We start from the raw sequence: 72,089 nt of genomic DNA, 5'->3' as shown, positions 1-72,089 counted from the left end.
CTACGGTATATGCGGCTGATAAACTACACAGCTCCTAAAGCCGACAATATCACATAGAAGCATCACCACTTGTACAGCTATAAAAGTTTTCTCAAATCACCACAAATCTGAATATATTCCTCATTATTACTTATATCTAAGTGATTGCAGTGATGATTCCTCACTTTTGCAAACTGACTTTTCATTCTTCATTATTTAGAATTTTGGTATGTAAATGGCGACAATTCAACTATCACAATCACCATCTATCTATTTATTTATCCATCCATCTAATTATTCATGATCTATGTATCTATCTATTTAGCTATATATATATATTTATATTTATTAACTATTATATCTACATTAATTTACCTTTAACCATTCTATCTACTAATTGCCAATTTAACAATTATGTGTCTCTCATATATCATCTATTTATTTATTATCGATCAATCTAATGATTATATATCTATCTACCTATTATCTATCTATATTTCTATTTTTTACAATGTATGTATTTATCTATCAGCATCTATTAGTTTACATTTTGTCATTCTATGGTACCTACTTATTATCTATATCTATATTATTAATCTTTAAACAGGCAGTGGTAGCATAGATATATAAATACATGTAGTTTTCTCCTGCTGCTCCTACAGTTTCTAGTCCAATATTATGTAAAATATGCTGAATTAATTCTCTGCTATGTGTATTACACTAATGATAAAAAGCCACATGAAAGAAAACTCGGACTTCTATGGATGAGAGGAATCAGTAAGATATTCAAATCACAGGAAAATGTGCAAATGTACATAACCAGAAATCTGTACATAAAAGTACATAACCAGTAATCTAATACAGACATTCCCAAATATATATATATATATATATATATATATATATATATATATATATATATATATATATATATATATATATATGTGTGTGTGGGTAGAAAGAAAGGCAACTGTATGTGTATCAAAAGTGTATGCAAAAAGACAGATGATGTAAATATAGATATATATAGATAGATACAAAGAACGTTTAACAAGATAAATATTTATATGAGCATCAAGAGAGTGGGTTTGAGATGGGTAGCTATATAGATGTTAATAGACTATATTAAATAGTAAATAGTTGATAGAATAGATAGATAGATAGATAGATAGATAGATAGATAGATAGATAGATAGATAGATAGATAGATAGATAGATAGATACATAGATAGATACATAGATAGATACATAGATAGATACATAGATAGATAGGCTTCAGATGGAAGCTGAAACGTAGCCCTATTTTTGATATTGTCTAGATAGATGGAAAGCTAGATAGATAGATAGACAGATAGATAGATAGTAACCAATCAGTACACAAACCATTGTTACTGAAGGATATCCAGAAAAGTCAGGATAGAGAAGAAATTAATAAAATGAACGAAAAAGATAAAGAGATAACTGTTGACAGCTGTATAGATAAATACATGGAGAGATAGATAATAAAGATTAGCTGAAATAGGAATTATATCAAATACATAGAAAGATACAGAAATAAACTAATGATGCAAAGAATACATAAGATCGATAGATAGAAGGATAGAGGCAATATAAATGAAATGGGACAAAAATAGAACAGATATTGATTACCGATATAGATAGATATTTACAAAGTTAGATATTATTTATGTGATAAGTAGGTAGATATATATAAACATATAACGGGTTATAATAGATAGATATGAAATAAATAGATAATAGGTATATGATATAGAGATACACAATTAGGCTCCCGTATATTGGTTTATTACAGTGTATACTGTGTCATTTCTGATGTGTCATGGCCAGTCAGTGTGAAAGCTCTAGTGGATGGAGATGAAATGATACTGTACTTTATACTTGTGTAGCCTATGTATTATATACTAATCATTCACCCAATTGGTAGTGGTATATATTAAATCTCATATACTAGTCATAGACAATAATTTATTAGATCCTATATACTAGTCATACACAATAGGGATCGGTATGTATTAGATCCTGTATACTAGTTATATAAATATGTAGCGGTGTGCATTAGTTCCTATACACTAGTCATACACAATAAGTAGTAAGTATTAGATCCTGTATATTAGTTATATAAAAAGGTAACAGTGTCTATTAATCCCTATATACTAGTCATATACAATAAGGAGCATTATGTATTAGTTCCTATATACTACTCATAGACAAGATGGAGCAGTATATATTAGTTATTTTATTCTAGTCATAGACAATAAGGTGCAGGATGTATTAGATCCTATATACTAGTCATACACAATAAGTAGTATGTATTAGATCCTATATACTAGTTATATAAAAAGGTAGCAGTTTCTATTAGTTTCTATATACTAGTCATATACAATAAGGATCAGTATGTATTAGTTCTTATATACTAGTCATAGACAATATGGAGGAGTATGTATTGATTATTTTATTCTAGTCATATACAATAAGGGGCAGTATGTATTAGTTCTTATATACTAGTCATAGACAACATGGAGCAGTATGTATTGGTTATTTTATTCTAGTCATATACAATAAGGGTCAGTATGTATTAGTTCTTATATACTAGTCATAGACAATATGGAGCAGTATGTATTAGTTATTTTATTCTAGTGATATAGAATAAGGGTCAGTATGTATTAGTTCTTATATAATAGTGTATATGTATCAGTACCCCAGGCTCCCCTCACTTATGTCCCTGGTTAGTGTCCCGTCTCTTACCATGATGTGAGGGCTCTTGGTGTCCAGACCTGGAGTTGTTCCCCTGAGGATCTGCTTATGATGGGACATCACCTTCCACCAGATATTGTTAAGAAACCCCCTGAGTCAGAAGTTGTTTTAGATGCCACCAAGTTCCTCTTTATATCCCCTGCAGCCCATACACAGCAGCTCCAAACAACAAATAAGAACTTTCCAGGAGGCATTTAAACCATTTCCAACAAAAGATGTGTCTCTTTAATGAAGCAATTTGAATCTAGATTGATTTTTTTTTGCTGCACTTAACCCATGCCTCTTGAAGTAATCGTTTCGTTCCCATGTAATCCAAGGCAGAGGAGAAAAAAACCCCACAAACTACCTGCAATTAGAAATTGCACAAAATGCCCAGGATAAGAGGCAGCAAGTGTCAATTTCAGCTGTCAATCAGACAATCCATCAGGCCACCCAAAGAATTGCAAATTTCATTTCTTTTAATGGTTGTAATTAAAAATCGATTTTTTTCCCCTTTATGCACAAAAAGATACATTTGCTTAAATGATCTGTACTTCTCTTTTTTTAACAATAAACCTGGGACCAGAGTTAACTCAGACAATTAAACAGTATATGAGCAAATCCTGGGAGGAATACAAGTGTCTACCATAAAATGATGCCAATATCATACAATACAAGAATCCCATCATCTCACCTTTCCTGCAGAGTCTCCCTCAGGGTCCAGGTTGTTCCCCTCTGATTGAGGGGTGACATTATCATTTTTCCAGTACATGGAGAGAAAGAAGTAGAAACAGCAATGAGATGTTGTCCCAAGGTGATATAATCCTCCCAGTGTTCAGGATCTGCTGCAGAATTGATGTGGGATTAGAGACCTCATGTCCAAGACTGAGGTGTCTGCCCACAAGAAGACGAGATGTGGCTGGAAGTGGGAAGTTAGACGAGTCTTCCTTGCACTTTCCTGTTGGATAGAGCTGAGAGGCAGGAAAGGAAGGGAAGGAACATTACAGGCTGGGAGGGAGGTCTGAGAAGTGGCCAAGAACAGCAGCTCTGAGGTCCACCTTCCAGAGGAGAAGACCCTGGAGAACCTGGCAGACATTAATCCACAGGTGATGTGAAGATCTCAGCTTGGAACTTGCTGTCTTGATCCTTTATAAAACACAATGGACTTGAGGTTTTTCCTCCAGGATCACCAAAATCTGCTGCTCTCAGCTCTGATTCCTGGACTATAGTGCCCTGAGGAGCAGGACTGGGGTGCTCCTGCCTGTGCTCTGGTAGCAGGTTCTTAGCTATCTAGGGCAGACTTTGCCATTATTAAACCAGCTTCATATAGAGGACATCACATAGGGACACCTGATCCATTCATCATAATGATGTAGAGTTGACTTTATCTCCCCTCCTCCCCATATGATCCCCCCAACTGCTCCACATAGTGAATCTGAGAAGATCACTAACCATTATACTGTGCATCCAATATACCTTTTATAAATTGTATTTACCTTATTATAATCTTTTCAAAACTTCAATTTTGTATATAGTTACACACACCCAAGACTTACAACAGGATACTATTTGCATGATCAAGTTTTATAGTCTATATGTATCATATTATATTATTTCATAATATGTTCTGTATAAAATTGTATTTCTATATGACTATATATTAGCCTAGTATGTGAATACTGTAATTTTTCTGTATATTACCAGACGTAGCAGACTGGTTTCAGTGATATACTCCTGTTGTAGGTAGAGGTTGCTAAGGCCTCCTGTCGGGCTGCATACAACAGGCCCATTGTCCCTTGTTTGCGGGTCATGTATCATCGGCTTGTGACGCAGAAATAGGACCTAATTTATAATTTGTGGCTCGAGCTGTCAGCTCATACACGGGAAGCTGTGTGTATGAACCCATAGAAAGACATAGGGACAAGTTGTTGAAGAAACACTCGAGGTCTCAGGCAGGGGAAGACTGCAGATGAACTGTTAGTTTGCAATAAAAAAACAAACAAAAAAACATATTTACGGAAAATTCTAATTTCCTTTGTTGGCCTGTGGTGCCTGTGACCCGGACTGACATGATTACTGGGGACAGGACCAGGTTCGGACTGGCCCACAGGTAAACAGGAAGATCTACTGGTGGGCCCCTGAGCTAGGTGGGCCCCCATGCCATTCAATAGTACCCTCACGTTTATTCAAACAGATACTCAGCACACAGACATCCTATGTATTCCTATAATAACAGAATATGGATAAATTAAACATCACTATTGAGCCCTATGCATCCAAGTCCGACATTAGACATATTGGGGCAGATTTACTTACCCGGTCCCACAATCCCGCGGTACGTTGTCTGACGTGGATTCGGGTCCGGCGCGATTCACTAACATCATGTGTTTGAGTTCCTTCCTGTGTCGCTGCTGCGCCGAGGTCCGTCGGAGTTCACCTGCTTCTTCCTGGTGCATGTAAATGCTTGATCTTGCAACACAATTAATTTTTAAAATTCCGCGGTTTGTCCGAATCCATCGGGTTGTCCGCGTGCAAGCCAGCACCAATGCGCCATAATCCGATCGCGTGCGCCAATTCGGCGCAAAACGGTAATATTCGGGAAACCCCACGAAAGTGCGGCGTTCTGACCCTTAGTCAATGAGCCCCAATATGTCATTAAATGTAATGCAAGGAGTTTGTGTTTCTTTACTAAACAGGGACTCCTTGTATTATATAAAATAAAGATTAGATAAAGATTATTTATATTATTATTATATATCGGTATAATTTAAGGGGCCCATCTACAGCAATGTTGTCAATCCGTGAGTGTGAAACTGCCCTTACACTGTTGGTTTAGCATCCTGGATGGAATCACTATGGACATTCTACATGTGTGTCCACCGACCTTAGCCAGGAGGTAGTAGGTAGGTTATAGAGAATAATACACCATTTACCTGAATTGTAAGTATTACTGAAACCTACTCAGGGAGATGACAGATTTAGAACCTGTTCTTTGTTTGTTCACTGACAATATTGCATCAGTGGAAAAAGACTGAGGTGTGAATAAACCCACTGAAAAATAATGGATCAGTAAGACATCACTGAAGCCGCGAACAGAAAACCAATTTGTATGTGTCCATAAGGCTGTATGCACATAAATGCGTGCTCTCCCGGCCATTACCTGTCCGGGTACAGCAAAGCGGAGGAGTGAGTGCTCCTCACCCGTCCCCTCTACATAGAAGGCTATAGAAAGGCCAGATCACGGTATAGACACAGAGTGCTCACCGCACAGTGACCTGGTGCCATAGACCTCTATGAGGGCCATGATCTGACCACAAATTTTGCGGCCCCCATAACAGTCATGTTCACGAGGCCTGATGTGAAACAAAATGCCAATATAAATCTACCCTAAGTGGGTGGGGAGCAGGATATTAAATAATTTAGCAATATCCATCTATTAAAAGTTCTGCTCCGCTTTGCTGATATGTAAAGTGAAGCCTCCAGTCTCTTACCTCATCAGCCATAAAATGGACATAGATGGAGGGTCATGTTATCTCTAACTGTCCATGAGCAATCACCCTGCCGCCACCTTTTGTAGTATTCATAAATACAATCATAAGGTCCTGGAAGGTAGATTGGTCAGGGACAGTTAGAGATCACATGACCCTCCATCTGCATCCATTTTATGGACGGAATGGCTGATGAGATAAAAGACATTTCAGGAAAGTGGAACAGAACTTTTAATAGATGTATATTGCTAAATTACCTAATAATCTCCCCCCACACTTACACACACATTACAAAAAACTTAAAGTAAGTGACTAAGTAAAAATTTGAAACACATTGAACAAACCCTTTAATTTGGCTCTATCCTTTGTTTTTTTTTTCTTTTTATTTCTTCAAAGTTTCTCAGAATTTATACATTACTCTCTTTTAAATGTACAGGCGGTCCCCTACTTAAGAGCACTCGACTTACATGTGACCCCTAGTTACAAACAGACCTCTGGACATTGGTAATTTATTGTACTTTAGTCCTAATCAGCTGTAACAGTTATCACAGGTGTCTGTAATGAAGCTTTAGTGTTAATCCCGGTTCTTATGACAACCCAACATTTTTAAAATCCAATTGTCACAGAGACCAAAAAAGTTCTGGCTGGGATTACAATGATAAAGTATACAATTCCGACTTACATACAAACTCAACTTAAGAACAAACCTACAGACCCTATCTTGTATGTAATCCGGGGACTGCCTGTACATAAGCAAGTACTAAAGACGGAGCTGTATACACACAACGGTAATAAAGTGTAAACAATTAAAAATATTGCTACATGTGTATATTGTATTATAGAGCCCCCATCAAAATCAATCACTATAAAATTCTTCATCTGTATTATATTTTATAAGTTTTTTCCTGGTTTATATGGGTTATTGTCTCCCTGGTATGGCAGGGAGTTTACATCATATGGGATTTATTAAAGGAACCTTACACTAATAAACTCAGTGTAATCATAAGACTTCAGTCAGATGTGAATACCACAACACAAGATCCTGGCAAGATGGTACAGAATCTTGTCTGTCTCTTCATGGCGACCTCTTCTATGGGGCAATTATTGGTTGGGGTTTTCATACTGTTGGTCCTGGAATAAAGGTAACGTTTTGAGGCACAGGTAAGGAGACATCAATGTGGCTTACAGGGTACAGAGGAACTGTCTGATCAGGTCTACTGGCAGGTGCTCCATATTCACAGGACAGAGAATGAATATCCCATGCCATTATTATAGAGGTTTTCCCACAAAGACGAGTGCTGAGACCCTCGCAGATCGCAAAAACAAGGGGTCCGTCGGAGATTGTGAGCTCAGCACTCGGCAATTTCCGTCAGCAACATAGAGATTAATGGAGAAGAACAGTCATGTGCAGCTTTCTGGTCCATTAATCTAACGGAGCGACGAGGGGTCCAACAGACCCCTCATTTTTGTGATCTGTTGGGGCCTCAGTACTGGGCCCCCTACTGATCAGCAAGTTAGGCCCTATTCCATGGATAGGGCCTAACTTTTCTTTGTGGGAAAACCCCTTTAACATGGGACACTCAGGCACACTGGGGCACATTTACTTACCTGACCGATGGAGTTTAACCGAAGTGCATTGTCCGACGTCAATGCATTGTGTCGTGATTCACAAAGATCGTGCGCCCAATTTCCTGCATGTGTCGCTTCCCTGCTCAGGTCCTTCCCAATGCATGTAAGTGCATTGGTTGCGAACACAATTTGAATATTAAATCTCCTGCTCAGTCCGAATCAGTTGGATCATCTGATGGCATGCCTCCCGATTTCTCTCGCATGAAGGCCAGCGTTATTGCGCCACAATCAGATCGCATGCGTCACAATCCCCAGTTAAATACCTGTCACAGTGGCGCAAAGCCCGAAAATTTCTAAAATCGGAAAGTGCAATCCACGAGACCCTTACTAAATAAGCCCCGCTGTGTTTTGCCACTCTGTGACCCAGGTTAGTATGGAGAGGGGAGGATTGCTCACCCCTCTTCTCTCCTGCACCCAGCTGCTTGTCAGTACTTAATATCTAACGCAATGTATGTAAAAAAAAATGACACCAAATTTGCACCATTTTCTGAGCGCCTCCACTTTATTCTTTGGATCAGTGCGATCACAGGGATAACACATTTATATAGATTTTATTATGTTTTAATACATTAACAAAAATGTCAAAAATCTTGTGCAAATTTTCTTTTTGTATGACATTATTTTGAGACCAATACGTTTTTCAGTGTAAGGTGTTATTATTTGCCAAAAGAGCTGATATTTACTTTTCTACCATTTCAGGGACTGTACAATTTTTTGATCACTTTTTATGTCTTCTGTTACGGGATTCACCAGCAAGAATCGTTTAATATTGTCCCATTTGTCCTTTTCTTCTGTAGCCTATTTTGTCCTTGGTTTTATATTAATATGTTTTATACTACATGTGAATAAAGATTAAATATATTTTGATTTGATGCCGTAGTTTAAAACACACACAAGGTATAGTTACACAGATATTCAGCGACAATGTCTAAAACTGTCTGCAGCCTTGTATGGTCAGAACTGCTGACAGATTCCCTTTAACAAGTAATGCTTAAAGTGGTTGGCCACTTGTAAATAAATCTGTGTATTTACCTCTTTTGAAAGCTTCAGCCTTTCCCTGTTCTCACCATGCTGCCCTCTACATATACAGAGCTTCCTCTCCCTCTTTTCATGGCATCAGCCACTGTGTCTCTTGAAAGATCGTTTAATGAGGTGAATTTACCTTGTTTTCTCCAGATGGAGACAGTGCCCCCTCGTCTTTTGATTTTATTTAACCTGGACCAACTTCCCACTTTTTTTTTTGTATGGACCATTCATATATTTATATAAATTAATCATGTCCCCTCATAGTCGTCCATACGAGACCCTCCATACCCCTTATCATTTTTGTGGCTCTACGTTGAACCCTCTCCAGCTCCAGGGCATCCTTTTTATGGACCAGAGCCCAGAACTGGACGGCATATTCCAGGTGAGGCTGAACCAATGCCTTGTACAGTGATAATATTACATCCCTATCCAAAGAGTCCAGACCACTTTTGATACATGACAAGATCCTACTAGCTTTAGAGGCAGTTGATGGACATTGCATGCTTTTATTTAATTTATGATCTACTAGTACCCCCAGGTCCTTATCAACAAGGGACTCTCCCAGATTTAATCCCCCAAGGACATATGTTGCCTGTGGACTATTAGCTGCCAGGTGCATAACCTTACATTTATCCACATTAAAACTCATTTGCCAAGTGGATGACCAAATATTCAGTTTGTCCAAGTCCAACTGCAGCCTATGAACATCCTCCATAGACTGTATTACACTACACAGCTTGTACTACTACTCCCATCCTCCATAGGCTGTATCACACTACACAGCTTGTACTACTACTCCCATCCTCCATAGACTGTATCACACTACACAGCTTGGTGTCATCTGCAAAAATAGACACAGCTTGTACTACTACTCCCATCCTCCATAGACTGTATTACACTACACTGATTGTACTACTCCCGTCATCCTCCGTACACTGTATTACAGTACACAGCTTGTACTACTACTACTACCATCCTCCATAAACTGTATGACACTACACAGCTTGCACTACTACTCCCATCCTCCATAGACTGTATCACGCTACACAGCTTGTACTACTACTCCCATCCTCCATAGACTGTATCACACTACACAGCTTGTACTACTACTCCCATCCTCCATAGACTGTATCACACTACACAGCTTGTACTACTACTCCCATCCTCCATAGACTGCATTACACTACACAGCTTGGTGTCATCTGCAAAAATAGACACAATGCTATTAATTCCTACCTCTATATCATTAATAAATATATTAAATAGTAGTGGGCCAAGCACAGAACCCTGGGGTCCACCACTCATAACTGGTGACCATTCCGAGTAGGAATTATTGACCATAACTCTCTGGATCCGATCCTTCAGCCAGTTTTCAGTCCAATTCGAAATGATTCCTGCCAAACCAATAGACCTTATTTTACCCATGAGGCGTCTATGAGGGACAGTGTCAAATGCCTTTGCGAAGGCCATAGTAACAGTCCCCGGTTTATCTTGCTGGATTTTGTTGGTAGATTTCCTTTAAATGATTACTCTTTATTGAAACAGGGTAGCACAGGCTGATAATAGTTATATGAACAATGTACTACCTATAAGCACACTCAAAATAAGTAACATTTAGTCATTAGGGGGCGCTATTCAGCGGACCAATACCAAAATATCAGCAATCAGTTAACTTATATTCATTCTTTTCTCCATTGATAGAACCTGACAATTTTAGGAGAAATGGATACCTTTTGCCACACCCAAAATGAATTAGTCTTGACAAAAGCCAAAAGGTCACATGGACTTTCAGGTTCAGACATAAGAAGTAAAGATAAAATAAAATCCTAAAGCAGCCGTCCCTGTTCATTATATTGAGTGCACTTTTGTGAGAGATGAGCGGTGAAATGGTGGGGCGGCGCACTGTATATGTATATAGTAAACTATTCTGATTACATTCCTGTCTTCTTCCAGAATGCATTATGTAATATCCAGTCCTGACAGGACAGCGTTTTATAAATGAGAATATTGCATGCTAGTCTGTAATCTGGCCTGGTAGATTCGGGCCCCTCTGGTAATATGATAATTCCATACAGATCCTGCGGGCTCCGACATAAAGGACATCCATCCAGTAACTCGATATGATGAAGTCTCGCAAATGATGTTAGTTTTTTATTCGTTGTGACAACTTAATTGTACTGCGAACCAGAATCAGATGAAAGCCCTTTCCAGAAATAAGATCAAGTTCAGATCATGATCAAGAAAAGTTGTTAACTCTGTTTAAATTAAGAACATCATTTTGTCCCCAGATTTAAGGCTGGCGTTCAGGAAAAGAACACGGAGAAATAAAGATGCGGAACTAAAACTGGAGCGAGAAATTGTAGGATCTAGTCTGGTTATTAGTCTTTTTTTCTAATATAGGACAACAATATCGTCCAACAAGGAAGCCTGTAATAAAACTGAGTAGTAATGTAGCGGTCGCCGCTCCCCTATCGTTACCATCTCTATAGGGGAGATTTATCATCAAGTTTCTGAGGTAAAACTGTTTTAGTTTCTAATGGAAACCAATCAGAGCACAGCTTTAATTTTCTAAACATCTGTGGGAAAATAAAAGCTGAGCTCTGATTGGTTGCCATGGTCAACTAGAACAGTTGTGCTCTAGACGCACTGACTCATGTTGTAAGGCCTGTTCGGACATTGACATATACTGGTTGCTAATAGGTTGTAGCAGGGGCTTAACACACATTGTACAGCATAATATGTATATAACATATATGTGCTGTATATGTTATGTATATATACTATATGTGTATGCAGTATATGATCTCTCAGAGTAGGAGATTTATTGGAAGTCTCTTAGAGCAGAACTGTTCTAGTTGTCCATGGTAACCAATCAGAGCTCAGCTTTCATTTCCCCACAGCTGTTTATAAAATTAAAGCTGAGTTTTGATTGGTTTCCATGGGCAACTAGAACAGTTTTACCTCAGAAACTTAGGGTAAATCTCCCTATACATGTGCATATATGCTGTACATTTGTATATAGTACTGTATGTGTATATGCCCTAAATGTGTGCACATGAATGGATAAATGAAACCCCCAAAGATCACGAGGGGTCCTATGGGGGTCCAGGTACCTCCATCGGACCCCATGTTCTGCTCCATATATCTCTATGCAGCTCGGCAATCTCCATCAGCTCCGACGAATGGAGCAGAACGGATATGCGCGTCTGTCTGTTCCACTCATCTCCGGGAGGGACAAGGGGTCCGACAGAGGTACCTGGGACACCATCGGACCCCTCGTGCTCGTGATCTGTCTCATAACTGAGACCCCCACCGATCAACAAGTTAGGCCCTATCCTTTGGTGTCACATTTTTTAGTGACTCCACAATGACACAAAAGTTACAAATGTGTTGGCTAGTGTTACTGCAATATTAAATAGATATCATCCCCTTATCCCCCTGTAAGCCCACCCAACAGTACTTAGTTATGTGGTATGCATATTCCCCCAAGGTCCTTTTTGCAAATTTCTAAGTGTCAGCACTCCTGTGAAATGCTCCTTTATTGTCATGTAATATGAAGTCAAGTAGGTAGAGCAGCCCATCCAGGCCTCCTGACCGCCGTATGATCTGCCCAATCCAAGCATCCTTGGTGCCAGCCTTGCATCAGGATTGTGCCATGCAGCTATTAACCCCTTTTGTTCACCGGTGAGGTTACATCATTTCTGGGAAAAAACCTGCATCATATCCATCCATCAGTACAAACCTTGTTTGCAAATTTCTTTCAGACATTCATGTTAACAAAACGCACAAAATTCGGAAAAAATTACAGGATCATTAAGTTTTTTTTCCCCTGAAATGCACAATAATCTCCATGCAAAAAAAAAAAAAAATTGGGGGCATCTCTCATTTCGGTCTTGATACCTCTTACTAGGGTTGAGCGGACCTGATGAAGATCGGGTTCTTGCCAAATCTTATGTCCAGCAAAATCCGGCAATAGACGCTCCTTCCCTTCTGAGCTGCATTGTGCAGCCATACCGCAGTTTGTGATCACATGTGGGATATTACTGCATTCAGGAGAAACTGGGTAACAAACAAAGGGGTGCATTTACTTCTTTAACCCCTTCTATAAATAAAAATTTAGTGGCCAAATTAAGGTTTTTTGGAAAAAGATTTTCACTTACAAAAGCCAATGTAAATACTCGCTATTAAGCATCTGTGGTGGTAAAAAGTTCAATATCAATGTAGATAAATTCTCTGGGTGGTGTAGTTTCCAAAATACTTATAGGGGGGGGGGGGTCATTATTCTAGTAGCTCAGTAACTTTTCAAATATATGTAATGGCAACTGAAGACAAGACAAGGTCATCAAAATCTGCCCTCTAAAAGCTCAATGGCTGCTTCCATTCTGTGCTGTGGGCCATTAAAGGAGTTTACATTGACATGTGACAAAATCTGAGATCTATTTTCTCATTTTATCCTACAGGAACATGTACATTTTAGGACTAAATAATCATTTAATTCTGAATAGAACCTCTATTTTGTTTTAATTCTTGTGAGAGGCTTAAAGGGTTGACGCGCTTAACAAAGGCTGTTCTTATTAGTTTGAGGGGGTGCAGTTTGAAAAATGGGGCGATTTGTGGGAAGTTTCTAATAAATAGAACTTTGAAAACCTGAAGATGAATTCTCTAAAAATATTGAATCTGAAATTTACTTGACAATTTGGAAAATCGTGGGCGGTTAGACTAACTGTATGATGAGTATAACATTTAGAATTTTTAAAAAAATTTTCACCAAATTTCCATTTTATTTAACAAATAAACAAAATATATACCAAATATACAAAATATTTAACAAAATATAGCATTATGGTGAAGTACAACATGTCATGAAAAGACAGTCTGAAAATAAACTCGGTATGGTAAAAATCAGGCTGTGAAGGGTGAAAATGAGCTTAGTCCTGAAAGAACTGCCTTAAACAGAAAGGAAAACACCACAAAATACAAAAGAAAAGGAAATTTATTTTTTTTGTATTTGCACACGGAATAAAATTACAATACAACCACCAGACATCTTACTAAAAATATATATAAATATACCTTTTACAGTTTTTCTAGGTCCGACTCTTCAGTGGTGAAGCCACAGTGTCTCATGTTAGTGTAACTGACCGCATGAAGATTGTCACGGGTAAATAATTCATAAAAATCCATAAAACAAAGCACCAACCCTGTTACGGACTCTTCATTCTTAGCATTACATAAAAGGAACACATAATTGTAACACACATTAGATGAAAAGAGATTCAGAACCGCACTGACCTAACACTACTACGGCTGTGTTCACACAGTGCACTTCACAGAGAGTACCATACTGTATACTGGGGAGAATACTACTGTAATACGCAGGGCAATGGAGCTGCATAGTTATTATGGAAATACCCTTATAGTATTGTCCTATCTTACATTGTAGTGAATGAGTTTGCATTGTCATTTCTACTATATCAGGGCATTGTTCTTATTCTCATTCTCAGCTTGGGTGCCACAAAAATCCCTGCAAAAAATGTGAAAACTGCCGTGTGTGTACACAGCTCTATGGGTCGTGTCTGTACGCGTGTGTACGTGTGTGTACACAGCCCCATAGGGTGTGTGTACAAAGCCCCATAGGTGGTGTGTGTGTGTGTGTGTCTGTACGTGTGTGTACAAAGCCCCATAGGTGGTGTGTGTGTGTGTGTGTCTGTACGTGTGTGTACAAAGCCCCATAGGGTACGTGTGTGTACAAAGCTCCATAGGGTGTGGGTGTGTGTGTCTGTACGTGTGTGTGTACAAAGCCCCATAGGGTGTGGGTGTGTGTCTGTACGTGTGTGTACACAGCCCCATAGGGTGTGTGTGTGTGTGTGTACACAGCCCCATAGGGTGTGTGTGTGTGTGTGTGTGTACACAGCCCCATAGGGTGTGTGTGTGTGTGTGTGTGTACACAGCCCCATAGGGTGTGTGTGTGTGTGTGTGTACACAGCCCCATAGGGTGTGTGTGTGTGTGTGTGTGTGTGTGTGTGTACACAGCCCCATAGGGTGTGTGTGTGTGTGTGTGTACACAGCCCCATAGGGTGTGTGTGTGTGTGTGTGTGTGTGTGTACACAGCCCCATAGGGTGTGAGTGTGTGTGTACGTGTGTGTGTGTACACACAGCCCCATAGGGTGTGTGTGTGTACACAGCCCTATAGGGTGTGTGTGTGTGTACACAGCCCCATAGGGTGTGTGTCCCATAGGGTGTGTGTGGGTGTGTGTGTACACAGCCCCACAGGGTGTGTGTGGGTGTGTGTGTACACAGCCCCACAGGGTGTGTGTGGGTGTGTGTGTACACAGCCCCATAGGGTGTGTGTGGGTGTGTGTACACAGCCCCATAGGGTGTGTGTGTGTGTGTGTGTGTGTGTGTGTGTGTGTGTGTGTGTGTGTGTGTGTACACAGCCCCATAGGGTGTGTGGGTGTGTGTGTACACAGCCCCATAGGTTGTGTGTGTTTCCCCATAAGTCATGTCTGTATGTGTGTATACAGCCCTAAAAAAAAGTTTCCGCATTATTATTTTATGGCCAATTCAAACCTGATCCAACCTTATGGTGAAAAATCTGAATGTGTACGTCCAATAATAGAGTTTTATGTCTCCTGAAAGATCTACGGCATCCGTGTAATGAATTCTAATTTCAATCAAAAACTGTCAAATTTGGTAACAAAAAGAATAAATTATATAGTGTTTTACAGGTTTATAAGAAAGAAGTGATGTTCTGCAATATACAACAGACATCAATGTACAGTACACATAAGATACATGTGATATACAACATATAAAATGCCAGGCCCGGATATCAGATCAGTCCATAGAAATCCAGGCAGCACAGGTCCCAAAACTACAAAACCTGCAGTTCAAGACCAACCGGCAGCAGCATAGAAGATTCAGTATGTTGTATAAAGGGGGCAGTCCAGGAGAAGACCCTTAAAGGAGTGCTCAGGGCATTATTAGGCATAACAAACTGTATACATTGTGTCGGAGTGTTAAATAGAATATGTTACCAAGCTATTGGTTGGTTCATCCTCCCGACCAGTCCTCCCGACCAGTCAGGAGCATAGAGAAGGTTCACAGGATTCTCACTTTAGGTTTACTGAGCGAGCCCCAGCATCACTTCCCATCGGTCATATCTTTCTATCTTCTGCACCACCAGATTACACAGTATAACCTTAAAGGACATCGATCACCAGATCAAATATTGTAAACCCAGCACACTGACATACTGGTGCGTGCCTCATATGGCAGGATCTGCTCTTCGTTTAGCTGCTTATACACTTGTTTTTAAGAAAAAAGGGCTTTAAAATATATGCAAATGAGCCTGAGGGGCTCCAGGCTCCTTCAACTCTTATGGAGTCTGGATCCCCTCAGGCTCATTTGAATAATTTTTTGAAAAAACCAGGGCATAAGAAGCTAAAAGAAGAGCAGATCCTGCCAGAGAGGGCACACACCAGTGTGTCAGTGTACTTGGTTAACAATCTGCTGATAGATGTCCTTTAAAGGAAATCTTCCATTAAAATCCATCATGATAAACCAAAGGCTCTTACTAATATATCTAGGCACTGTGATTGTCCATGGCCTCGTTCCTTCTAAAATCACCTTTGAAAATTATACTGATAAACTATAAGGGCTATGGGCGTGTTATCAGAGCCCTTCTATGCTGTAGCTTAACAGTCTCCCCGCCCCCTCTTACACAGTGGGAGACGGGAAGTGCTCAGCACAGTGTAACAGTCTGTAAATCTGCAGCACAGAAGGGCTCATTAGCATAATTTTAAAAGTAGATTTTATGAGGAAGGAGGTCATTGATAACAAATATAGGTTAGCACAAGTCACAGTGACGGAATCTATGAGTAGGTGCCCCTGGGTTATCGTGATGGATTTTGATGGTAGATTTCCTTTAAAGGATCGCTCCATCTTAACCCTTGCATGGGCTTTATAGAAACTGGGCAGCACAGGCTGAGTGGCTGTGTTGGGCATTCCTCTTAAGAGACTTTTTTTTAATTTTTTTTTTTTTTTTTTTATAGGTGACATTTCCCAGATGCAACGACACTCGGAAAATTCCCCTGACAATATTGACATTTTCTTTCCACCCTATTATGTTGGTTCATAAGGTGGGTGGAAGAGAGAGCCTGGTACCTCCCATTTGACAGCATATAACCTAATTAGCATATCTGTTGAACTAATGACAATGATTGCTCAATACCAGAAACTGCTGAGGGTAAGTTATTTAGGAATGTAAAGAGCGGAGGAGGTGAATGGGCTGAGCTGAATAGATTTCCTTTAATGGTGCAATAACATGGGAAGACAAATGACGACTTCAATTCAAAAAGATAAAATGTGCACTTTTTTTTAACAATGTAGAAGTCCTTCATTATAGTCTGGATGTGTCAGATACCCAATTACTCACTATTACTTTTAAGAGGGAAAAGTGACTTACACTAACCCACATTAACAAAACAGATCTTTAAAAACTATTATACAACAGTACAACTATCCCTATATTGTTCCTCCTCATTAAAAGTCTGTTTGTAGATGACCCCATGTGTTGGATGATTTTATGTTTTTTTCTCCGAGCCGTGCCAGGCATATTCTTGTTCCTGCTCAGCCATGCCTTCTCGTTCCCCTCCCTGACGACAATCCCTGACGGAGGGGTGAGCTGATTTCTCTTCAGCCCTCTCATTCACCCCTTCCTCAGGAATTCTCTTCTGCAGTTACACAGCCAGAAAGACAATAATGGAGCAGAACTGAGTTCACAGAACTGAATAGAAAGCAAGCGCCTTTTTTTATCAGTAAGTTGGAGTTGCGGCTAAGCAAGAAGAACATGAATAGGCTTAGATAGTGAGTCAACTTTGCAAAACAAATTTTGGAACTTTTCAGGCATGGGAAGTGACAATATGGGGATAGTTGTAGAGCTGTATAGTAGTAATTTTCAAATAATTGTTAGAATTGGTTATTCTTGTAAGACCATACATTTCTGGCTTGTACACTAATTGCAACTTCAAAACTTCTGTACCAAGGGACTCACAAGACCATTACGGCACCTGTTCATGGAGCAGGGACAGCGAAGAAGGATAAGAATTTTATCAATCTTCATTCTATAATAATCAGTCCATTAGTTTTCCAGCCAATCATAAATCCTCTTTGGCCAGCGACAAGTGGAAGCCAGGAATAAGGAAATACAAATAACATTTTTTAATCTATTGTGCCCCTTTTCTAATAAATGTTGCCCTGCCACTTAAAATGTAGAGCAAATTACAAATTGTACTTTATGTCAGCTTTTTATGAATAAAATAACACAACAAATATTTACACAGGTAAAAGAAAAATACATAGGAAATGCAAAATCACCAACGACCCAAACTCTGCGCTCCGATCCGGAAAATTCAAGTCTGCAAGGAGAAGGTTTCATGAGGTCTGTGTTCTTATAAGTAACTTATGACACGGTTTATACAAGGTGAGGGTGTGCTCAGAGTCTGTGGAACTCCTGAGGAAGGAGCAGGGATGTCATCTCTTGGTTTTCCATGATGTTCTGGAATATGGTGTACTCCTCTTCTTCTCGGAAGCCTTAATATAGGAGTAGGATGGCTGCCCGGGTAAGTCATGATCCGGATTCTCTGCCATCATCTTCAGTTTTGCTTCAATTGCTTTAATCTTAGCACTGACACTGTACAAAGGAAACTTCTCACTTAGTAAAGAGCAAGATTCAAATAAAGAACGATGTACGATTGTAAGGTCTGACTGCACACAGGGTATGTTTGTAGTCTGTAACCATGGAGACACAAAGCTGCATAAAAGCAGTAAATAGAATAACTGATATCTGTTTGCAAAGTATGTATTTTTTTACTTCCCATAAAGAAGAATTGGCACCATATACCATCAAAATCCAGCATGATAAATCAGGGACACTTAATCATAGATCCAGGCACCATGGCTGTGGTAATCTTCTTATATTTGTCATCCATGGCCAACTTTTAAAATTATGCTAATGAGTCAGAAGTGCTCTAGGGGGCGAAACTAAAGTCCTTCCGTGCTGCAGCTTCACAGGCTGTTACACTGTGCAGGAGCACTTCCTTGCCCTACTGTGCGAGATAACAGCAGGCAGAGGGAGCAGGAGGTGAGCGAGACAGCCTGTAAAGCTGCATAATGGAGGGGCTCTGGTAATGCCCCCCAGAGCCCTTTTGGCTTATCAGCATAATTAATTTTAAAATTTATATTAAAGGTTGATTTTAGAAGGAAGGAGGCTATGAATAACAAATATAAGCAGATTACCACTATCACAGTGCCTGGATCTATGAGTAAGTGGTTAATCATGATAAATTATGACAGATTTCCTTAAACCCATTGATCAGCAAGTATTTCTTACAATCTGTCATTTATTTACATTGCTATGTGCAGGTCATACATATACCTGAAGAGTAAAAAAAAATAAATAGGTTTTTTTTTTTACCACACTTCATATAAAATTTAAAAAAATGTAGACTCTCGGAAGCAAACCCCCCCCAAAAAAAATAATAAAAGATTGACACAATTTTTGCTCTCCCTCTACTACCCTATAAATATTGTACGGTTCTTCTCCTGTCCACATTCACCCGCAGCGGGTAGATAACATGATATCTTCCGTCTTATCCTCTGACCTTTACATGCTAGCCCCGCAGTTCACCCCCTGCTCCCCAGAGGAAATCAGCTTCCTGTTAAAGCGACAGCGCTCAAATCAGCGCTCAATCAATCAGTTTAACCTCTCGTGGCCCAGCCTGATGCCTCGGGCTAGTAGACTACATTTGCCCTTCCATTTCCTGACCACTTAGAAACACACAGGTTGTTTGATCAGCGCATTACCCATGTGCAGGACTCAGGCGCTTGTTTGTTTGAGGACCCCCCCGCTGGTTGAATAGGTTCTCTAACCTCTGCTGTGCTCTATGTTGCGCCGGCACTAGTATTAGTTATTAATATACAAAGCTAGAGGATGGAATTGCCTCCCTGCTTACCATTACCAAGTAGTATAGACTGTGTATACGTTAAACAAAGGCTTTACTTCTTTAAAGATGTCATAGTCAACCATTTACAGTCTCTCACCCCCATCCTATGATCATAGTGATACTGCTACATACTGTGCAGATTTGGATCAAACATTCCCTAGTCCTGGGGCCATCACCAGTCCAGAGGCTATAAGTTACCTCCACGTGTGAACTTCCAGGATGACCAAATGTATGGTATTCCAGCAGCACAATAGTGTCCAGGTCTTACTAATGTCAGGTCAGTCCTAATGATGGCACCTGGACTTTATAGAGCTAGACCAGAACCCCCCCCCCCCCCCCCCCCCGGCCCCATGCTTCAGGAATGTCACAACCACAACAATGCAGTGACACCAAAAATCTGATACTAATGTCTTCATGGAGTCCTGAAATTTAAAAATGTTCTGAATGATCATGCATGTGCATAGGCGGTCTCTAAAGCTATCGGGGTAACAAAGACAGCATATTATAGAGCAGGAGGAAGTTGTACTGATTATATTGTACATAGTGTCCTTTCTGGAGGCAGCATGATATAGAGCAAGAAGAGCTAAGCAGACTGTATATAGTATCATATCTGAAGGCAGCATGTTATAGAGCAAGAAGAGCTAAGCAGACTGTATATAGGATCATATCTGAAGGCAGCATGTTATAGAGCAAGAAGAGCTAAGCAGACTGTATATAGGATCATATCTGAAGGCAGCATGTTATAGAGCAAGAACATTCACTTAAATCTCACATCTTGAAAGTACACAAAGTAAACAATACAGTCTGTAAAGTATATACATGCTATATAGTGCAGAGCTTATATACTAGATTTATTACCCCACATGTATCTGGACGAGCGGAGAGACATGTTACACACCTTATCGTGGACTGAGTCGGTTCTGTGCTTGAAGACGGTTCCAGACTGAGTGGCAAAACTTTTTCACTTTTATAGTTATCATATCTCTGGAAAAGATAGAAACATAGTTGTGTTAAATCTCTATCTGTGCCATACCCACACATATAAGGGAACCTGTCAGGTGGTTTCTACTCAAATATCTCAAAGCAGGATAAGATAGGGAGGTGTTTTGTATGGTTATTACATGGGGTAGTACCGTAGTACCATGCCCATCCATGCACAGAGCGCAGCCTTATGTGCGGCTATGCCTGTTACTACAGCTCAGCCTCACACAACACATAGTGTTATTACAAGCAGACTAGAAATGGCTACCAAAGCAAAGATGGCGTCCCATTAGCCAGTGAGGTGCGGCCTATCATTAGTACATCAGCTTCAGGATCCTACCTTGATTTGTGCATGTGCCCATCTCACCACCAGCTTCTTGGACAGGGCCATTTTCCCATTCAGACACTGAATAGCCTTCTCAGCTTCCTGTATGAAATAAAACATAATTAGTTTTGAGTGACTTACATACCTTTCTATACAAAATACACGTCTCCTGTCCCACTACATGGTTTCACAACCAGGAAGACGTCATCTGTAGGTTTTAGCCTTCAAGTGAAAGTGTTTAACTAGAGCGTGTGGTAATGAATGTCCACGTGTCAGCCTGAGCACGCATGTAACACACTAAGGCTTCATTAAACACCACAGTTGTGGGGACGTATATACAGCCATATACATATGTCTCCATAGACAGCAATAGGCAGATGTGGAACCATACCGCACCATAGACGAGAAAAGATAGAACATGCTGTATTTTTCCTTGTGTGCATCCCAATGGAGAGGGGAGGGGTGCGCATCGCTCTCCTCTCCAGCGCGTGCAAGTGTAAATGTAGCCTAATTAAGTTTTATGGGACTGACAAGGATCACAGTCCCACCTACGTTGAATACAGTAGCAACAGAGGGATATAAAAATTCACCTCACGTGGGGTGGGATTCTGGGCTTCCCTCCATTCAGATCACCACAAAGAGTAACCTAATAGACTACAGACCGTATGATATATTCTCACACACATATTTCTAAATATACTATGGGTACGGAAAGTATTCAGACCCCTCTTTGTTTCATTGCAGCCAATTGGCAAGATCAAGAAAGTTATTTTTTTGCTCATTAATGTGCACTGTGCCCCCACCCTGACAGAAAATGCTGAATTACAGATATTTTTGCTAATTTAATAATCAAGAAAATATCACAAGGTGATAAGTATTCAGCCCCTTTGCTCAGTGATGAGTAGAAGCAGCTTTGGAGTTGGTATAGAGATGACTCTTCTTGGGAAGATACAACAAGTTTCCCCCCCCCCTGGATTTGGGGATCCTCGGCCTCTTCCTTGCAGATCCTCTCCAGTTCCCTCAGGTTGGATGGTGAACGTTGGTGGAAGCCATTTTCATGTCTCTCCAGAGATGCTCAGTTGGGTTTAGGTCCGGGCTCTGGCTGGACCAGTCAGGAATGGTCACAGAGATGTTCTGAAGCCCCTGCTGTGTTATTTTAGCTGTGAGCTTAGGGTCATTGTCTTGTTGGAAGGTTCAGCCCAATTTGAGGCCAGAGCCCTCTAGAAAAGGTTTTCATCCAGGATATCTCTGTACTTGGCCGCATTCATCTTTCCTTCCAACCATTTCCATTCCACCCAGTTGTCCTGTCCCTGCCCCCATAGCATGATGCTGCCACCACCATGTATCACTGTTGGGATTGTATTTGGCAGGTGATGGTTTTCTCCACACATAACACTTAGATATAACACCAAAAAGTTCAATCTCTTTCTCATCAGACCACGGAATGTTATTTCTTATAGTCTTGGAGACCTTCATGTGTTATTTTGCACACTGCATGCGGCTTTCATGTACCTTAAAGTGAGGACAGGCTTCCGTCAGCAAACTCTGCCATAAAGCCCCAACGCAGGAGGGCTGCCATGATAGGTGACTTTTTGGAACTTTCCCATCTCTCTACTACATCTCTGGAGCTCAGCCACAATGATCTTGGGGTTCTTCTTTACCTCCCTAACCAAGGCTCATCTCCCACAGTTGTTTAGTTTGGCTGCATGGCCAGGTCGAGGAAGAGCTGTGGTCGTCCAAACGGTTTCCTTTTAAAGATTATGGAGGCCACTGTGCTCTTAGGAACCTTGAGCACTGCAAAAATTCTTTGGCTTGCCACAATTCTGTCCTTGGGAAGTTCCTTAGACCTCATGATTCTCATGTGCTCTGACATGCGTTGTGAGGTCTTATAGAGACAGGTGTGTGCTTTTCCTTAGTCCAATCTGTTGGATTAAACACAGCTGGACCAGAAGGAATTAGACAGCATGTGAGTTAAATATGAGCACAGCAAAGGGGCTGAATACTTATGACCATTTGATATTTCAGTTTTTCTTGTATACTAAATGATCAAAAATATCTACATTTCGGTATTATTTTGTGTCAAGATGGGGTGCAGATTGTACATTAATGAGCAAAAATAGAACTTTTTTTATCTTACCAATTGGATTTAATGAAACAAAGAGTGAAAAATGTAAAGGGGTCCGAATACTTTCTGTACCCACTGTACCTAATACACTTGAGATCCTCTTAAACATGGGGCATCCATATCCATCCATGGACATGAACTCTTTGCATGTCTCTCATGTCATGCAGTTGATGCAGAATATGTGTAGGTTACTCTATGTAATTTATCCAGTCTACTTAAACTTGTATGAAAGACTCCTTTTTAGAGATTGTGATGCCATTGGGTCTGGTTTAAAGGAACAATCGAGTCATATCTGATTCACTAAATTACACCTTTAGTAGTACACCTCTAGTAATACAATGAAAATGAGTCCTGCTCCTCCCTTCAGGCCCTGCACCATGTATTATGCAATGAATTAGCTTTGACTGGAGTGTTCCTTTAAGTGATCAGTGGGGGAAGCTATTGTGGGTAATGTGCTAACACTGCATTTGTGTTTGTTTCCTTTGAAGCACAATTCAACTAAGTGTAAAACTTTTTGTTTACACAAACGCAACGTAAAAGCAACGTTAACATAATGTAAAAGCAACGTGTGAACGCAGACTCATAAACCGATATGCTCTCGATAACTTACCAATTTTGTCTCGAAATTCACAAAACAATAGCCCCGTGGTTGTCCTTCTAGGGGCCCAGATTTGTGAAACAAGAAATCAAATTGCTTCACTTTGCCGAATTTCTGCAGTAATTTTAACAGATGGTACCTGTGTGAACGGAGGAGACACATTCTATGTTAGCGTGAACTTAAAGATATACAAGTTCATTCATCTTCCCTACTATACACAGAAGATTAAACTCACTCAGTGATTTTTGGGTCCAGATTCCCAATCCATAGCCGATGTCCATCCTGAAGTGACCCCTCTGACAGGATTGATGCGTTCTCCAGGGGCAGTGATTTTAATTCTTCCTCCATCGATGTGTCCTAATTAGAGCCCTAAGGAGAGAATATTAAAAAATGGTATACATTACCCACATGCTGCAGATATATTACACTGCCACCAAATTCTCACCCCTTCTATAAAACCTATGAAAGATTTACCCAATAGTCTGAGCATGTGTTATACAGCAGGAGGAGCTGAGCAGATTGTACATAGTGTCCTATCTGCAGGCAGCATGTTATAGAGCAGGAGGAGCTGAGCAGGTTGTACATAGTGTCCTATCTGCAGGCAGCATGTTATAGGGCAGGAGGAGCCAGGCAGATTGTACATAGTGTCCTATCTGCAGGCAGCATGTTATAGAGCAGGAGGAGCTGAGCAGGTTGTACATAGTGTCCTATCTGCAGGCAGCATGTTATAGAGCAGGAGGAGCTGAGCAGGTTGTACATAGTGTCCTATCTGCAGGCAGCATGTTATAGAGCAGGAGGAGCTGAGCAGATTGTACATAGTGTCCTATCTGCAGGCAGCATGTTATAGAATAACGGGAGTTAAGCAGATTGTATAAAGTGTCCTATCTGCAGCCAGTACGCTATAGAGCAGGAGGAGCTGAGCAGATTGTACATGTTGTTTTATCTGCAGGCAGCATGTTATAGTTTTGTGAGAAAATATTTAGTATAACTTAAACATCTGCTCTTTTTACACTAAGGAGTTAGGGTGAACTGTGTCCTATCGATGAAAAACAGCCTACAAATAACTGATGCCCACTTCCAATCATAGCAGAATTGTCCCATTTTCATCAGCTCTATAAATTGACCAACTCCACAAACATATAATAAATTATAAAAATTTCCTATAAATGTCTGTTCTATTCCTGATCTAAGCATTTAGGCTCAGTCATACCCAGAGGTTGCATTAACGCTTCACCACGCGTCATAGACATGCGTGCTGTGTGTAGTAAGTGTGTGTGTGGTGTGCTTCAGGGGACCTCATCAGTAACCAGCAACCTAGATGCATAAACATCCACAGTACAACCAAACACTACATTCAGAGCAGACAATAATTATAATAATAATGAAGACCCCATAGCAGATAATAGCATTAGAGACCACATAGCAGGTTTTAAATACCAGAGACCCCCAGGGCAGACAATAATACCGGAGACCCCAAAGCAGAGAATAATAATGGAGACCCCCTGATCAGACAATAATACCAGAAACCCCCTGATCATACAATAATACCAGAAACCCCCTGAAAAGACAATAATACCAGGTACCCCAAAGCAGAGAATAATAATGGAGACCCCAAAGCAGAGAATAATAATGGAGACCCCAAAGCAGAGAATAATAATGGAGACCCCAAAGCAGAGAATAATAATGGAGACCCCCAGGGCAGACAGTAATACCAGAGACCCCCTGAGCAGACAGTAATACTAGAGACCCCCTGAACAGACAATAATACCAGAGACCCCCTGAGCAGACAATAATACCAGAGACCCCCTGAGCAGACAATAATAACGGAGACCCCCTGAGCAGACAATAATAATGGAGACCCCCTGATCAGACAATAATACCAGAGACCCCCTGAACAGACAATAATACCAGAGACCCCCAAAGCAGAGAACAATAATACCAGAGACCCCCTGAGCAGACAATAATACCAGAGACCCCCTGAGCAGACAATAATACCAGAGACCCCCAAAGCAGAGAACAATAATACCAGAGACCCCCTGAACAGACAATAATACCAGAGACCCCCTGAACAGACAATAATACCAGAGACCCCCTGAGCAGACAATAATACCAGAGACCCCCAAAGCAGAAAATAATAATAATAACGGAGACCCCCAAAGCAGAGAATAATAGAGACCCCCAAAGCAGAGAATAATAATGGAGACCCCCTGAACAGACAATAATACCAGAGACCCCCTGAACAGACAATAATACCAGAGACCCCCTGAACAGACAATAATACCAGAGACCCCCTGAACAGACAATAATACCAGAGACCCCCTGAGCAGACAATAATACCAGAGACCCCCTGAGCAGACAATAATACCAGAGACCCCCTGAGCAGACAATAATACCGGAGACCCCCAAAGCAGAGAATAATAACGGAGACCCCCTAAAGCAGACAATAATACCAGAGACCCCCAAAGCAGAGAATAATAACGGAGACCCCCTAAAGCAGACAAACAATATTTGAGATGCCCAGAACAGATAAATACTTATACTGACGACCTCTAGAGCAGACAATAATACTGAAGACCCCATAGAATACAATACTGGAGACCCCCAGAGCATAAAACTAACAACACTGGAGAAACCAGAGCAGACATAAAACCTCCGTGCACCACACTGCAGCTTCTTCTACCCTCCATGTGCTGCTCTGCTCAGTGTCCAGCGCTGGTTGTATGTGGCAGTATCAGGACCCAAAGCAGAACTGTGCCAGGACCCGGGAGCTGTAAAGTACAGCTGACAAGTAATTACCACTCCTGGGGGAGCTCTGCTCTGGGTCCTGACCTTGACGCATACAGGCAGTGTCAGGAGTCAGGACAAAGAGCGGAGCAGCAGGAGAAGACCCAGAAGCAGTGAGAACTTCTCAGCTCAACTCACCACTACCGGACCTCCAATGATCTGCCATCGGTTATGGAAGTGCTCATTGGTTTCTGACAGTCAGCAGGGTGTGGACCGCATCTCATGGCTTGACGGGCTGCGTGTGGCCTGTCAGCGCAGGTTGTGCACCGCTGATCCCCCTTTTAGTTGAGATGAATTTGGCTGCACTTTATGTACATGCTCAGGAGTGGAGCTCCACTGCTACAGATTAAAGGGATAAGGTACTGGGGAGGAATATCCACATTTATCTCAGCACTGATAAAGCGACCAGGAACACAGGACTGTGTGTCAGGGTCAGTACCATTCTGGCGGACCTGTAGTCGGAGTCCGGGAAATTGAGGAGTCAAAGGTTTGTCTTACCGACTCCACAGCCCTGGGCAGTGACAATTCCATCAGATTTGGGGAGGATTTCTCAGTATTTTGCTCTGGGATGGATCAGTGTCAGTCTATGATTAGCTCAGATTCCTGTAAGAGACAGCGAATAAGAAGCACATCCAAGTATCAGCCGGTGAGACAAAGCATTCACCTCTAATCAATACAAAGAAGGGACTGCTCAGCTTCACATGCAACCCAGTATATGCAGAGGCATCATCAGGACACTGGACTATGGACCAAATCTCTGCATAACCCCCAGGATATTATACAGGGACAGCAGGAGATTATCTACTACTCACACAACTAGAAGCAACATCTCACCCCATAGTCATCATAAGGACCATGTAATATCCACTGACGTCTAGGAGACAGTTCTGCAGCAGCCGAACACTAAAACCCAACAGTAGTAACTTCCAGATCTAGGTTCCTGTCTCAGTACCTATATACACTTAGGGCTACAGGTCTGTTCACCTGTAGAAGATTTGCAGCATTTTACAGTGTGAGAGGTCACTAAATCTCTTCCTTATATTACAGGAACTAGCATAACTCCGCAGCTGGGCATTTGACATATGCAATCGATTAAGGCCCAGTTCACATCGGCGTTTGGACCTCCATTATTATCTTCTGTCACTAAAACGGTAATGGATCTGATAAAATGTCCATTGACTTCCATAGACTTAATGGCTTCTGCTTGCGTCTGTTTGTGCCACCATTAGAGCTTCTGTTATTTCTGTTGCTTCAAATAACAGAAGTGAAACAAACACGAATAGAAACCATTAGAGGTCAACTGCAATTAATGCCCTTTTTCGTGTTTGCATTTCCATTCTTTGCTCATCTTCTTTTAAAATCAATAACATTTCAAATGCAGTGAACTTGACCGTAACACTAGATGGTCTAATCGATCCAACCATATACTCATAGCTCCCAACTGTCCCGATTTTGCCGGGAAAGTCCCGTTTTTCTTACCTCTGCCCCGCGTCACGGGCAGCTATGAGATTGTCACGGATTCTCCCCCCAGGTCCCGCTGTGTCCCGGCGCTGTGTCCCCATAGTAAATACTTTGAAAGCCTGAACTCACAGTACAGAATGGCTGCTACAGACATCGGGAGGGAATCCTTTTCAGAGAAGTGTCAGGCTTAGCGGAGAGAGCAGGGACCACGTCATCAGCTTCAGATCAGCATCTGTCCATATATGGTCACTGCATCTCCTAGGGTTCCCCAGAGCAGACATCGGGAGGGAATCCTTTTCAGAGAAGTGTCGGGCTTAGCGGAGAGCAGGGACCACGTCATCAGGTTCAGATCAGCATCTGTCCATATATGGTCACTGCATCTCCTAGGGTTCCCCAGAGCAGACATCGGGAGGGAATCCTTTTCAGAGAAGTGTCGGGCTTAGCGGAGAGCAGGGACCACGTCATCAGGTCTGATCAGATCTGTCCATATATGGTCACTGCATCTCCTAGGGTTCCCCAGAGCAGACATCGGGCAGGGAATCCTTTTCAGAGAAGTGTCGGCTTAGCGGAGAGAGCAGGGACCACGTCATCAGGTCAGATCAGCATCTGTCCATATATGGTCACTGCATCTCCTAGGGTTCCCCAGAGCAGACATCGGGCAGGGAATCCTTTTCAGAGAAGTGTCAGCTTAGCTGAGAGAGCAGGGACCACGTCATCAGGTCAGATCAGTATCTGTCCATATATGGTCTCCAGGGCTTCCCCAGACACAAGCTCTTTATTTAATTAAATTACATAAAGTTTTGGCCAGGCTAAGATTCGAACCTGGGACCCTGTGCACTGCAGACAGGAGCCTTAACCAACTGAGCTATAAGCCCAGTGATACAGAGCTGAGGATTTCTGGTAACTAAGAAGTGTTATCTGCCACTTACACTGTGACACAGACTAATGCAATGATATATAGAGAGGGATCTTCTCAGAGGTTATTATTGTAATTATTGAGACTATTATTATTATTATTACAAATTTTATTATTTTTATTATTATGGAGATGATCATTAATAATAGTAAAAATAATAATCATCTCAATAATAATAATAATCTCCTTAATAATAATAAGTCTCAATAATTACAATAATAACCTCTGAGAAGATCCCTCTCTATATACCAAGGCATTAAATCTGTGTCACAGTGTAACAGTAGTCATAGTTCTTAGTTACCAAAATTCTACACTTAGATAGTCACAGGGGTTATAGCTCAGTTGGTTGAGTCGCTGTGTCATTATTGTACATGGACACTGCAGGTCCTGGGTTCATATCCCAATGAGGATAATTTTTTTTTTTATTGAGATGATTTTTATTAGTATAATATGGCTAAAATTTGGGGCGTGGCCAGGGAGTGATTGGGGGTGTGGCTTAGGGGGATCGCCGCTACGCGTGCCGCCATTTTGTCCCTCTTTCCCTTTCACAAATGTTGGGAGGTATGATATACTGCCATACTACAGTATAGCAGTATATGGCATTTTTGAACATGGTCTGTTACAAAGTGCCACTGGCACACTGTAACACTTCTTCAGAAATGACAAGTCCTGTCATTCTACTGTTACATCGGTTTGGGTCTGTTAGACTTCATTTTTATGGTTTTATTAACAGAAGATAATAATGCAGGTCCCAACGCAGGTGTGAACGGGCTCTTAAGCCTTCGGTTGTCACCGTGGATTTAACCCTTTTCAATGAAATGGGTTAAAAGTGGAGCGAAGCTACAACAAGGGCTACAAATTCTAGTAAAAGAAATTACGGTTTGATGAGGTTTTTTGCCACTGACAATTTTGTTTTGAATTTTCCATTGCAAAAATAAAATAAAATAATATATATTCACTTTTTTCTTTATACATACACTCTGTATACTGTATGTACACATATATATATATATATATACAAACATCTCGGCATATCCACAAGCACAACACATACAGAATTCATAGTATATACATTCACACACGTAGAATATATTATACATATACACAACACACTTTACAGATTATACAGGACTACATCCACATCCAGCAAGTCATCCATTCCACTAAAATAATGTAAATTATAATACAGCCATTTGGTGCTTTATACAACAGCTAAACTGGTGATGCCGTGTAGTTGCCAAATACAGTTTTGAACTGAGCCCCCTGGACAAAATAATACCCCACAAAATAGACTCTTGGGGGGGCTTTTAACATGGCTTGTATAACAGAAGCATGGCATAGAAGCTCTCGAAGAATCACACTTGCAAAACACCAATAATTAAAGCTGGTGTGAAGAAGGGGGAGGCAGAGTGGCCTGTGCACTACCCACACCATGCGAACATTCACCTTAAACATTTGTTCATTGGTTTTGAACAAAACTACACCAGCGCAGCCTCCCGCCGGAGGCCTCTTGAAGTATGTAGTGGTGCTGGAGTGATCGAGCTTACATCATGATAAATCTCCCCCAAATACACTAAAAATGGGTTTATGGCTGCGCAGGACCCACAGGGGATTTTCTAATGGCCCATTGTAACCCCGTATAACTAACGCAGAGCCTGAATTTTAACACACAACATTCATAACAATATCTAGTGAGTACAAATTATTGTCGTAGATCAGGTTTTAATCCACAAGGATCAGAAACCACCCAAACTATGGGGGTAGATTTATCAACGTATGACACTTTCCAGGGATTATTGGTGACATCTATCAATCTGCCTATGCCAGAATTCCCCTTTACCAGGCTGAGCCATAGAGCTGACAATCTCCGCTGCAGGTCTAGACAGAAAACTTCTTCAGTTCAGCTATGTGTCAATAGAACTTGCTGATGAGGTGTCCATGAAGTCCTATCCACCTGCGCTTGTCTATTATTGGAAAACCACGGCTTCTTTCCTTCATAAACCACGCCTGTCCCTGCATGGATACATGGAGTTGAGCTCATACACAGGTGCGGTGCTGGTTATAGAAGAAAGCAGCCATGGTTGGAAGGTTGCAGACAATCCCTTTAAGAAGTTGAGGCTCTATATAATACTGTGCGTCGCTGGTAGTGATTGGCTGTTACCTTTTGGTTGTATATACCACGTATACCTGGTACAGAAGATTGTAGTGGTCTCTAATGAGTTCTGCCACTGGGACACTACAGAGAACGCCAGGGAGACATAGGATGAGCCCCAATCCATGTTATCTGCCCTACACCTCCATGATGCCCCTTGTACAGGGGAGGGCAGCTGTCCCTATGGGCAGTATAGGGTATTGTGATCTGCTGTCGCCCCCTGCAGGTTACTATCAATAGCTTCCAATATCATTAGGATCATTGCTGGCTGTGCCTTTCCCTGATGTGATCATCACATGAACCTTTATCCTCGCAGTCTCTGTATCGGGTAAGGCAATGTTCACACGTATCCGGTAGCGCACGGTCTGTACATCCCGCAATGTTATTCGTGTATTTACCCGGAAACGTCCTCTCGGTGCCAGTCTCCCGATCATCCTACCAGCCCCATACCTGTGACGTCAGCGGGCGGCGACTCGCTCCGGGCGCTCACTATTGACGTCACGGCCCCAGTGATCTTCCCATCTCCACAATAAGCTAGAGGTACAGTACAGAGGGTCACGGGTGCACTGTCCTGTGTCTTCTCTCTCACTTCACCTCAGTGACCCCTGCACCCTATAGCCATACACACGCCATACTCTCACCACGTGTCAACAATGCAAACTTTATTGATGGGTGACAATCCCATGTGCCTTACTGAGGTCAGACACAGGGGAGACTTTTCACCATTTCTATTGATTGTTATTATTTCAATTGTGAACATGTGATGGAATGGACTGAAGAGCTTACAATCTAAAACTGCATCATGTGACCAGCGAGAATATTCAAGTCATTGATTGTGATTGATCTTGATTGGTGCGTTGTTGACATTGGAAGAATCAAAGGTTTAATTAATGGGATGTCTGGGGACATTGTTATCTGCTGATCTAATATTACGAATTGGTTCTGTTTAAAGGGATTTTTGCATCTTTAAATCTTGTCTTCTCTCCTAAATACATGTATTCCCAATAATTTGACAATTTAGGAGTATATTTTCTGTGCTGGACTGTCCCTCTGTTATTCCTCCTATTAATGTATGAGTAAAATGACAACTGGGTGTTTCACAACTGCCGATTTGCACCAGATTTCTGACTTTAACTAAAAAGTAGCTTTTTCACTGCAAACATTAAACCTCATGTGCCACAGTCATAGAGTAGTCTACGCCACTATGATAAATGCAATGTGCAAAACAAATTCTAAGATGTTAAAATCTAAGATCCTGATAAGTTTGCCTGGCAGTTATAAGTTTCACTAGAGCAACAATATTATAGAAAATGTAAGTATGTAGTAAACATGTCAGTAGATATGACAGAACCTTCTGCTTCACACAGATCAGTGGCATTTTACTAGGTTACACCACTATTTTTGATCCGTGGTTGCAGCTGTTGTATCTCTTTGGCTAGTTGCACGGAAACATGCAGCTTGTGGAAATGGACTTGTATGTTGGCCGTATCTCATGGACCTAACACATTGCACAGGATGGGAGTCCTTGTATCATACAAAAATATAATGCAATGACTCCCTGTTTACTGGCCAAACTCCAGCGCCAGCACTTGGCATTTTTTACAGCACCAGCGTTGCAGTTCAGATGACAGACTGGGAGTCCTTACGTCATATTTCTGTATGATGCAAGGATTTCCATCCTGTGGGATGGGATGAGTCAGTTTCCAAGGGCTGCACAGCCGGCATTGCTGATTGTTAGAATAAAGTGGTAGCTGTACAAGAAGAACACTGCTTAACCACATAGTATAGTCATAAGTTACCTAGGGGGGGGTCTATTGATCAAAAATATTTTTAATTAGCGGATGACTCTTTTAAATATCCCAACAAAAGTATAGTTGTAAGGGGGATCATAGTTGACACAATAATGTCTTATTTTACAATGATTCACAATTCAGAGCTGAAGTGACTCGTTTCTTCTCTTCAGCCATCAGCCATGGCACTGAAGTGTGTAGGAAGGCTTAGTCCAGCACTGCTGCACCTGAGGAGCACTGCCGCACCGTGTGTATGGAGGACAGCGCTGATCGTGTCGCAGCAGGAACATCACAGGACTCTTCTTAGCAGACATCTTGCTACAAAAAGCAGTAAAGGTACAAACTGTTGTCTTTAGACTATTATTTGTCCACAGATATATACATTTACTGGTGGTCATTTATTATGCAGATTACCATGACGAAATAATTAAATAAATAGGTAATCCAAGATACGGTAACCAAAATTTAGGCCAAGGGAAGGAGTGTGATCATATTATTAAAAAAAAAACAAACATTTTCTAGACGTGTCACCAAAGTGCTCTGTACCCTCTGTGGTGCTGCAATAATATTTCCTGGCTGTGGCAGTGACCACTGCAGCCAGTGAATGGACACACAACGCTGAGCCCAGTGATTGGCTGCAAATGGCACATGACACCACAGCCTGTCTTGGGAGACAGAGACTGATTCAGCAAATAATGAGTAAAGAGTTCCATGATAAAGAATGATAGGATTTATTGCAAAATCTTTCATATTTTCTTGTACTGTTGATTTATGCAAAGTTTGGTGAAGTTATTGACCACATATGTTTTTCTTGTGATGGGGGCGTCTGTAGAGCAGGCCATAATAAGGATTAATCGTGTTGTCCAGAGGTTGGAAAACATTACTGTTTTGTTCCAGAAACAGCACCATTCCTGACTGTGTAGTGTGTGGTATTGCAACTGAGCTCCATTCATCTCTATACAGCTGAGCTGCAATATCAGCACAGACCAGGGACAGCTGTGGCAGCCATGTTTTTCAACTTCTGGACAACTCCTTTTACTTGATTCTTGGTGACTGAATCAGTTATCCTTCAATACAGTACAAAGACAAAGCTATAGGCACTCTCAGGATCGTGTAAGGTGATTTATGCCATATGTCCACTTTGCTAATAATTTTTATGGAACAGGAACATCTATCTGAAATTCTCTCTATATTTATAATTTTTTTTCTTACTCCTTTTGGATACTTTTTAGTTTATGTATTTTATTGTGTTGTCTTTAGGAAAAACAAAAGGGCAAGCCCGGGTAAATATTAATACCGCTCTAGTCGAAGACATTATCAACTTGAAAGACGTCGAACAGGATATGAAAAACGTAATTGACAGCCTTAAGGAAGACTTTAACAAAAACCTCTCGATCAGAACATCTCCGAGTGAGTGCCGTTCTTTTTTCCTCCAAAATAGAATGTGGAAATATGTGCAGACTGCTCCATGTCCAGTACAGGCAGTCCCTGGGTTACGTACAAGTTTCCATAGGTTTGTTCTTAAGTTGAATTTGTTTGTAAGTCGAGACTGTATATTTTATAATTGTTGTTCCAGACAAAACAATTTTTTGCTCCAGTAACAATTGGAGTTTCTAATTTTTTTGCAGTAATGGGACCAAGGATTATAAATAAAGCTTCATTTACAGACACTTTACAGCTGATCATTGCAGTCTGGGACTATAGTTAAGCATTCAGTGAGTTTCACTAGTGGGCAGAGAGGTCTGTCTTTAACTAGGGGTTGTCTGTAAGTTGGATGTCCTTAAGTAGGGGACCGCCTGTAAAAGTAGCAGGGGTGTTTACCCCCTTGTCAGAGCAGAGGACAGGTTGGTTAGTAGTATGGGAGGCGGACTACTTATTGCTGATATTGTTGGTTAATGTCAATTATTATATTTAGGTGCATTTGATCATATCATTGTGAAAACAAAAGATGGAAAATTCCCCTTAAGTCACTTGGGACAAATCACCCTAAAGTCTCCCCGGTTGTTTGTAATTAACATGGCAAGTTTTCCAGAGGTAAGTCATGTCAGAATTACAGCTTGGAGCCCATTTACCTGTATTATTCAGTCACTTTTTTTCTCACTAGTTACCTGCAGTTTATGATTACACTGAAAATGACTCATATGCCCTCTAAATCCCTGGGGGGGTTTATGAAGAAGGGCTTTAGTAGGTTCACAGAACAGAGCAACATTGATACATACTTTTGTAGTGATGGGTCATTATAGCTGTCACTAGCTTAGGACCTCCCAATTCACTTTTCAGCCAAGAATGAGGTCTTAATAAACAAACAACATGTTTTTATTAAGAAAACTCTGTTTTACTCCTGCTGTTTTATAACATGCGGCCTCTAATTAGGACATTGTACAACCGTCTCATCTCCTCCTGCTCTATAGCATACTACTTACATACACAGTGTGCAATGTGTGCAGCTCCTCCTGCTCTATAACATAATACCTACATACACCGTATGCAATATGTGCAGCTCCTCCTGCACTATAACATGCTGCCTGTAGATTGTACATAATATCCTATCTACAGGCAGCATGTTATAGAGAAGGAGGAGCTGAGCAGTTTGTACATAGTGTCCTATCTACAGGCAGGAGGAGCTAAGAAGATAGGATATTATGTACAATATAATGCTGTCTGCAGATAGGACACTATAATTTGCTCAGCTCCTCCTGCTCTATAACATGCCGCTTGCAGATAGGACACTATGTACAATCTGCTCAGCTCCCCTTGCTCTATAATATGCAGCCGGCAGATAAGATTGTACATACCGTAGTGTCCTATTTGCTCATCCTGCCCACAGATAAGAATGCATGTTGTCGCAGCTTACCTTTAATTTCCCATTTTCTGAGATCTAGATATAATGGGTGTTCTTATTGCACCAATTTCTTTTATATAGAGCACTGATGCAGTTGTGAATGCTTTAAGGCAAAGTCAGATGAACCTTAATCCAGAACTAGATGGGACATTAATCCGTGTACCGGTCCCTCCGTGAGTAAATCCTATATATTCTAAACTTTATATATTGATGTGACATCATCGCCACACCATAGTGTAATGTCAGGGCATAGGACACCTTTTAGCACTTCTGTTTTTGCAAAATTTGACACCTTTAACCCAGTGTCCCAGAATAAGAGATTATCCTCTATGCACAGGGGAGGGGATGAAGCTGATCAGTTGGAGACCCCCACCATTCACAAGAATTCCGGGTATTGGGTTTCATTCTCACTAACGGGTGGAGTGGCAGGCCCTGCTTTTCCATTGATTGATGTGAAAGCTGGAGGTAGCCGGGCACAGCGCTCGGTTATCTATCGCAGTCTTGTAGAATAGGGCATAGGGGATAACATCTACACTTTAAATGTGTGAAAACTGGATCTTGGAATATGACAGGGTACCACACACTGCTACAACTACACATTTCTTCCCTTAAGGGTTACTCGAGAGCACAGGGAGAATTTGACAAAACTGGCCAAACAGCTGACAAACAAAGCAAAGGATTCGGTACGTAAGATCCGCAGCGGCGCGGTCCAGGATGTCAAGAAGTTTAAAGCCACAGTTTCTGAAGACACAATCAAACTGATAGAGAAACAGGTAAAACAATAATTATATAGGACGGTTTCATTGTGTTTTAAGTAAATCTTCACCTTTTAAATTTATTTTGCTCTTTAGGCTCTACATTTTCTACTACACTATTAGTTTATAAAGATATCTCATAGCAGTCAGACCTCATTTTGTCTTCTACAGGACAACAAATGCTTGAAAATGTTGGCCACCTGCTGCATCCATTAGGGGGAGCTAAGGAGACAACTTAAAGAGCACCTGTCATCCTGAAAAACGGCACCAGAAGTTGCTTACTAAAGTAAGCAGCTCCTAGTGCTACAGTATATCCCGCAGTGTTACACTTCTAGCGTTATCGGTAACCTCCGATAACAAACACCGCTGCGCTGTACACTAGAAACGCCGGACTGCTCTCAAAGCAGTCCGGCGTATTCATGAGGGGGTGGGATTAGGGGTTGTGACTGCTGCGTGTCACGCGTGGCCAATGGAGTGGGTGTGGTGGTCCATGGAGGAGGCAGCACCTCAGACCACCCTCTCATGAATACGCCGGACCACTTCCAGCGCGGTCCGGTGTTTCTAGTGTACAGCGCAGAAGTGTTTGTTACTGTTATCGGAGGTTTCCAATAACGCTATCATTTTAACACTGCTGCGTCTGTTTTAGCACTAGGAGCTGCTTACGATAGTACGTAGCTCCTATTGCCGTTTTTAAGGGTGACAGGTCCTGTTTAAGATAGTTTTATTATGGAATTAAATTTACATTGTTGTGTAGATTAAATTTCTGCGGATATGCCACACACAATTCTGTATTGGAAAATCCACACAAAATCCAGACGGCCTATAGTCACCTTTGAATTGGCCAAGCTTATTTTCTTGCTTCCAGCCTTGTACTTTAGTATTGATGCATATAATCTAAAGCTGCCGGTAGTAATCCTGGTCTTATTGTATTATTCCCCTTCCACCGCTCCCTCTTCTCAGCCAGTAGAAACGCAGATATTCCTATTAGACACATGAGAATCTTCTGTAAAAGCTGGCAAGTAGTTGACAAGTATAAAGAAACCAAATATTTTTGACAAGCGGAGCAGCACAGTTATATTGTAGATGGAGAGTTCACTGTGTCTCCTGTTAGAGATGCATTTCTCATGATAAGAGGCAGTGGAAGGAACAGAGACATCTAGTGGCTGGCACTTTAGTACATTTGCAGAAAATAAAAAGGTTTTTCAGCCATTACAGCAGTCACATCACATAACCATAAATGTGTGGACCTTTAAGGGGTTGTTACATATAGTTACATAATACAGTTCAAAAAAGACATAGAGGCAGTCCCCAACTGACTTATGGATGACCCATAGTTATGAACGGCAGCTTAACTTTCATCCAGCGCAGGATGAACATACTGCAAGTGGGGGAGATTGCAGGCTCTTTTTTTCTGGTAGGGCCGGCAGCGGCTTCAGCGCTGTCTCCTTCTGCAAGGCACTGCCGTGCGCAGTTCCGAGTATCCAAGTACACTTGTGATGGTAAACCCACAATCTTACCATCAGTATAGTTCTTTCTTTTACTAACGCAGACAGCGGCTTCAGCACTCTAACCCTCCATTAAGCCACTGCCATATGGACCCTTGTGTCCTTATTTATCCACAATTTTTATGGCATTTCTTTCTTGCCTTCAGCACTGCATCCTCCAGCAAGTTGCTGCCATGCGTGATGGCGAGTATCCAAGGACACTTGTGCGATCTTACCAGCGAAGCGTCCTTGAATATCCGCGATTACAGCGTTGAAGCCATTGCCTGTGCCACAAGAAAGAAAAGTTGTAAAGATTGCGCCCCAGTACAGTACTGTCAGTTCTTTGTTAAAGTGCCTCTGTTAATCATGTGCAGCATTTTCAGTATGCTCCGGAAAGCTGCTGCCCCGGGTATCCATGGACACTTGTGCTGGTAAAATTGCGCATGTGTCCTTGGTTACCCTCAATCTATTGGTTTGCTGTAGGAAACTTGAGATGTTATAGGAGAAACTAAGGACTCTATACGTTGGTGAAAGAATGGGCGGGTGTTTTAAGATCTCACCTGATGCCTCCTTATTTACCTTGGTTACAGTACATACTGTAGATACAGCACTTACAGTACACATCGCAGGTCACCATTTTAGTATAGCAGCAGTTAGTGTACTGTATGTGTAATGTAGTGTGCATGCAGCGCCGAAGCCTCTTCTGCTCTAAAGTTTAAAAAGTGTTAAAACCGCGATACCGCAGTTTATAACACTAACGAAAGTAAGTACCGGCACCAGCTCACCCTGACCTCACCCTGAGCTGGTGCTCGGTACTTACAGCTTACCCCTGCCATTCTAAATGGTAGGTTTCCTTTAAGTACAGACCTATATCTTGTATGTAACCCAGGGACTGACTGTATGTCCTTCAAGTCCAACCAAGGAAGGAAAGGGGTGTAAAGGAAACGATTTTATATTATAATTTCGCCGTCGGTGTTATTTTGATGTAAAAAGGTATCTAAATCCTTGTTGAAGCTCTCTGCTGTCCCTGCTGTGACCAGCGCCTGAGGCAGGCTATTCCACAGCTTCACAGTTCTCAAAGTAAAGAGGTCCAGTTTCCTCTGGTGATTACACCTTGATTTCTCCAGGCGGAGACAGTGCCCCCTCGCCTTTTGATTTGAATTAACCTGGAACAACTTTCCACCATATTTTTTGTATGGACCATTCATATATTTGTATAAATTAATCATATCTCTTAGGCCTCTCTTTTCAAATAAATCTAAACCTCATAACTGAGACCCTCCATACCCCTTATCATGTTTGTAGCTCTTTGTTGTACCCTCTCCAGCTCCGAACCAATGCCTTGAACAGTGGTAATATTACATCCCTATCCCGAGAGTCCAGACCACTTTTAATACAGGACAAGATCCTACTGGCTTTAGAGGCAGCTGATTGACATTGCATGCTGTTATTTAATCTATGATCTACTAGTACCCCCAGGTCCTTCTCAACAAGAGACTCTCCCAGATTTAATCCCCCAAGGACATATGTTGCCTGTGGATTATTAGCCCCCAGGTGCATAACCTTACATTTATCCACATTGAACCTCATTTGCCAAGTGAACGACCAAACACTCAGTTTATCCAAGTCCACCTGCAGCCTATGAACATCCTCCATAGACTGTATTACACTACACAGCTTGTGCTACTACTCCCATTCTGCCTAGACTGTATTACACTACACAGTGTGTACTACTACTCCCATCCTCCATGGACTGTATTACACTACACAGCTTGTGCTACTACTCCCATTCTGCCTAGACTGTATTACACTACACAGTGTGTACTACTACTCCCATCCTCCATGGACTGTATTACACTACACAGCTTGTGCTACTACTCCCATTCTGCCTAGACTGTATTACACTACACAGTGTGTACTACTACTCCCATCCTCCATGGACTGTATTACACTACACAGCTTGTACTACTACTCCCATCCTCCATATTAAATAGTAGTGGGCCAAGCACAGAACCCTGGGGTACACCACTCATAACTGGTGACCATTCCGAGTAGGAATCATTGACCACAACTCTCTGGATACGATCCTTCAGCCAGTTTTCAATCCAATTGCAAATGATTCCTGCCAAACCAATAGCCCTAATTTTCCCATCCGACGTCTATGAGGGACAGTGTCAAATGCCTTTGCAACGTCCAAGAACACAATATCCACAGCAGCTCCTCTGCACTCTTGGTGGTTCCAAAGTTTGAAGATGATAATTACCCGTTCACAGGCTAGGTGAGCACCATGTGATCAGCGGGAGACCACACCAATCAAGAGAATGGGGGGCCTTGTTTTAATAATTGATGAACCAGCAGTTCAATCCATTTAGTACTATAGGAGCTTTAAAAACAGCGCTCTGCTAGCTTCACCACTCTTGGATAGAGACCTGTGGACTGTGTGGACTGTGATTTACAACACTCCCATAGTATTGAATGTATCATTAGGCCACATGCTCAAAATGTTGCTCCCATTAGTTGGTGGGAGCAGGACCCCTATTTGGTGGGTAAACATAGTATAACCCTTTCAATGTGTCTGCAGGGATTTGTAGCTCTGTATCTAAAAATATTAAACTATAATCACTATAGAGAATTTAAGCGGCAAATTATTGGGCTTTTTTCACATGGAAAAGAACATATAAAGCAAATAGTGGAAAGCCATTAGTCTTGTGAACTATAGTATGTCTGCGGATAGTAACATGTATATGTTGTATATTGTATATATTGTATTTCACTGCGCTGAATATCTGTGTTCATTGTAGATCCAGCAGATGACAGATGATGTATCAGCAGAAATGGACAAACAACTGGCATCAAAGACAAAGGAGCTTCTAGAATAGGACTTGTGCCTTGTGGTACATTGGAAAGCCATGGACCAGGCTTTGTGCTGTGACAGTATATGATATACTTACCAGGCTGCGGAGTAACGGGCACTAATTATTATCCCAACTCATCAACAAACTCAAGATATGTGTTGATTGTGATAAAGAATCGGGAAATATTACATGACCTCAAACGCTCTACCTTATGACCATTTCCTTTTTCAATTTCTGTACATTTTCTTTATCATCATTAAACGGTAATATAAAAGAATAAAGTGTATTTAACAAAATATCAGAAGGACATTTCAAATATTTGTTATATTTGTGAAACATCGGACTGAGGATCTAGATCAGGGGTCAGGAACCTTTTTGGCTGAGAGAGCCATAAGCGCCACATATTTAAAAATATAATTCTGCGAGAGCCGTACAATGGGGCTTATTTACTGAGGGTCCCGAGGCCACATTTTTGTCGGGGATCACGCCACCCCCGCAGAACATAATACACACGCCACCCCCCGCAGAACATAATACACACGCCACCCCCCGCAGAACATTATAATACACACGCCACCCGCCGCAGAACATTATAATACACACGCCACCCCCCGCAGAACATTATAATACACACGCCACCCCCCGCAGAACATTATAATACACACGCCACCCCCCGCAGAACATTATAATACACACGCCACCCCCCGCAGAACATTATAATACACACGCCACCCCCCGCAGAACATTATTATACACACGCCACCCCCGCAGAACATTATTATACACACGCCACCCCCCGCAGAACATTATAATACACACGCCACCCCCCGCAGAACATTATAATACACACGCCACCCGCCGCAGAACATTATAATACACACGCCACCCCCCGCAGAACATTATAATACACACGCCACCCCCCGCAGAACATTATAATACACACGCCACCCCCCCGCAGAACATTATAATACACACGCCACCCCCCGCAGAACATTATAATACACACGCCACCCCCCGCAGAACATTATAATACACACGCCACCCCCGCAGAACATTATAATACACACGCCACCCCCCGCAGAACATTATTATACACACGCCACCCCCGCAGAACATTATACACACGCCACCCCCCGCAGAACATTATAATACACACGCCACCCCCCGCAGAACATTATAATACACACGCCACCCGCCGCAGAACATTATAATACACACGCCACCCCCCGCAGAACATTATAATACACACGCCACCCCCCGCAGAACATTATAATACACCCGCCACCCCCCGCAGAACATTATAATACACACGCCACCCCCGCAGAACATTATAATACACACGCCACCCCCCGCAGAACATTATAATACACACGCCACCCCCCGCAGAACATTATTATACACACGCCACCCCCGCAGAACATTATTATACACACGCCACCCCCCGCAGAACATTATTATACACACGCCACCCCCCGCAGAACATTATTATACACACGCCACCCCCCGCAGAACATTATTATACACACGCCACCCGCCGCAGAACATTATTATACACACGCCACCCCGGCAGAACATTATTATACACACGCCACCCCCCGCAGAACATTATAATACACCCGCCACCCGCCGCAGAACATTATTATACACACGCCACCCCCCGCAGAACATTATTATACACACGCCACCCCCCGCAGAACATTATTATACACACGCCACCCCCCGCAGAACATTATTATACACACGCCACCCCCCGCAGAACATTATAATACACACGCCACCCCCCGCAGAACATTATAATACACACTCCACCCCCCGCAGAACATCCCAATACACATTTGTTAAAGTGTCTGCGCCAGTTTTATGTGGCGGCTGCTCTGTGTCCCACAAGACTGCTAGACTGTTGTTACTGCTAAGCCGGACCATGTGCCACATTTATTACTGACATGCACCACAATTTTGTCTTAGGTCCTAGCTATTTTGTATCTCAGCTGCTGCAGAACCTCACATTAATGTAGAAATGCAGTGGTGGGGGAAGATATGAGGGGATGATGCAGAGGGGTCTGTAAGGGACACTTAGGAGCTTCATAGCTGCTCCTGCACACAGGACACTAAGGGGCTAGGGCAGAGTGTGAGGAGACACTGGGGGGAGGGAGCACTTATCTCTGGCTGATCCCCGGCTGCTGACTCCTTCTCCTCAGGTGCTGGATGTCTCCTCAGTATGCAGCTCTCTGGTCTCCTCTGTCTGAATCTCCCGCGCTGCTACATCCAGCCCCGGGATTGGCTGCAGGCACACAGTCTCCTCCCCTCCCTCTCTCACACACCGGGAGACGGAGGTGCCGCCCCAGAATTAACCCTGCGGACCCTGCGCTGCTCTGCCCATTACATCCAGGGGCATTACTACAGCCAGGGGCACAACAGGAGCCAGGTAAGGGCCCCTGGTCTTGACAGGCAGCGCAGCAGATGCCACGGCTGTAGTAATGCCCCTGGATAGGAGCCCTGGCTGCGAGCCAGATGCGGCCATCAAAAGAGCCATATCTGGCTCGCGAGCCATAGGTTCCCGACCCCTGATCTAGATAGAAGCCGTTATGGATCCCCTCTGTATATACTGCACTGTGTTCTCTTACACTGGTCATAGTGATTGTGTGTTCTTCAGTCATGTTGCTTGCACTAGGGTTGTAATCCTATAGGCTACAGTAGAGACAGCATGCTGGGTAGTGACTACCACTAAGTCCTCATGCACACGACCGTATGGTCTTTTCTGTTCTGTATATACGGCTGTGTTCTGGACGTGAATATGGGACGTATTGCACCGTATCGTTATAAAATATGGTGGGCTGGCAGATGATGGACGGCTGACTATTGGCTGCTGACAGAATGCCCCTCCCACTGGTTTTGTATACTGCGCACATGTATGGCGGCATACGGTGCACAGCCTTATGCAGCACATACTTATCCCGTATTTTATATGTTCCCATTGAATTCTATGGGCCGTACAGAATGGAAATATGGTGGAAAATAAGACATGTTCTATATTTTTATGCGGCTTGCATGGGGCCTTATACACATGCAGCTATGTGGTGGTCTCTACAAACCAGACACTGAAACTCGCTCCATGTGTCGGTCATAATTACAACCCAAAACCCCACGCAGATGAACTGAACTTACATGCTGAGTCCAGTTCAGCTGATGAAGGATTGTTAGTAAAACAGGCCAGGTTAAACCACCAGAACACAATTCTGGCATATTTTTATGACTTCTTCTTTTGTTAGCAGTTTTCCCCTCTGTAGGCTTTGTCTGTAATTCTTCTTTCAGATCTGGTGGATGGAGACTGGCTGCTATGATGTCTCCCATACACTCCACACTAATTGAAAAAGTTGGGATGGGCCCTGTTTCCCTATCTTACTATTTTTCCTTTTTTTTTTTTTTTTAAATACATTTTTTTGTTTGTTTTATTATTATCTTGCATTCAGAGAAGTGAAACACACAAATACAAGACACCGAAATGCCTATATTCCAGCCTAGATCTAAAAACTAACAAGCTGGAAAAAAAGACAGGAAAAAATTAGTTTTTGTCACATTTTTTCATACACACATGATAAAACTAGGCCAGATCCTTTCATTGTTAAATAGGTTTTTATTTTTGCAGCTAGATATATTTTTTTGTATGAGGCACCTGGCTCTAAGTTACTTTTGGAAGTATAACCTGTTATAAATCAGCGGGACCAAGATGTCTGTTGCTTTAATTTGTGAGACTGACAAAAATAACCCTTATTTCATTAAATATTTGTCTCCAGCAAACACATTGATTAGGAATTTTATACAAAATCTAAAAAAGAGGAACACAACATATGCTGTATGAACCCGGGGTCGCTGGGGAAACCACAAAGATTTTGCTCAATAGATGTGGATGGGGCTAAGGCAGAACTGAAAGACACTTAAAGAAGAAACTGAAAAAGATTTGGCAATTTTACTCCTAAAAACTGGGGAGCAGGGATGGAGAAAGGTTTAGTAACATCTCAGGATAGAATTAAGCCCCTTCTACACTGGCGTTTTTCACGCGCGAGTTCTGCGCGTGCATTTGACGCGCAGAACTTGCATTGCACTCTGTCCCATTGTATTCAATGGCTCTTTCTCCATTAGCGTTGTTTTTGACGCGCGTGCTTGCGTTCGTTTGCACGCGCGTCAAAGTCGCAGCATGCTCTATTTTTGCGAGTCACGCGCAATTTTCACGCCCCATTCAAGTCTATGGAGATGCATCAAGAACGCATTGCACTCGCAATCATTGCAAGTGCAATGCGAGTGCAATGCGTTTTAAACGTAAGGGTTGCTAGGTGACCAGAATAACAGTATTTCCCCTGCTCGCGAACGATCATTTAATTAAAAAAACACAGTGAAGAACAGTGAAGAATAGAATAAAACCAGTGAACACAGTGAACACAGGATCATTTAAGAGAAAAACACAGTGCAGAACACAGTGCAGAATAGATTACAGATGTTCGGCACATCTGCTTACTTGTCGGGAGATACGCGCGGAACGGTGCGGCCAAAATAGCATGTGAAGAACAATATATATGTGTGAAGAACACATTGCAGATGTATTTAAACATCTGCAATTTGTTCTTCACACACATATATATTGTTCTTCACATGCTATTTTGGCCGCACCGTTCCGCGCGTATCTCCCGACAAGTAAGCAGATGTGCTGAACATCTGTAATCTATTCTGCACTGTGTTCTGCACTGTGTTTTTCTCTTAAATGATCCTGTGGTCACTGTGTTCACTGGTTTTATTCTATTCTTCACTGTTCTTCACATCTGATAACTTGTCGGGAGATAATATACACGGGGAACAGTGAAGAATAGATCGCAGATGTTTGCTACTTATCAGAAGACATTATTTTTTAATTAAATAACCCATTTTAATCCCAAACCATGGTCCCATTGAAAAATGCTTGATTCTCCCATTGACTCGCGCGTGAAAAATGCACCGAAAACGCAAAAAAAACGCTAACAACACGCGCGTGAAAAACGCAAAAACGCTAATTACTCCAAGGAAAAATGGAACAAAAACGCAGCCAAAAACGTCAGTTTTTCACGCATTGCACCCTGACGTGAAACGCAACGCTAGTGTGGAAGAGGCCTTAGTGGCTGAACATAAAGAGACTTGTCAATTAAGGTGAACAGGTCGGGAGTGAAGCTAGGGATGTGGATAACTTATATTGTGATCACTCCGTTCCCTGGAGTCTATAACAACTCAAGATCTACCTCTAGATACAGGCAGTCCCCGGGTTACATACAAGATGGGGTCTGTGGGTTTGTTCTTAAGTTGAATTTGCATGTAAGACAGAACTGTATATTTTATCATCGTAATCCCAGCCAGAACTTTTTTGGTCTCTGTGACAATTGGATTTTAAAAATGTTGGGTTGTCATAAGAACCAGGATTAACAATAAATCTTCATTACAGACACCTGTGATAACTGTTATAGCTGTTTATTGTAGCCTAGGACTAAAGTACAATAAATTACCAACATCCAGAGGTCCGTTTGTAACTAGGGGTCGTATGTAAGTCGAGTGTTCTTAAGTAGGGGACCACCTGTACATGTTTAGGGATATATTTTTTTGCCACAAGTGGGACAATCTTTTGTTCCAGAATTCCAACATAAATCTCTCCTCCTATCCAATCTCTGCTCTCATCCTATCGGCCCTGTCTGTGATCCCCAATGATTATGCACACAGTTATGTCTTGTTTTTATCAGTCCCTAAACTGCTAACAATAGCCAGTAAAGGGATAAGAGCTAACTTGCTGATAGATGGGGGTCCCATGGGATCATGACAACCCCCACCGTTGCACCCCAAAAGAATGGAACGGATGGTCGGAAATGGTCACTTCTGTTCCATTCACTGTCTATGGAACTGACAGAGATAGCCGAGTAAGGCGCCATATAGATGAATAGAGCAGCAGATCGCATGTGCGACTGGCGGTTCTGTTTAAAGTAGCCCCGTTATCGTGATACAAGGGGTCCCACTACTGAGATCCCCACTGATCAGCACATTAGCCCCTATCCTGTTGCTAACTTGTAATCAGGTCTGGCACCAGCACAGGGAGTACCTAAGCCGAGAGCTGTGGGGGACCCACATAAGGCTGTAGATAAGGAATCCATGGGGATGAGGGGGGCTTTTTGGTATGATAAACTAGGGAATATTTTAGGGAACAGGAGACTGTTTTTGTTTCTGAATTTTTAATACCACCATGTGAGTTCCATGCAAAGGGGCCCACTGAGGCTCTGTCGCCCAGGGGCCTACTGAAACCTGGAGCCGACACTGGTTATAATAATAATCTTTACTTCTATAGCGCCGTCATGTTTTGTAGCGCTTTACAAATCATGGAGGACATAAATAAAATAAGACAAAACAAGTAAAGCAAAGTCATATGGAAGCAATTGTAGTGACTGGAGAACTTTTTGAGTTGATCCTGGCTCCAATTATGGCAATGCTCCCTACTGTACTAGAATAAAACTGTTGTTCCATCATTTCTACTGTAAACCACAGCACCAAAAGAAGGAGAAAAAAAATGTATTACATTGCATCCACATTTTTGTTATATCTTCAACATAATTCCCATTGACTTTCTAGCCAATACTTTCGATATTCAGCTACTTATCCATCTAAATGCATAAAAATTGTAGCTACCAACCCCCTGAACTGCTTTTATGATGTCCAAGTCATTGACTTCTTTCATAGGGAATGTGGCTGCCAGGAGAATACCAGAACATGACAAATGAGAAGGAAATATTGTACAACAATCATCACTCTGGAAGCCGAGAAATATCAACTACACGTAAAGCCAAAGTGCAGGCTTCACCCCGTCCTGCTGGCCTCAAAGTCAGTCTGAACTCATTCCCATCAAACTATTTATGGCTCATCTGTGTTTACAATATAGACATTTATATTAAAATGTTCCAGGGCCTGAGAATAGCCAAAAAACAGATACATTCCCCCGAGGACCTCACTATTTAACCAATTCCTGGCCAAGCACAGGAGAAAAATACTAACATATGGCCTAATATCAAGAAGTGTCTCTGTACAGGCAGAAAACTGTAAGCCCCTGCATAAAGTAGTGTTACTTCACAATTACGAGATTTTGGGTGAAAAGAGGTAACTTCTGATTCAAAAAGTACTTGTTTTTACTTTTCATACAGGCATTATTTGCTTTCCGCCTGTCACGGGTGCTCCCGTGACCCATATCTCAGGTCGCGGGCTCACCCGTGCCCCTCTCTGTTCGCAAGCGCGGCTCCCGTGCCTCTTACCTGTTCCCATTCCTGTTCCCAGACCTTCGGCCACGTGCCTCCCCATCTCCTAGGCCGCGCACACGCCGGCTTCAGAAGGTTTAAAGGGCCAGCGCATCATTAATTGGCGCTGGTCATTTTCCCAGAATTCCATATAAACCAGCCTCTCTCTGCACACCCTGCCGGATCATCATGCCTTGTGCCCTAGAGAAACCTATGCCCTGCGCTGTTATTGTGATTTCCCGTTGTGACCCCGGTCCTGACTACGCTCCTCTGCTGCCTGCCTTGACCTGTTGCTACGTCCCCGACTCTGATCCTGTGCTTCCCATCCTGACCTCCTGCCTGTCCCCAACTACGATTCTGCTCAACGTCTCTGTACCTCGCTTTGCAGCAGGCTCTGGTGGAAAACGGTTGCCACTTAGATTCCGGTCCCAGGTGTCGGCTTACGTCATCGTCTGCGGTAGTCCAGTGGGTCCACTACCCCTGGAGCCAGACACAGCCCTAGAAATTTGGCTGCCTCCAGACCAAAAAGTTCCCAGACAGATATTCCACATTGACCCATTATAGTCAAAGGGTTTTTTCATTGTTATCAATCCAGCAAGTCCTTGAAGATATGACAATAGTTACAGGGGTATTTCACTGCAGCCTTACAAACTCTAAATTCAGCCCAACCATGTGGAGGGGGCAATTCCAAAGATGAGTGCAGGACCCACATCTATGATATATTTATGACATATCGGGGCAAATTTACTTACCTGGTCCTGTCGCGATCCCCGATTTGGACGGTCCGACAAAGATGAAATCCCCTGTTAAATGCGGCGCAAAATGGAAATCGTCGGGAAACCTGACGAAAATGCGCTCCACGGACCCTTAGTAAATGAGCCCCACTATGTTTGTTTTTTATTCACCACATTCAGAAATTTGTCAGTGCAACCTACAGAATATTAATATTAGAAAATGCTATCAGGAAGAAGAGTCTATCTCAAAAGAAACCATCTGGTTCACAATGAAGTTATGATCGCTGTGGGATCTGGCCAAGCGATGACCATTCCTATGCTTTTCTATGACTCTTAAATGGGTTGTCCAAGAATTTACAAAAATAAGGAGTCAGACTGGGGCGGGCTTTTACTCACAACCGTCTCTATTCTCAGCACTGTATCAGGGTAATAAACCACATCTCCCTTCCCCGAGCAGAAGAAAACAGCAGCAACGTCTACAGTCAGCAAAAAAAAAAAAAAAAAACGGCCCTTAAAATGTTTTCTATGAAAATTTATTAAAAATGCCCTGGTCATTAAGGCCCTTTGAGGCCTTGTCATTAAGGGGTTAATAGTCCTGTGGAGGTTGGAGTTCTTATGTAAACACACTTTTGGCATGGAGATGGTAAAATACACATATTTTGTGTATTGGCTTCACATGTCAACAATTGTTCCACTTTGCGTAATTTGGCTGAACACACAATGGTGTGATTAATGGCTACAGGAAAGCAAGAAGCCGAACGTTACAGTACACAGGGGGAGGTTTCGGTTTTTCTATATACAGTGCAGTGCACTAGTTTTATACTTTTGTGGCCATCTGCTGCTCAAATCTCATATTACATGATTGCCATATCCAGATTGCTAGTGATATTGGTATGTTACCTAATATTTCTCACATACACATTACAAAAAAATTAGGTCAACCCCTTTAACTCTATGTATCACGTTCTAAGGTCCAGTATTAGCAGGAAAAATGGAAAAGAACAGGATTTTGGTTCAATTTTCTGATCAGAGGGGTCTAGTGTACAGATATTGTACAACACTAAAAGTCAACGCGTTTCAGCCTAGATTAGTGTCCTCTTGACGCCACACGACTGAAGGGATTGGAGTGCAGAACGCTGGATCCAGATAGCAGCTATCCATCCCACCTGCTACACAAAAGAATGGAGGATGTGCCCCATTTATAACAGAGCACATCTTCCACAGAACACAGATGAGCTGGCACGGGAGGGGACTGGAGAACAGCAGGACTAGGAATCTCTCAGCAACTGCGGGGCTGTATGGAGTCAAAAATGTGGCTTCTGACAACCCCCTGGGATACTGCCTCACAGAAAGTACATACATGTGTTATGCTGTATGTGTGAATATGCTGTATATTTTTGTGTGTGTATGCATATACAGTATACACTCACCGGCCACTTTATTAGGTACACCTGTCCAACTGCTCGTTAACACTTAATTTCTAATCAGCCAATCACATGGCAGCAACTCAGTGCATTTAGGCATGTAGACATGGTCAAGACAATCTCCTGCAGTTCAAACCGAGCATCAGTATGGGGAAGAAAGGTGATTTGAGTGCCTTTGAACATGGCATGGTTGTTGGTGCCAGAAGGGCTGGTCTGAGTATTTCAGAAACTGCTGATTTACTGGGATTTTCAGGAAAACCATCTCTAGGGTTTACAGAGAATGGTCCGAAAAAGAAAAAACATCCAGTGAGCGGCAGTTCTGTGGACGGAAATGCCTTGTTGATGCCAGAGGTCAGAGGAGAATGGGCAGACTGGTTTGAGCTGAAAGAAAGGCAACAGTGACTCAAATCGCCACCCGTTACAACCAAGGTAGGCAGAAGAGCATCTCTGAACGCACAGTATGTCGAACTTTGAGGCAGATGGGCTACAGCAGCAGAAGACCACACCGGGTGCCACTCCTTTCAGCTAAGAACAGGAAACTGAGGCTACAATTTGCACAAGCTTATCGAAATTGGACAGTAGAAGATTGGAAAAACATTGCCTGGTCTGATGAGTCTCGATTTCTGCTGCGACATACGGATGGTAGGGTCAGAATTTGGCGTCAACAACATGAAAGCATGGATCCATCCTGCCTTGTATCAACGGTTCAGGCTGGTGGTGGTGGTGTCATGGTGTGGGGAATATTTTCTTGGCACTCTTTGGGCCCCTTGGTACCAATTGAGCATCGTTGCAACGCCACAGCCTACCTGAGTATTGTTGCTGACCATGTCCATCCCTTTATGAGCACAATGTACCCTGTAACATCTGATGGCTACTTTCAGCAGGATAATGCGCCATGTCATAAAGCTGGAATCATCTCAGACTGGTTTCTTGAACATGACAATGAGTTCACTGTACTCAAATGGCCTCCACAGTCACCAGACCTCAATCCAATAGAGCATCTTTGGGTTGTGGTGGAACGGGAGATTCGCATCATGGATGTGCAGCCGACAAATCTGCGGCAACTGTGTGATGCCATCATGCCAATATGGACCAAAATCTCTGAGGAATGCTTCCAGCACCTTGTTGAATCTATGCCATGAAGAATTGAGGCAGTTCTGAAGGCAAAAGGGGGTCCAACCCGTTACTAGCATGGTGTACCTAATAAAGTGGCCGGTGAGTGTATGTTATGCTGTATCAGTGGCGTAACTAGAAGCTGATGGGCCCCAGTGCAAAGTCTGTGCCAGGCCCGACTATAATGTATGGTTTATAGTAATAGTCTTCTCATATGGGAAAGTGACACCATAAGAGCCGCCTAAACCTCTTAGGCCCGGAAGCGACCGCAACCTCTGCACCCCCTCAAGTTACATCCCTCTGCTGTATGTGTTTATATATGCTGCATATGTGTGCTTATGCTGTGCATACTGTATGTGTGTGTATATATTGTATATATGTTTATGCGGTATGTGTATGTGGTGTGAATATGGGGAGATTTATCATGAGTCTCTTAGAGCAGAGCTATTCTAGTTGCCAATGGCAACCAATCAGAGCTCAGATTTCATTTCCCACAGCTATTTATAAAATTAAAGCTGAGCTCTGCTTGGTTTACATGGGCCAGTAGAACAGTTTTACCTCAGAAACTTGATGATAAATCTATGTCTAAGAATATAATGCATATATAATGTGTGTATACTATGCAGTATGTGTGCATATTTGATGTGCATTGATGTGTATACACTGTGGGGCACATTTACTATGGGTCTGTCGGACTCATTTCCATTGGGTTTTCTGAATATTTCCGATTTGCGCTGAATTGCCCAGGGTTTTTTGACGCACGTGATCAGATTTTGCCGCATGTGGTCATGCGACACAAATCGGGGGGGCATGGCCGTCGGACAACCCGACTAATTCGGACAAAATTCAAATTATGTCGCAAGATCAGCACTCACATACACCGGGAAGAAGATGGTGAACTGGGCGGACCTGAGCGGGGAAGCAACACATTCAAGAAATCGGGCGCACGCTGTAAGTGAATCGCGGCAGCTCTGGGACGGGTAAGTAAATGTGCCCCAGTGTGTGTCTTTATTCTGTATGTGTGAGTGTAAAAGTTTATCCATGAGTATATTAAAAAAAGTCCAATAAATGAAAGGTTGTATGGTGGGATCTTCATAGTTGCACTCTAAGGGTGATGCCACACATGGCGTTTTGAACTCATTTTTGGTAGTTTTTAAGCAGTCCGTCCAAAAATGCATGCGTTTTTGACCAGTTTTATTTAAGATAATTGGTAAAACCTTTCAAAAATGCATGCGTTTTTTTACGGACAGCTGTTTCTGTGCCATTTCCATGTGAACAGTTAGACCAGCCTTCACTATGGAAAATATCAGCTTTCTGACCCCACTGAGTGTCAGGGAAATAAAATCTTGATTAGATTTTTTTAACTGAAATAAGTACTAGGTGCCCAGGGACTGTATATAGCGGAAGATTACAGTCATGCAGGTGCGTAACTGGGAGAGGCAGTGACCCATAGCAGATTTCTGCTACCCCCTCAAAAATCTAATTGTATGTTTGTACACACATTTATGCACTGATATATACATTTATACACTTACACAGATATGTCCCAGTAGCTGCTGACCACACGGGGGAAGTACACAGCAAGAAGTAGCGATGAGAGATTCCTGGTCCTGCCGTTCTACTGTCCCCTTCCTCTCCCCCAACAGTTTTAATCTGAGCTGCAGAATGGTGCTGTGTCCTGTGTAAGATGTGCACTGTATGTGTGGGGGGGCTGAGGGTGTGACTTTGTCCTTCGCTTTCGCCACCATATGGTTAAATAGTTCAATTGCCTTCAGGATGAAGGAGTTGTGGAACCTCGTGGTACAGCAACCCACCTGGCGGTAGGGATTACTTATGTCATTCCTCTGTTACAGTAGTGTGTCGTGTAGTGGGTGGGTGCCGTTTTTTCGTAATGGCCTCTAATTTTGCGAGACTTCCTCTAGGGGACTCAGCGACTCCCCAATACTGCTCTGGGCTCTTCGGAGAACCTTGTTGAGCCAGTTAATTTCTCTACTGTTTAAGCCTCCTCCCCAACAGACAACTGCGTAGAACAATACGCTCGCCATCATCGTTTTGTAAAAATGTTTGTAATATTTGGGTGCAGATTTGTAATGACTTCAGCTTCCTCAACAAGTGCAACCTGGTCATTGCCTTGCCACATACCCAGTTGATATTGGTCCTCCATTCAAGCCTTTCATGAATGTACACCCCCAAGTACAGGTGGTCCCCTACTTAAGAACACCCAACTTACAGACGACCCTTAGTTACAAACTGACCTCTGGATGTTGGTAATTTACTGTACTTTAGCCCCAGGCTACAATGATCAGCTATAGAAGTTATAAAAGGTGTCAGCAATTAAGATTTATTGTTAATTATGGTTTTTATGACAAACCAACATTTTTAAAATGAAAATAGTCATAGAGACAAAAAAACGTTTAACTGGGGTTACAATTATAAAGTGTACGGTTCCGACTTACATACAAATTCAATTTAAGAACAACTCTGTAGAACCTTGTAAATCTTGTACGTAACCCTCCATTCTTAATTGTTGCAGGTTAGATGCCGGGGCCCTCTGACACTGTGGGCCCATAGCAGCTGCTACCCCTGTAGCTACACCCCTGCAGTTATATAAAAATGCAGATTGTACACAGTACAGTCACAATGAAGATGCTCTGTCTAAGATGTGCAGTCTGTAATCTACTACATGATATATAAACAAGCAAAAAATCCTGAAGTACCGATGTTTGCTGTACATGTACAACATAATTGTGACACAAGAGTATTTATTTCTAGCCAATGTTTTTGGGTCATTGATTTGTAACATGTCAGGATGAGATACTAAAGGCAAATCATATAAATGTAACAAGTATTGAGAACGATATTGTCAGGTTCGCAGGGGAGGATACCAGGACTTCTGGTCTCTTGCTCCTTGCTATAGGTTTGACTTGCTCTGTGTCTGAATTGTTGTGATCTTGGCTAGTTTTTGACGTTGACCCTTTTGCTTACTGATTTTGCTCTTGATGTACCCTCTCGTTATGATTAAGGCTAGTTAACTACTCTTTTGTGTTTTATGTTTGTCAGTCTGTTCGTGTTGTTCCCTCCCTGCACTTATCCAGTGTATTTCGAGTCTTCAAGTAGTTGCCCCACGGTTTAGCATGGGGGGGGGGGGGGCGTATAGGAAGGGACGGAGGTTTTGGGCAAGCTCAGGGCACACTATCCCCTGCCTTTTGTGTTACCCAACCCTAACAGATATACTATAATGATCATCATAAATCTAATTATTTTATCTAATAAAAGGAGAAGTGTAGCAGCCAGACAGCCAGTAACAGCCAGTTCAGAAATAGGTTTTGGGTTCTGGATCAGGATGGGGCTCCAGGGTTGTATTAAAAGTTTGGTGTTCCAGATGGGGCTGGGGTTCCAAATAAAGCAGGATACAGGCTCAAATACAGGTTTTAGTTCAGCCTGGATTCAGGCTCAGGTTCAGGTGCTGGGTTAGGGTGAATACAGGCTCAGGTTGAATACAGGCTCAGGTTCATGTTTTCAGGTCCAGCAAAACACAAACAGCCAGAAGTACCGCAAATCTGAATAAACTGGCGATCAACCAGTTAAAAAACATAAAAAAAACTACAAATACTAACCCCCGCTCCTCTTCGTGTTGATCCTGCCGCTGTCCGTCACTAAGCTGAATCAAAAGGTAGAATCACTTAGAAAAGAAACTTATAATTAGCAGGATGGAGCGGGGGACAAGATGTCTGGCGCTCCACGCCGCTAATTATACACACCCTCGTGCCTTGTTCTCTCATGCTAGGGGAGAGAAGTGACGTTATGCGAGGGGTGTGAATTCCCAGCAAGGTGATAGGGAAACTTCATTTGTCTCAGCCGCTGGATGGTGGAGTGGACAGGTAACAGGACCAGTATTCACAAAAGACACAGAAAAATCCAAACTAGTCGGAGATAGGGAAAGTGGGGTAACACTGGGAGAGATGAGACACAGAGGGAAAACACAGATAGCAATCAGATAGAACAGGGTCAAGATGGCAGTAAGAAACAGAATCATATAGCAAGAAAATGGTCGGATAAACATAGCTGTGGTCGGATAAACATAGCTGTGGTCGGATACACCAATTAGCAAATTAGTAGCATGCAGAAATCGGGAAAAGATATGAGGAGACCAGTAGAACCAGCAAAGTGTAATGGAACTTGGCAGATATATAAAAGAGTTCCTGGACGCTGCCCCCAGCATCTAGACAGACCGTCCATCACTCAAGTTAACCATTTGCTGGACAGAACTAAGCAGCAGAGGATTCAGGTGGGGCTCAATCAGTCCCAATACAGCAGAATCCTTAGCCACAGTTCACACACACAAAAGAGAGAGGAAAATTAACACCACCTAAGCTGTACTTTGCGGGCAGAGGAGGACCTTGGCACAGATGTTTCACTCCTCTTACTAATTCCGGCACTGCAAGATGTGCCAATCTTAATACATCCCCCAATGTCTTTTGACCCACAATGTCCTGGTGTTACTAAGTAGAGATTACTCAAAGAGGTAGCTACTTGATGGATTCTTCGCAGCAAAGTCCAGAAAAACACTTAGATAACGCCATTTGGAGCAGCCCATAACATACCTACTGCAGCACAATGTTCTTTGTATAAAAGCAGAGAACTAAACTACTACGAGATCTACAAAACGTCACTGTATTAGGAGTAAGGACAAACCTGTCACGGTGCCGTCAATGCTGTTTGAACATTTTAAAAAGGAACCTAATTGAGAATTGTCGGGATGAAGACTGCTGGACGGAGATAGACAGATAGAAAATTGCTGTGGAAAAGTATCTGCCTAGTTTATGATTCTGCAACACGGATCGAGGCTGGCATGTCAAAGTTTACGGCGTGCATACATTTCCCCGTCTTCTCAGCAGAATGTCACTCCAATCTCTGCCTCCCACATTCACTGCTGATTAGACACTATTTCCACTGCCATTTTCGAAAAACTCAAGTGTTTTTTTAATCACTACAGAAGCTCATTACGGTTTCCCTGTGACTCTTATGTCCTTCAGTTTTCCTGCAAGATTAGATTCTATACTCCGATGAATATTGAATGATTTCATTACATACAAATGCAATCAACACTTTTGCATAAATTTCCCCCTCTTTTCTTGAGTCCCAATTGACCTTAGCACCCATTCAGGCAGTGGCACAATACAAATGCAAATGAGCCAACACAAGAACATATAGAGGCAGCCGGAGAATACATTATCAACGCGGAAAGAAGGGGGGGGGCAGGCGTTTTTACTATATTGTAATGTATTATCTTGTATCATTTCTTTAGAGAGAGGGCAATGGATTGTGTATTGCAAACCCTAATCTACCTATACGATATAAGTTGTTAAGTACACAGAGGAAGGAAGAGTGATTACACCTGCCGGCTGACTAGTAGGATCCCCATGTAATGCGGAGTTTACTACGTTAATAGGAGCCACAGCTTGTATCACAGCGTTCCTGTGTTACTTGGGTATAAACAGTGTGCATTGTTGTTTTAGCTTTTGTTTAGTCTTGACAGGTTACAAGGAAGGCAGCCAAATCATATGAACTGATCTTTCCCCTGAAATCATGAAAACAATAAGGGTCATTTACAAACCACAAAGTATACGGATGCAACATGTAAGGTGTCCTTGCCAAGTGACATTCCCGGAGCATGCTCATTCTTTGGTCTTGTAAAAATGCATCATGTCACTACTATGGGGGTAGTGTTTCTTGGTTTCCTATGTTATTTACTAATCAGTTTTCTTAACCCCTTAACCCAATTTGATTTTATTCATTGTGAACCAAACATACCTTGAGAATGCTGTAGCTACACTGATGCAGAAATGTATCTTGTTTAATCCCTGTGCTGAGTGGTTTTGCTGAAAAAACTATTATAAAATTATTATAATAAAGCTCGGTCGCTCGTGTACTGCTGGGTATGAGTCATCCAGCTCAGGTTGATTAGTTTTGTCTGGACAGCTCAGACAGCAACTATGAATGTGGAAAACTTTCTCAAGGTCCTGAATTTTATAATTGTTTTTTGAACAAAACCACTCAGCTCAGGGATTACCCAAGATACATTTCTGCATCAGTGTAGCTACAGCATTCTCAAGGTATGTTTGGTTCACAATACTTTAAAACAAATGGTAGATTTCCTTTAGTTTTTGTGTTTATTTTTCGCTCTACACTTTCAAAAACCCATAGCTTTCATTTTTCCATGTACACAGCTGTATGAGATCTTGTTTTCTGTGTAACAAATGTTACTTCTCAGTGAAGTTGTTTATTACTCTATGCCGTGTACTGAGAAGCTGGAAAAAAATTCCAAATGTGGTGAAATTGAAAAAAAAAACACATTTGCATCACTTTCTTGTGGGCTCAGTTTTTACGACCTTCACTGTGCGCTCCAAATGACACATCTACTTTTCTCTTTGGTTCGGTACGATCACGGTGATACCAAATTTATATAGGTTTTATTGTATTTTAGTACATTTTCAAAATGTAAACGAATATGTACGAAAAAAATATGTACGCCATCTTCTGATGCTAATAACTTTTTCATCCTTTGGTGTACGGAGCTGTGTTAGGTGTAATTTTTTGCTAAATGAGCTGATATTTTCAATGCTACCATTGTGAGGACTGTGCGACCTTTTGATCACTTAATATTATTTTTTTATATGATGTAAAATGGTGTAAATGGAGTGTTTCAGACATTTGGGCGCTATTTTCTCTTATGGGGTTCACTGCCGGGAATAACCGTTTTTATATTTTGATAGGTTAGGCATTTTGAGACACGGTGATAGCTGACATGTTTGTGATTTTTACTGTTTATTACATTTTACATCAGTTTATTTTTTATAATTTTTTTTTTTTTTTTATTAAACACTGTAAGCGTTAAAACTGACAATTACTTTCCGTCCCCATTGACTTCCATGTAAGAAAAACTTAATGTCATCCACTATGGTCAGCTAGGCATCATCCGTTAGGAATCAGCTGCAGCCCCAATACCCCCTGAAAATGCTGAATAATGGCAAAACATTTCGGGGAGGGGGGGCTGTTTTTGTGTGTCTTATATTTTAATAAGTAATTCAGAAGAAGCATGAGGCAGCACTCACCAATACAAGAATGAATCCTTAATTTTCAGATGCAGCACATAAAAGACATAGGGGGAGATTTACTTACCCGATGCGGCGCGATTCACTCCGATCGCATGTCCGAGTTCCTGCATGTGTCGCTGTCCACTGGAGCTCACCTGCCTCTTCCTGGTGCATGTGAGTGCTTGATCTTGCGTCACAAAACCTTTCTTAACCCCTTCCCGCCGCAGCAGCGGCGCCCGCGGCGGTAACAGATGGCGGCGATCAGCGGTAAAACACCCGCGATCAGTGCCGGCACCGATCGCGGGTGTTACCAGTAAGCCTTTGCTGCAATATGCAGCACAGACTTACTGGCTATGGAGAGGGCTCGGCCCGCGAGCCCTCTCCATGTACCGGGACCCGACATTTGACGTACTATTACGTCACATGTCGGGAAGGGGTTAAATTCCACGGTTTGTCTGAATCTGACGCCCCCCCCCCCTGATTTCTGTTGCATGCTAGCCGGTGCCGATGCACCAAAATGTGATTGCGTGTGGCAAAATCCCGGGGCAATTCGGTGCAAAACTGAAATATTCGGGATACTCAGGAAAAGTGCGGTGTTCGGACCCTTAGTAAATGAGCCCCATAGTGTGGAAACGGGCCGTTTTGCACTCTCAGGAGCTTTCTCAAACCAAATGGTTCCTTTAATTATCATTCCCCTATCCTAGAGATCTATCAGCTGAGAACCTAAATCCATTTGCCCCCCGATTTTGTCTCATTTTCCTATAGTCCTTATTAGCTTGGATCCTTTCATATTGTTTCATCTTTAGAGAGAGAATATACCACCTAGTCACCTTAGGCGTCTTTCTACTACCCCACTCCCTAGTAATAAGCACCTTGGCAATTGTCAACAGTCTAATTATTGAAGGCTTATGCTCAATCCCGGTTATCGTAGCACCCATCATACTGACTAGAGATGGGCGAATCAATTCTAATGAAGTGGAATTCAATACGAATTTCACAAAAAATTTGATTCACAAAGCCAAAGTTTATGCTGATTCGCAGGAACGAAGTTTTCTTTTTCCCTCTTTTTTTCAGCTAAATGGGCGCAAGCAAAACGTGTTACATGGGGCAGAGAACTCTGGGAAGGAGAAAGGAACACCCCCGATGACATCTGCAGACCTGTAAGCCAATCAGCGACCGGCAGGTTTCTGTGATGTCACACAGGCTCACAGCCCTATAAAACTGTCGGCCATTTGCACTGCATGTGCTCTCTGTAGCGTCTAGCTCTTGCTACTGTACTGCGCAGTTAATGCCTTAAGGACGCAGCCATTTTGTATCTTAAGTCTCAGTCCCATTTTTTGGATTCTGACTTGCGTTGGTTTATATGATTTTAACTTTTGAACACTGTTACTTATCAAAGCGATTCTGAGATTGTTTTTTCCCCACATGTTGTACTTCATTTTAGTGGTTAATGTTAGCTCATAAGTGTTGCGTTTATTTTCCAAAAAAAGAAAAAATTATGAATTTTTTGAAATTCTAAATCATTACATTTTCAGGTAGATAGATTTACCACCTAAATAAATTGCTGAATAACATTTCCCACATGTCTACTTTACATTTTCATAATTTTTGGGTGGATAACATTTTTTGATGTCGTGCGGCTTACAAATCGAATAGCGATTTTCATTATTTTCAGAATTTACTCTTTTGCGGATAAATACTGTTTTGAATGAAATTTTACATATTTAGCATCAAAACCCCCTATATAACCATCCCATTTTCAAATCTGCACCCCTCAAACTCAAAATCAGAAACAGCTTTTAGGAAGATTGTTAACCCCTTGAGATCTTTATAGTAATTGAATCAAAATGGCGGTGAAATTTAGAATGGTCAAATTGTGCGGGTTATATGCTCATTTAGCAATAAAATTTACACATTTCCAAAAGATAAAAACCCACCATACAATTTGTTCTGCAATTTCTCCTGAGTACAGAGACCCCCCACACGTGGCCGTTACTTGTTTTATGGGCGCACAGCGAGGTGCAGAAGGGAAGGAGCGCCCTGCAGCTGGCAGGATTTTAGTTTTCTCATTGCCTCCTTTTGTAGGCTATAAAATTTTTGCTTTTTCGTTATTGGGGCCATGCAATGGCATTTTTTTTTTTTTGCGGGATGAGATGCTTTTTCCAGTGCTGCCATTTTGGGGTTGGTATCACTTGTTGTTGAAAATTTAGAAACTCGAAAATTTAGAAACTTTTTTTTTGGCGTTCACTGTTTAGCCTAACAATCATGTTATCTTTATTCTATGGGTTGTTACAATTACGGGGATACCTTAATGTCAAATAAAAACGTAATGTGGGGAAAAATCTATCGTTTTTGCATTGCCGTCTTCCAAGTGGCATAACATTGTTACTTTTTTGGCTACGGAGCTGGTTGATGGTTTGTTTTTTGGTTTGTACTTTGCACCAGTATCATTCTGGAGTACATATGTTTTTTTGATCACTTTTTATTGCATTTTTTGTAAGATTGAATAGGTAAAAATCATAATTTTTGGTGTGTTTTCAACAGTTTTTTTTAACGGCGTTCATTGTACGGGTTCAATAATGATTAACTTTTATTCTACAGCTTGTTACGGACGCGGTGATACTAAATATGTGGGGTTTGTGTTATTGTTTTTGGGTTATATGTCTCTTTATATGTTATTGGGATTAGGGCATTTTTATTGATTTATTACTTTATTTTTTATTGAATAACATTTTTTTTTTACTTTTTAATTTTTTCCACCACGGGACATGAACAAGCAATCAGCCTATGCAACTCCGCCACTGAGCGCTAAGTCACTGTCTTTGACATCATCTCCCGGTCCAGATGCTCCTGCTCCTCGCTACGTATGGCGCCAGCAGTCGTTGAGCGAGGCGATTACAAAGAGACAACTCTATGCGTCCAGCCATCCTAAGGTGCAGAAGCTGACTGTGCTCTTGTCGAAATTGTTGGTACTGCAGTCTCTCTCCCTTTCCAAGTCGTAGACTCTACACCCTTCAGAGAACTAATGGCTTGTGCCGAACCGAGGTGGAGAGTTCCAAGCTGGAATTTTTTTTTCCAAAAAGGCAGTGCCAGCCCTTCACTAATATGTACAACAGAAGGTGGGCCATTCCTTGAGCTTACCAGTTTCTTCCAAGGTGCACGGCAGCGCGGACATAATGAACTGCTCCGCGTCATGGAACAAGAAATCAATGTGTGGCTTTCTCTGCGACAAATAAAAATCGAAACCATGGTGACAGACAATGGGAGAAACATGGTGTCCGCGCTGCACCGAGGAGGGATGGTCCATACGCCCTGCATGGCGCACGTGTTCAATTTGGTTGTCAACCAGTTCCTGAAGTCTTCCACCCATCTGCATGACAATCTAAAAATGGCCAGGACACTGTGCACGCACTTCACCCATTCTTACAAAGCAAAGCACACCCTCCTCGAGTCAGAACGGCCTACCCCAACATAGTCTCATATGCAATGTTTCCACCCACTGGCAACTCATGCATGACACTTGCCGTTTGCTCAGGCCTTTTGAAGAGGCCACGTTATTTGTCAGTCGCCAGGACTGCGGGATTAATATTGTCATTCCACTGCTTCATGTCCTGGAACTCATGCTGCAAAATCTGTCTGGTCAGGGCACTGGAGAAGTGGAGACTTCATCTCATGGCCACATAAGTCCGGTGGGGGCTGAATTGGAGGAGGAGGAGGACATTGGAGCACAAGCAGAGTCTGGTGCAATTTGTGGTTTTTCTAATAAGGTGACAGGAGAGGAGGAGCAGGAGCATCCGGAGGAGGTAGAAGACGAGGCAGATGACCCAGAAGCAAGGTGGTAGTATACAGCGGAGATGGAGGCCGGGAGTCCCTCAGAGTCAATTGCGCAGATGGCCCGCAGCATGCTGCTTTGCCTAACTAGTGACAGCCGAATAGTCAACATCCACCATAGGGATGACTTTTGGCTCTCCACCCTCTTGGACCCTCGCTACCGGTCCAAAATGGGTAACTTTTTTCCAGCTGCTGAGAGGGAGGAACAACTGGCATACTATAGAGAAATACTGTGCACACAGTCGGCCGCTGCCTATGTGCGACATTGTCCATCCTCTGTCAGGTCTGACCGGGGGATTCCTGGCAGTCATCGCTCGCGTACTACTGCCACAGCTGCTGTGGGGAGCTGGGGGGGGGGGGGGGGGGGGTAGGAGCAGTAGCAGTTCCATCAACAGTCACTTAAGTCTGGATTCCTTAATGAGAAATTTCCTTCAGCCGCCTATTGAGGAGGGTAGCCGTCACCAGCAGCAGCAGGACATGGAGCAGACCCTGCACCACCAGGTGGTGGCCTACTTGGACAGCATTTTACCACATCAGGTAGAGGATCCCATGGACTACTGGGCAGCCAAACTTGATGCGTGGCCGCAACTTGCGGAGTTTGCAGTAGAGAAGCTGTCCTGCCCAGCCAGTAGTGTGGCATCAGAGCGGGTGTTCAGTGCGGTGGGGGCCATCGTTACCCCAAAGAGAACCCACTTGTCCGTAATGTGGAGAGACTGACCTTTGTCAAGGTGAATCAGGCTTGGATCGGCCAGGATTTCAAGTCACCGATGCCTAATGCATCAGATTAGATCAGCTATGACGCCTCCTCCAAACATTGAGAAATGAGTCTGGGTTCTAACTACCTGCCTCAGCCACTATTCTGTTGCTGCCACCCGCTTGATGCCACACATCTGCTGCCAGTTGCTCCATCTGCCTCCTACCATCTCTACCAGGGACTGGAATAGTCTGCCAACTCCACACTATATCATGATGCCACTCTGCGGGCTCCTGCTGCTGCCACCCTCACACTATATCATTGTGCCACTCTGTGGGCTCCTGCTGCTGCTGATGCCGCCTCACTCTATATCATTGTGCCTCTCTGTGGGCTCCTGCTGATGCCACCTCCACACTATATCATTGTGTCACTGTGCGGGCTCCTGCTGCTGCTGATGCCACCTTCACACTATATCGTTGTGCTTCTCAGTGGGCTCCTGCTGCTGCTGATGCCACCTCCACACTATATCATTGTGTCACTCTGCGGGCTCCTGCTGCTGCTGATGCCACCTTCACACTATATCATTGTGCCACTCTGCGGCTCCTGCTGCTGCTGACGCCACTTCCACACTATATCATTGTGCCACTCCGCGGGCTCCTGCTGCTGCCACCTTCACATTATATCATTGTGCCACTCTGCGGGCTCCTGCTGCTGCTGATGCCACCTTCACACTATATCATTGTGCCACTCTGTGGGCTCCTGCTGCTGACGCCAACTCCACTCTATATCATTGTGCCACTCTGTGGGTTCCTGCTGCTGCTGATGTCACCTCCATACTATATCATTGTGCCACTCTGCGGGCTCCTGCTGCTGCTGATGCCACCTCCACACTATATCATTGTGCCACTCTGGCTTTCCCCTGTTGCTGCCACCTGTGGGCTCCTGCTTCTGCTTCTGCTGCCGCCACCTCCACATTCTTCTCATTGTGCCACTTTGTGGCCTCCTGTTGCTGCTGCCGCCACCTCCACACTCTATCATTGGTCCACTCTGTGGCTTTCCATGTTGCTGCCACAATGTTGCTGCCACCTGTGGGCTCCTGCTGCTGCTGATGTCACCTTCACACTATATCATTGCGCCACTCTGTGCGCTTTTGCTGCTGCTGGTCAGGCTAAGAGGTTGTGGATCCTCTGAACCACTGCGGACGATGACACAAGCCACTACCTGGGACCGGAGTCTAAGTGGCACCCGGTTTTCACCAGAGCCAGCCGCAAAGCTGGTTGGACTTGCTGCGGCGTGGTACCACCAGGTCGTTTCACAGGTGTAACTTTTCCGCAGTAGCAGCCAAGGTCGAGGTACAGGAACGGCAGGCAATCTCGTAGTCGGGGACAGGCAGGAGGTCAGGATGGGCAGGACAGGATTGGAGTCAGAGACGTAGCAGCAGGTCAAGGCAGGCAGCAAAGGAGCGAAGTCAGAAACGGAACTGGGGAAAAACGGTGCAAGGGATAAACACAGCTTTCTCTAGGGCTCTAGGCACAAAGATCCGGCAGGGTGTGATGGGAGAGGCAGGTTTAAATAGCCTTACAGTCTTACAGGACGGGTGTTCGGGCGTGGGCAATGGCCAGGGTGGAGCTGCTGGTGATCTTGTGATGGGCCTAATCCTCTGATCTTTATCGTAAGATCCGTGTCCTCCAGGTGTTCCCTCTGTACTCCATGAAGTAGTAGATGTTCCTTGTTGCAGGTAGCACGGTTGGGAATAACACCCGGATTCGAGCCCTGCACATCGGACAAGTCTCTGCTCCCTACATCCATGTGGTGATGCACAGCTTGTGGAATGTGTGTGAGCAGAATAGAGAGATGTTATCCTCAGGTGTGAAATGGTCCAAGCAGGTGGAGGCTGGACGTCGGGGCTTCTCTGCACCGGTCTTAGTGGAGAGCGGCTCCTGTGATGGCCAGGTTTTCCATGGCGGGCCAGTCTGCTCCTCGTCCTGTGGGCAATGGGTTCATCCACAATGGAGTCTGGGGATTCTTTGCATCCTTTCCTATGATGTTCCGGGACGCGCCTATTATTTGGACGATGACGTTCCCTAGGCATGTTGGAGACCTTTGTCGGAGATGATGTAGCCGAGAAAAGGAAGACTCTGTTGGTGAAAGAGATACTTCTTGAGCTTGGTGTAGAGATGATTAGCCCGTAGGCGGCCAAGGACTTGCCGTACGTGAGACTGGTGGATCTCTAGGTCTGGAGAGAACACCAAGCTGTCATCTTGGTAGACCACGACACACGTATACAGCAGATCCCTGATGTTGTCATTGGAAGACAGTTGGAGCATTACACAGTCCAAATGGCATCACAAGGTACTCGAAATGTCCATCTTGGGTGTTAACAGCTGTCTTCCATTCTTCTTCCTTGCAGATCCGGATGAGATTGTAGACCCCACGAAGGTCCAGCTTAGAGGAAATTTTGGAACCGCGCAGGCGGTCAAACAGCTCAGCGATCAACGGCAGAGGGTAGCGTTTTTTAACCGTGATCTTGTTAAGTCCGTGATAATCAATGCAAGGACGCAAGGAGCCGTCCTTCTTGGTAACAAAGAAGAATCCTGTGCCCACAGGAGAGGAGGACTTCCGTATGAAACCTCTTTGCAGGTTCTCCTTGATATACTCTGACATGGCTGTGGTCTCGGGAACGGAGAGCGGGTACATCCGACCTTGAGGAGGAAAGGTACCCGGCAACAACTCAATAGAGCAATCGTAGGGACGATGCAGTGGCAAAGTCTCAGCCTGCTTCTTGGAGAACATGTCAGAGAAGTCTCGGTAGCACGTTGGTAGACCTTCCAAGGGCTTGGGAGACACGGAGGAGACCAATACAGGTACAGGTAGACATGCCACCATACAGTGGGACCATCACTCTTGACCCCAGTGAAGAATTTCCCCTGTCATCCAGTTGAGTACTGGTGCATGGAGCTGCAGCCATGGAAGGCCCACCAGGATAGAGGACATGGACCGAGGTAGCAGATAAAAGCACAGTCTCTCCTTGTACAGTACACTGACCTGCAAGGACAGAGGCCTGGTGCGGTACAGAACTGGGTCAGAGAGGATTTGGCCACTTACTGAGGAGATGACCAATTGCTTCTGGAGGCGAACCACTGGGATGTGATGGCGGGAGACCAGAGCGGCATCCACGAAGTTCCCTGCATGACCGGTGTCCACGAAAGCAGAGACCTGGATCTGGGAGCCGGTGCCAATGCTGAGAAGCACCGGAATCATACGGTGTGGAGAAACTTTGCTTACACCTAGGCACACTTCTCCCAAGAACCCTAGAGGCTGGTGTTTCCCGGAGGCAGGGGATGGACTGGAAAAGTCTCCATGAAGTGCTCTGGGCTGGCACAATAAAGGCAGAGGTTTCCTCTTGCATTCCTGGGAAGAGAGTCTGGCTCTGTCCACCTCCGTAGGCTCCTCTGCAGATGGTATGGCCAGAGGCTGGAAAGGTCCGACAAGGAAGGCGTCATGGACGGAGTTGGGATTACTCGAGGCATGACTCTTCAGCATGCTCCCTAAACCGCACCTATAACAGGGTGCCCAAGGTGATGAGACCAGTCAGAGTAGACGGCAGATTACGAGCGTCCAGAGCGGCCTTAACATAAGAAGAAAGACCCTTTTTGAAAGCTGCAGACAAGGCCACGTCGTTCCAGGAAAGTTCCAAGGCCAGGGTACAGAACTGCACAGCATATTCTCAGATGGAAGAGTTCCCTTGGCCCAGATTCAACAGCGCAGCCTCAATCATGGAAACCCGTGTAGGTTCTTCAAACACGGACCAGAATTCTGCCAGAAATGCTGTGAGAATAGCCGTGACCAGTTTGTATCTGTCCCAAAGAGGGGTAGCCCAGGCCAGGGCTTTCACGGAGAGGAGGCTGATTATGAATGCCACCTTGGATCGCTCCGTGATGAATTGAGACAGCATGAATTCTATGTGCAGGGAGCACAAGGTTATAAAGCCCCTGCACATCTTGGGATCGCCATCATACGTGCCGTGCATAGACAGCCGTAGCCTAGGTTCAGCAGCAGGAAGAGAAGCCGGACTAGTGGAAGCCACGGGAGCAGCCTCAGGAGCCTGTTGTTGTTGGTAGGTGGCTAGCAGCTGTTGCAGCATGGTGGTAACATGTTCCAGCTGTTCGCAATGAGTGGCAATCTCCCAGGATTGCTGGACCATGATGGTGGCCATAGTTGGATCCACGGCCGGATCTTACTGTCAGGCTTAAAGGTTGTGTATCCTCTGCGGACGATGACACAAGCCACTACCTGGGACCGGAGTCTAAGTGGCACCCGGTTTTCACCAGAGCCCGCCGCAAAGCGGGTTGGACTTGCTGCGGCGTGGTACCACCAGGTCGTTCCACAGGCTTGACTTGTCCGCAGTGGCAGCCAAGGTCGAGGTACAGGAACGTCAGGCTTTCTCGTAGTCGGGGACAGGCAGGAGGTCAGGACGGGCAGCACAGGTTCGGAGTCGGAGACATAGCAACAGGTCAAGGCAGGCGGCAAAGGAGCAAAGTCAGAAACGGAACTGGGGTCACAACGGGAATTCACAGAAACAGCACAAGGCATAAACACAGCTTTCTCTAGGGCTCTAGGCACAAAGATCCGGCAGGGTGTGATGGGAGAGGCAGGTTTAAATAGCCTTACAGCCTTACAGGACGGGTGTTCGGTGGTGGGCAACGGCCAGGTTGGAGCTGCTGGTGATCTTGTGATGGGCCTAATCCTCGGGTCTTTATCGTAAGATCCGTGTCCTCCAGGTGTTCCCTCTGTACTCCATGAAGTAGTAGATGTTCCTTGTTCCAGGCAGCACGGTTGGGAGTAAAACCCGGATTCGAGCCCTGCAGATAGGACAAGTCTCTGCTCCCTGCATCCAGGTGGTGATGCACGGCTTGTGGAATGTGTGTGAGCAGAGTAGACATAGGATGTTATCCTCAGGTGTAAATTGGTCCAAGCAGATGGGGCAGCGCTCTGGTTCCTCAATGTCCTGGGTGATTCTAGTTGTCACATCTACAGCTGTAGCAGGAGATGGTGGAGGCTGGACGTCGGGGCTTCTCTGCACCGGTCTTAGTGGAGAGCGGCTCCTGTGATGGCCAGGTCTTCCATGGCGGGCCAGTCTGCTCCTCGTCCTGTGGGCAATGGGTTCATCCACAATGGAGTCTGGGGATTCTCTGCGTCCTTGTCTATGATATTCCTGGACGCGCCTGTTACTGGGACGATGACGTTCCCTAGGCATGTTGTTGGTATTAGCCACAAATATGGCTATCAAGAAAGAAAAAGGAAAGAAAAAAATCCAAAAAACCAAAAGTTTTCCGTCAGAATCCTGCACAAGAGACGCTAGCTAAATCGCTTCTCTGTAGCAAGTGGCGGCCAACATAGAACATGGAACATTATACCCTCACACACTGTGACATCATAATGGAGTCTTAGATACCATCTCCTGCTGCCATGTACATTGTGACATCATCAGGCTGTGTGTGATATTATGCCCAGTACTTACCTTACCAGTACATGGCGCACATCCCAGGGTCATTATAGCCTAATACCTGCTCCTCTATGTCCTGTAATGTGTTACATAATGTGGATACTGCTCTGTTCATTACTACAGATACCCAGGTGGTGGCCATATTTATTACCACATCATCTTCTCTGTAAAATTCTTTTCCAATATTTTCTTAAAGGTGCAGTAACAGAATATTTGACAGCTGATCACAAGCAGCTGCCGCCAAACCAAGATTTTCCCCACAAACAAACAGCCATCACAAGCCTCATGGGAAGGTGCATCCCCTGCCTATATATTATACACAGTCCATCATATTTCCTCATTAATAATTCTTCCTTGTTGAATTTCTGAGAGTGCCAAAAAGCATATGCTGTACCGATGCCTAAGCCACATTTATACGCTGGTAGTTGGGAGGTCATTGTCTTATACTGTGACCCACTTTGGTTTATGAGCTGTAGACCTAGGATACACATATATCACAGCTTCTGAATATGTGAACTTGCCATTACCCGTATACAGAACATCTATAGCTTACTGCATCAGCATTAGAGGCTGCGACAGCAAGGGGTCGAGAGGGCATCAGAGTCCTAACTTCGGCGCTTAGACCTAAACACTTGCATTCGGTTGAACTTGATGATCATATATGTAATTTTTTCAGCCATACAATGTCTGAACACCGGCTTAGTTACAGACTTTTTTAGCGTATTACCGGATTTGAGATTAGTAGACTGCCGGCTGATTTCACCAGCAGTCTGATAGCTACCAGAGGGGTGCCCCTGTGAAATTAAAATAATGGGGGCAGCAATAAATGATTAACCCCCAGGCTCCTTTTCATATTTTATTTATTCTATTATTCCACAATGCCGCCATTGATAGGTAGTTTTGATGTAGGTAAATAGGACTCTATGGTGATATTTTTGTATTATGGGCGGGGAATATATTTACTAAGTTTTTGAGAAATACATATGAATGCAAATACATATAATACAATATGAATGTAAAGTTATCTTAATTTCACATTGTCCTATAATGGATAAATTATACTACTAAAACCTCAAAACTACTGCCATACATACTCACATGTAAAAAACACACATCATAAAGTGAGAAAAATATAGTGTTTATTTGCCATAAATATCACCATCTACCCATAAGATAGATAGATAGATACAAATAGAAAGTCCAGGCAGCACACTGCAAGAAAGTGGCGTTGCGTGCAAGCTATTAGGACTGGGTCAGGGGTTCTCCGTGGATATAAAATTGAAAAATAAGCAGCACTCCAGGAATCAAATTCCATGCAAAGTGGTAGCAACGTTTCGGCTCCAAGGAAAAAGGCTTCTTGGAGCCGAAACGTTGCTACCACTTTGCATGGAATAAAGAAGTACCACTTTTTACACCGCATTTGATGCCTGGAGTGCTGCTTATTTTCCAATTTTAGATAGATGGATAGAGATTAGAGATGAGCAAACACACTCGTTCGAGCATTAGCGTACTCGAAACTGCTCGTTGCTCGGACGAGTATTTCGCCAGCTCGAGAAAATGGCATCTCCCGCCGTTTTGATTTTTGGCGGCCAGAAACAGAGCCAATCACAAGCCAGGAGACTCTGCACTCCACCCAGCATAACGTGGTAACCTTACACGTAGATAGCAGTGGTTGGCTGGCCAGATCAGGTGACCCTGGGATAGACTAGCCCCTGCCCGCGCTGCTCGCATCATTCTCTGTCTGGATGCCGTTAGGGAGAGAGCTGCTGCTGCTGCAGGGATAGCGTTAGGGTGTTATATTAGCTTACTGTTAGGCAGGAGTGAGTCTACAAGAACCCAGCAGCCCTTGTTAGGGCTACAATAGCGTTATATTTTATTTGCTTGTGGCTGGGCTTGCTGGCACTAGTAGTGCAGCTAGTACCATATTGTGAGGAATTTGCAGGGAGACTTGCGACCGTTGTGTTTAGCTCTTAGGCTATTTTCACATTGCCGTTGCCCGCCCGTACTGTACCGTAGTGAGCAACGTCAGTGTACGGGGAGAGGAGGAGGAGATGAGCGCAGCTCACCCCCGCCCCTCTCTATAGGAAGTAATGGCGCACGGCGCCGTATTTCGGGTAAAGATAGGACAGGTCCTATCTTTTTCCCGGGTGCGGCACCGTACTGCTCCCATAGGGCGCCGTGCGCCCAGAGCCGGATTAAAGGGGGGGCGAGTGCCCCGGGGCCCCCACCACTTCACCCCCTAAAATGGGCCCCCACCAAGTGTGGCGATTCGGGCGGTCCCATTGCCCGGAATCGCCCACTCGGTGCTCCGATAATTAGACCGCTTGCCGCGCGGTAGCGGCGGCTGCCAGTACATGTGTGTCTATGGCAGCCGCCATAAAACACAGCGCACAGGATGTCAGCTTTGCTGTGCGGGCGGCACGGAGTGTGGCGTCACACTCCGCGCCGGTGCAGCCCGCAGGAGGATGCACATATCCCGTGTGCTGTGTTTTATGGCAGCTGCCATAGACACACATGTACTGGCGGCATCCCGAAAGAGGAGCAGGAGGCCGCCGTGCATCGTGGGAACGGGAGGTAAGTACAGATTTATTATTTTACTGGGGACTTGTTATGAATTATGGGGCGCTGTATTTATAACTGCTGGGCTGTATATTCATGGGAGGCTACTGTATATTCATGGGGGGGTGCTGTTTATTGGGTGGCTACTGTATATCATTCGGGGACTGTATGTATGACTTGGGCTGTTTTTCTTGGGGGGCATGCTGTATATTATTAGGGGTTTATGTATAACTAAGGGGTCTCTATATTTATGGGGGGCTGTAGGTATAACTGGGGGCTGTATATTCGTAGGGGGATGCTGTATACTATTGGGGGGCTGTATGTATAACTGGGGGGCTGTAATTATAACTGTGGGGGCTTTATATATCACCAGAGGGCTGTATAAATAACAGCAGGATATATATATATATATATATATATATATATATATATATATATCTTGGGGACTGTATATATTAATTACTGAGAGATGTATGTTTATGAATTACTCTGGGTTGTATCTATTAATCACTGGGGGCTTTATATCTAATGCTGGGGGATGTATATATTATTACAAGGGACTGTATAGCTATTAATTACTGGGGGAATGTATACAATAATTACTGTGGAATGTACATTTATATATTACTGGGGGCTGTAGACATGTCAAATTGTGCGATCATGGACACATTTACATTTTTGTGCATGATGCCTAAGGGGGAAACGTGTCTTACATGGATTACTGACTAAGGGGGGACCCTACCTATTCTATGGATGCTAAATGTGTACCCTGTCTGGACTATATTCTGTAGAGGGGCCCCCACCAGGTTTTGCGCCCAGGGGCCCCCACCAATCTTAATCCGGCCCTGCGTGCGCCCATTGCCGTCTATGGAGGACGTATATCGGCCGTATA

The 72,089-nt window shown here is 43.2% G+C and overlaps 3 protein-coding genes across 18 annotated transcripts in view; 1 reads left to right on the top strand and 2 right to left on the bottom strand.

The window, feature by feature from the left end:
- Positions 1 to 3,850, bottom strand: part of LHX6 (LIM homeobox 6) — a 113,103-nt gene extending 109,253 nt beyond the window's left edge. The window contains exons 1-2 of one of the 3 annotated variants that reach the window (XM_072123318.1): positions 3,428 to 3,850; positions 2,746 to 2,817 (exon numbers count right to left, since the gene is read on the bottom strand). In XM_072123318.1, coding sequence (XP_071979419.1) covers positions 2,746 to 2,817; positions 3,428 to 3,505 — 150 coding nt within the window. In that variant the 5' untranslated portion in view covers positions 3,506 to 3,850. Of the gene's footprint in view, positions 1 to 2,745; positions 2,962 to 3,427 lie in introns of those variants that run through there. The other 2 variants (XM_072123313.1, XM_072123314.1) reach the window with 2 other exon arrangements.
- Positions 3,851 to 13,851: 10,001 nt separating this feature from the next.
- RBM18 (RNA binding motif protein 18) lies at positions 13,852 to 31,860 on the bottom strand. 11 transcript variants are annotated; one of them, XM_072125277.1, is made up of 7 exons: positions 31,623 to 31,859; positions 27,194 to 27,298; positions 24,147 to 24,280; positions 23,924 to 24,050; positions 21,204 to 21,290; positions 20,781 to 20,866; positions 13,852 to 18,570 (listed from the first exon to the last, which is right to left on the bottom strand). In XM_072125277.1, exons 3-7 carry the CDS (start codon positions 24,257 to 24,259, stop codon positions 18,411 to 18,413), a joined length of 573 nt encoding a protein of 190 aa, XP_071981378.1. In that variant the 5' UTR covers positions 24,260 to 24,280; positions 27,194 to 27,298; positions 31,623 to 31,859; the 3' UTR covers positions 13,852 to 18,410. The 11 variants fall into 11 exon arrangements, with proteins under 11 accessions (XP_071981378.1, XP_071981379.1, XP_071981382.1 ...); XM_072125278.1 differs by having other exon boundaries at positions 31,675 to 31,859; XM_072125281.1 differs by lacking the exon at positions 31,623 to 31,859 and adding an exon at positions 31,527 to 31,613.
- On the top strand, positions 31,473 to 41,246 carry MRRF (mitochondrial ribosome recycling factor). Of its 4 annotated transcripts, none has more exons than XM_072125276.1 (7): positions 31,473 to 31,552; positions 33,188 to 33,350; positions 34,275 to 34,424; positions 34,930 to 35,048; positions 35,938 to 36,029; positions 36,470 to 36,629; positions 40,897 to 41,246. In XM_072125276.1, the coding sequence occupies exons 2-7, from the start codon at positions 33,197 to 33,199 to the stop codon at positions 40,972 to 40,974; spliced, it is 753 nt and encodes a 250-aa protein (XP_071981377.1). In that variant the 5' UTR covers positions 31,473 to 31,552; positions 33,188 to 33,196; the 3' UTR covers positions 40,975 to 41,246. The 4 variants fall into 4 exon arrangements, with proteins under 4 accessions (XP_071981377.1, XP_071981375.1, XP_071981374.1 ...); XM_072125274.1 differs by lacking the exon at positions 31,473 to 31,552 and adding an exon at positions 31,608 to 31,764; XM_072125273.1 differs by lacking the exon at positions 31,473 to 31,552 and adding an exon at positions 31,776 to 31,922.
- The last annotated feature ends 30,843 nt before the right edge of the window (positions 41,247 to 72,089 follow it).

Source organism: Engystomops pustulosus, chromosome 9 (genome assembly GCF_040894005.1).
Source record: "Engystomops pustulosus chromosome 9, aEngPut4.maternal, whole genome shotgun sequence".
NCBI lineage: Eukaryota > Metazoa > Chordata > Amphibia > Anura > Leptodactylidae > Engystomops > Engystomops pustulosus.
Note: the sequence above shows the minus strand (reverse complement) of the source record. Positions and strands in the feature narration are given on the sequence as shown.

What these genes read in the sequence shown, in the direction of transcription:
- MRRF (XM_072125273.1), top strand. Translation starts at nt 31,878, where the DNA reads ATGCAAACTTTATTGATGGGTGACAATCCCATGTGCCTTACTGAG. An exon ending in TGCTACAAAAAGCAGTAAAG is followed by an intron (nt 33,351 to 34,274) that starts GTACAAACTGTT and finishes TGTTGTCTTTAG; the next exon opens with GAAAAACAAAAGGGCAAGCC. An exon ending in TCAAACTGATAGAGAAACAG is followed by an intron (nt 36,630 to 40,896) that starts GTAAAACAATAA and finishes TGTTCATTGTAG; the next exon opens with ATCCAGCAGATGACAGATGA.
- RBM18 (XM_072125284.1), bottom strand. Translation starts at nt 24,259, where the DNA reads ATGGAGGAAGAATTAAAATCACTGCCCCTGGAGAACGCATCAATCCTG. An exon ending in TGAATTTCGAGACAAAATTG is followed by an intron (nt 21,291 to 23,923) that starts GTAAGTTATCGA and finishes TATTTCATACAG; the next exon opens with GAAGCTGAGAAGGCTATTCA. An exon ending in CCGACTCAGTCCACGATAAG is followed by an intron (nt 18,571 to 20,780) that starts GTGTGTAACATG and finishes TCCTTTGTACAG; the next exon opens with TGTCAGTGCTAAGATTAAAG.